Source organism: Eptesicus fuscus, chromosome 13 (genome assembly GCF_027574615.1).
Source record: "Eptesicus fuscus isolate TK198812 chromosome 13, DD_ASM_mEF_20220401, whole genome shotgun sequence".
Taxonomy (NCBI): domain Eukaryota; kingdom Metazoa; phylum Chordata; class Mammalia; order Chiroptera; family Vespertilionidae; genus Eptesicus; species Eptesicus fuscus.
Genome location: NC_072485.1, coordinates 30,632,006 through 30,704,094, shown reverse-complemented (window position 1 = coordinate 30,704,094; position 72,089 = coordinate 30,632,006).

Here is a 72,089-nt window from a genome sequence, read left to right as displayed (position 1 = left end):
GGCCGGAGGGAAGAATGGGTCCTGGGTGCCTACCAGCGGCTGGAAGGAAGCCGGTGCCTGCAGCTGGGGAAAGGAAGGCCTACTCTTGCACAAATTTCGTGCATTGGGCCTCTAGTATATATATAAAGTGCTTAAAAGAATATCTAAACATAGCTCACCCTAGGATTTTATTTATTTACTAGAGGCCCAGTGCACAGATTCGTACACCAGTGGGGTCCCTCGGCCTGGCCTGCTGGGAACGGGCCAAAACCGGCTCTCCAACATACCCTGAGGGGTCCCAGATTGCAAGAGTGTGCAGGCCAGGCCGAGGGACCCCACCGGTGTGCAATTGGTGTTGGGGTGTGACCATGGGAGGGCTCCAGGGCATGTCTGGCCTGTCTTGCCCAGTTCCAATCAGGCCGATCGGGCCCGGAGGTTGGCTGACCAGGGAGGGACCGTGGGAGGACTCCAGGGCATGTCCAACCTGTCTAGCTCAGTCCTGGTTGGCCAGACCCCAACAGCAAACTAACCTATCGGTTGGAGCATCTGCCCCCCTAGTGGTCAGTGCGCATCATAGCAACTGGTCAAATGGTCGAATAGTCAGACACTTAGCACATTAGGCTTTTATTATATAGGATTTTTTTTGAGAGAGAGAAATGTGAGCTAATCTTGATATCTATTGAAACTGTACATTTTATTTTCTTTGAGCTATTATTGATATGTTACATTAATCGATTTCCTAATTTGTAGAATATTGCATTTGTAGAATGCCACAACATTTAAAGACACCATTGATTCCTCTCTTCCTTGACATCTAACCCATCAACTAGTCCTCTGAAATATATCCCAAATATATCCCAAATCCAACCACTCTCACTGCCTTCACTACTCACCCTAACTACACACTATCATTATCTCTCACCTGGGACATTTTATTGACGTTTTGATAGATCTCCCATTTTTCTCCCCCATAAACTTCCAATATGCAGACTCTCTATACCTGAATCTGTTTCACATGGCCAATAATTTTTGAGCTGCTGCACTCACCAGTTGGCTGTCAATAAGAACCCCAATACTGGTGACAGGTAGAGTGCTGATAATAACTCCTGCTATCTTCCAATGGTGTAATTGTTAAAACTTTCACCTTGGTGAACCAGGATAAAAAACTGGTGGAGGGGGTGGGGGGACATCAACAGGTATAATATCTCAGTCATGCAAGAGGTTCAGAGAAAATAATAAGAACAAAAGGTTTGAATGAATGTTTGTGTGATCAAAGCTTTGGAGACAGATAATGAAAAACTAAGGGTGATTAATCATGAATTAAAGGCAAATTATAAAAGTCAGAAGAACTCATTAGCAGTATATACAGACATCTTCATCTCCTGCAGCCAAAGGGTAAAACTTGTTGAGGATCAGGTCTGGGATATAATTATAATGCCAGCAGAACTTCAGTGAAGGTTGAATCCACTGCTGAGGCGGAGAGAAAAGCACCCTGTAAGGGGAAGTCTCTTGGACACTTGGCAGTGAAAGGAAAGAAGGAAGCAATTGTAGAAATTAAGAGCCCAATAGAAACAAACAAGAAGCACAAGATCAGAAGCAGACTAACCCCACTCTCATCCAAACAAAGCCCCAAATATTTTTAAATGCACTTTACTACACCAATAAAGAGAACACTCAAACTAGAAAATCTAGCGAGCTACCCAAGCACCTCACTCAACCTACAAAGAATCTTCTGCTATTACTTGTCCATAAAATATAAAAAGTTTCTAAATGAAAAGAAAACCACAAGCAATAATCATACTTGAATAAGTAGAAAACAAAAATGTAATCATGGTATTCTGTCAGAGACGTTTCTTGTTCTTAGGAGATACACGCTAAAGCATTAGGGCATCATAAAATCTGCAATATAATTTCAAATTACATACACACACATATATATGTATATATATGTATATAGATGTATATATATGCATCTATATACATATATATATACAAAGAGAGCATTAAAAACATGGCAGAAAGTTAACACTTGAATACTGCAAAAATATATGGGTGTTTTCAATATAGTTATTTTAACTTCTTTGCAGGTTTTAATTTTTTAACTAAAGAGTTGGGGGTATCTGAACTTGAGGTGTAGAGTCTAAAAATTATTTGTGGATTTTACAGAAATCTCTGATGCAAGGAAGCATACAGGTCACTAGAGAATTATGAGGGATCACTGCAGTATGGGTATAGAAGGTAAACAATAAGACATGCAAGGTGAAACCTAAACCAGACCAGTAGAGTCATTTTTCTCAGCCAGACATAAAGATTTTCACCAATTTCTTAGTGATATATAACAGATTTCAAATACATATTATTTAGGACTTAGTGTATAATATAACTATGCTAAACTCTATAACAAACAATTTATTTGTCACACTCCACTGAGAGCGAGTTTTTCTTTTTTGGTTGGCTTTATAAATTCTAAGTTATTAAATATCCCAAAGATTTTTACAGAGAGAGTTCCAGATGGAAGTAGACTCTAACTGAAAATTGCGATCAAAAGTTATTGCCATCAGCAGGAAAGCCAGATAAACAGAAATCTGTCTAAACACCATCTCAGAACTTCCCAGTTCATATCACAGCTTCACCATTACTAGATGTGAGACCTTTAACAAGTTACTCAACTTCTCTGTTTCTTCATCTATAATATGGAAATAATAATAGCACTTACATTTCAAGGTTGTTAAAAGGATTAAATGTAAAATGTGTAGAATGCTGCATTGCGTAAACAGTCATCCCTCAGTATCTCCAGGGCATTGGTTCCAGGACCACCAGGAAGTACCAAAATCCGTGGATGCTCAAGTCCCTTATATAAAACTAGGGGCCTGGTGCACAAAATTTGTGCATGGGTAGGGTTCCTAGGCCTGGCCAGTGATCAAGACCGATCTGTGGGGCAACTGGCGGGTGATTGGGGCCCCTGCTCACACCTGTCTTGGCTGCCCCCGCCTCCCCCCCCCAGCCATCGCCACTGGTCAGGGCTGGCAGGCTGGGGGCAGCTCCTGGGTTGAGCATCTGCCCTCTGGTGGTCAGTGGGTGTCATAGCAGCCAGTTGTTCCGCCGGTCGTTCCACCTTTCAGTCGATTTGCATATTAGCATTTTATATAGATAGATGGTATAGTAGTGGATATAACCTATCTATAATAATAAAAGTGTAATATGCTAATTAAACTGGACGTCTTTCCGGACTACCTCCCGGACAAAGCCAGGGCTGCAAGGGAAGCCCGGGTTCCAGGTGCCAGAGGGAAGCCGGTGCCGGCAGCCGGAGGGTAGGAAGTCCTACTCTTGCACAAATTTCGTACATCGGGCCTCTAGTATTTGTATATAGGCTACTGCAGGGTATGCCTAAACATCACTTCATTCACGTGGATTCAGAGTAGTGCTCAGCACATGCCAAATTCAAGTTTTGCTTTTTGGAACTTTCCAGAATTTTCTTTCCAAATATTTTTTTATCTACAGTTGCTTGTAGATAAAAAAATTTTAAAAAGAGGGGCAATGGAGGGCTGACTATAGAAAACCTTTAATAACTGCAAATATTAAACATGGTTGTGCTGTGTCTTATTCACACTCTTAAAGTAATTAGCAACCCCAAAACACTCTCCTGACTGTTTTAAAGACTTCAAGGATATTTTAAGCCTGTTGAGCTGACAAGATCTCATTCAATCCCTTATAAAGATTTAAATTTTACACATCATTAACCAATATAAGTGTCCAGGTCTTCCTTTCACTTCATTTCCTTCCCATTTCTTTTATTTTCCCTTTGTTTCCTCTTAATGTCTCCTTTCTCCTCTTCTACTTTTATTTTTGTAAAAAAAAAAAAAAATACAGTTTGTTAAAGTGTTCCAGGGAACATTTTCTGCATTCACAAGTAAGGTCTTTTATCTAATTATAATGAGACTGAATAAAAACATCGTCATGCCTGACCAAACTGATCAAATACCACAGAAGAGTTACTTTATGACCTTGTAGAATATTCTAGGACAGGCAAAATACATATGACTTCCAGGAACTACCTCAACAACTTGTGAAAAGTTCAATACACATAGATTTTCTCTAATTAATAAGAAGTGATGATGTGACAATGTCTGGATTAGTAAAATTAAACCAAACACCCAAATCTAAAACTGCCTAGTTCAATCATAATTCTGAACAAAAGTTGTTATAGATGCAATCCCTGATCAGTGTGATTTTATTTTTTTCAATAGTTTTTAGTGCTCCTTTATAAGTGTATTGACACAAGGATTTCCTCCTTACACTGAGTCTAAAAGTCACTGATCTGATTATTTAATTCAATTTGAACAGTTCCAAGGACAACATAACTTGCATGCAGACATCTTATCGTGATTTTTTGACTATGCTCTTGAAAAGCAAAGATCATGATGGTTTGATTTGGACAGCACTTAGAATAATACAATTTTCATTTAGAAACTTAATAAAGACTTTAACTGTCCTCCCAGTTGACTCTTCCCAAAAATAATACATTTGGAAAATAAAGCACATGAGAAAGAGGAGTGCCAAATACAAGTAGATATTAAGAATAAAACTTTCCATTTGTATACACTTCAGTTTACAAAGCGCCGTTTATTACACAAATTCAATTCATTTCAATCCAGTATTTATGGAGCACATACTCAAGGCACTATACCAGACAGTCTGTGGAAAATAAAAATAAATATATACCCTCAGAGAGCTTACAATTTAGTGGAAGATATGATCTCTTCGACTCAAAGAAATAGAATACTATGGAGGTGTAAACTGCTGTAGGAATATAAGAGAGGAGAGATGTAAGCTAACTGGAGGAGTCAGGGAAGGCTTTACTGAGTAGGTGGCATTTAAATTTGGGTCTTGAAAAAATTAAATATTGTTTTATTATTACTAAACATTATGAGATAATCATAGCAGTCACTATTATGTCCTTTGACAGTTAAGGAAACTGGGGCTGACAGAGGATAAGAGGACTTCTCATATCCAAGGTCACACATCTGGTAAATGTCAAATGATTCATGAACCCATATGTAAGGATTTCTGATTCCCAAGTCCAATGCTTACCTCTATATTCCCCTACAATGTGTCTAAATTTTTAAGCAAGAGAGCACACGTTCTTTCAAGATAAGATTTGCTTTTTTAAAAGACTACTCATTTTCTGCTGTAATAAATTCGGCTGTCTTTTGTAGACCATATGAAAATCAATATTCTTATCCTCTAAGTATTAATGTTATTTCCTTCTGTAAGTACAGAGAATTCCTTGTAGTATTTTAAATATGACTACTGAAGAAATCAGATCTTTGCTTAAAGATTAAGAAACCTGTTAGAAAAGAGTGAGAACCAACTTCAGAATAAGTAGAGACTACAGTAAGACAGTGTAGGTGATGCCCTATTAGTCTTTGTGCCCCCAGAAGGTGGAACAAGAGGGGACAACAGGATTATGCTTCATTTGCTATAAGATAAAATGTTCCTAATGAAAATGAAACCCAAGGAAATAACACATGTGAGGATCACTATATGTCAGGCACTGTTCTAAGAACCTCATACTTACTTAATTCTCAACTCCATGCGATTGATATTATTATTATTACCACCATTTGTGGATGGTGAGTCTGAGCCACAGAAAACTTAGCCCAAGTCATGTAAATGGTAGAGCTGGAGTTTAAACTCTGTGTTGCTATACAATCCTTGTTCTTAACCCCACAGGCTCAACACCTGTCACAAATACATGTACGTATTCTCTTTTGGTAGAAGGCTTTAAGATACAAGCACAAATTACATCCATGAGCTATGGTATGAGTTCATGTTCCAGGAAGCAGCAGTTTAGCATGGCATCTAAGAACACAGACTTGGACATCAAGAAGACCATCACCTACCTTGCGCAAGTTGCTTAACCTCTTAGAGCTCTCATATCTTCCTTTCAAAAGAAGGTAGCTATTATTTTGAAATGGAAATGCAAGCAGCACAGGATGATAAGAAAAGCACTGATCTTGAATGTGAAAATATTCAGATTATAGCCTCAACTATTAGCCAAGTGAATTAGGGCAATCAACCCATCAATCAACAAACATTTCTTGAACCTTATGTATAAGGCTCTCCTGTAAGTACTCTGGTGATATAGCAGTAAAAAAAGATATCTTTCCTTACTCTCGGAGAACAAATTCATTCAAGTTGGTTTATTTTCCTTCTTTGCTAAGTGCAATTTACGTGTATGCTTTTGCTATATGAAGGGGATATATGCAGAAAATTCCTGCTTTTGCTAATTGAAGGGGATATGTGCAGAAAAAGGAAGAGAATGAACTTCCAAGCTAGTCACATTGTGCTCACAACCTACAGCTGCCATACCCAGCTGTTCCCACACATTCTCTCCACAAGGCACATTTCCCTGGAATGTAGATTAATACATGACACCACTATTGAGCCTCTGTAAAAGACAGCAGAATCAACGTGACTTATAGAAACTTCGTGGGAAATGTCTTTTCTTCTCTTCCTCTGAGATGAGCTCAGTGACAATTCCAAACAATTCATACAGAAATTGAAGAAACCAATTTCCATGTCTGGAATGTGTTTCTGTTCCTCTGGTTGACATAAACTAACTGACAATACTACTATGTTGTATTCATGGGATATGGTCTAATAATGATCAACAGCATCAGTTTTGGGTCAGGTTGACAAGCATATGGATAGATATAAACACAGAGAGAAATTATTCCTACCTCTAGCACTTACAAGCTGGGAGACTTTTACTGCTCAGATCCTCAATTTCCTCATATGTAAAATGAAAATGATCATACTTAAATAATCATCTCCTAAAGTTACCAAATGAGAAAAGACATATAAAATGCTTGGTATGTTACTTTATTTAATGGCGAGTCATTAATTAGTGATTAATAGTCTATTATATTTATTGTCCTGCTTAGCTATTAAAAATAACTACATATATGCTAGAAGAAAAAAATGAAGTACAAAGAAATTTTAGTACAAAGAAATATTAACTCATTTTAGTACAAGTAAAAGTAGGTGTGGTTGTTTTTTTCCGATTTACATCAAATGCCACAGGAAACGCCACTTAGGGAAAAAATAGACATTTTCTTCCAAGTTTATAAGTAGGCAGATCAATATTTAATACATACCATTAAGATATTTTGCAATCTAGTACTTAAATCACATAAAAGTGGCATACCTAATTACAAGTTTTTTCTCAATACTTACAAGGTTACATATAAGAGTTTGAATACATCTTTCCACATACTTACTAGTCAAACTACAGCAGAGGCACTCTGGCAGGAGAAATAGACAGATAACTTCTAAATAAAGCTCCAAGTTACTGGGCAATTCTGCAGCCCTTTGTCAGCATTTGAATCCCTGACTTTATCATTCTAAATGTAGGAATGACTTTAGTAGTACACAGAACAAGCAAAGCAAAGCAAACAATATATGATAGCTCCAAAATTCAGTATTTGTGAGCCAGTTATTAAGGAAATATTTCATCAGGCCACCAGTCCTGCCTCATTCTCCCTAAGTAGGCCAATAGGAAAGTAGATTAACTTACAGTGAACAAGAACTTCCTTGGACTCCATGACAATGCTCAGAATTGTGGGTGAACCTATACTTCTGAACAAAATGTCTGCTTCTCATAGGTAGAATTCCCAGCTCAGTCTCTCGCTCACCAAACATGACCACAGACACTCCCTTCCTAACAGCTGACTTTTAATCCTGCCTTTAGGTTTAAACAAGATCTTTTCAAAACTATGCAGCATGTGACACTGAAATCACCAAGAAGAAAATTATTTTTAAAAATCACCCCCTAGCTCTATTTCCCTACATGTTCCTCAAAAAAAAAGATTGGCTTAACTTGGGAGCTGAACTATATAATTTATTTTCACATCCATTGTTCCACTGAATATATTAAGACTACCCAATACAATTCTCTTCTTTGAGCTGGAAGATGTGCACTATGGGATGTAATATAAATGTCAAAGCCATTTGGATGCCACTGAGGATGAAGCATTAATGTTATAAAGGCAACTGATGCAATCAGGGTATATTACCTCTCGAAAATAAATATGATCTACTTCAGGCTTTCCCACAACACAAAAGCCTACAGCCAGTGGTCAGCAATGATATTACAGTATAGACATTCCAAAGATACCTCCTGACTGCAGTTCTCAGCAATATCAAATAAGACATGAAAAAAAGTTATCTTCCCCCCACTCCCTAAAATGCTGAGAATCCATGGCCACAGTGTCTATTCACAGAAAACAGTTTTAATTACAAAAAAATTACTAGTTCTTTCTTCTTTTTAATATGTAACAAAATATCAAGTTTCCTGCTTATTAGCTTTATCACTTATTAATTATACTTATGGAATATTTACATAAAAGTATGTGAACATTATTTCCTATGACTATCTATGTCATCAAAACATAAAAGTACTACATTTGCTTTTTCATAAAATTACTGCCCTGGGGTTCTTACACACATAAGAAATCCTCATCCAAATATTACCAAAAACTAATATTCATTCAATGCAAATTTAGTGAGCCTACTAAGTGCCAGGCAGTGTACTAGATTCTAGAGATTAAAAAAATAATAATAAGACACTCCTTTGTCAAAGTTTACAATATATATAGTGGTTCTTTCAGGGGTGTATCTAATGTTACTATATTGAAATTCTTCCTCGATTTTCCCTTTTCAGAAATCCCTGCATCCAACTGCATTCCATATTGTTTTATTTCATGAAGATAAATTCTGGTCAGCTATATTGAGTATAGAAATATTTAAATGTGAATAAGGAGGAAAGGGTGACAGAGAAACATCATAACTAACTACTTCAATTTGGGTTTTCACATCAAAGGCCAGTTTATTTCTACAGAAGCTGCTGAGCATTATCTAGGAATCTAGAATTCTTACTAAACTGATCTAAATTTACAAATCCTGCAGACCTCTAATCAGAATCAGAGAAGGTCCCTTAATGTAGCAACAACAAACTCAAAATTCTGACAAAAGACAGAGGAAAAAGAAAATGAATAATATAAGCTAGGAGTCAGGAAAATCACATGGTTTTCTTGGATTATCTTCCATTTTCCTAGAAAACATCTAGGTAAATATATAATTCTACAATAAGAAGAGGAATAGTGGGTGTAAATGCAGTCAATTTATACTCTGCATGCGAGAAATACTACTAGGCGTGCTGAGGACTGTAGTCTACTGAGGAGAGCATAGTCATCCACTCAAAGCAGGCAGTAATCACTGCCATGTGCAGAGGTGAGCCAAGTGCTCTCACTGTCAGATCTTTTTTTTTTTTTTAGAGTAGTCAGAAATTCCAATTTTTGTGTGAAACCTCCCAATTTTTGCATGTCAGCTCAAGGTTAAAAAAATGGTAAACAAACAAACAAAAATCAGTCTGTAAAGTAGATCCAGCCCCTTCAACCTCTATAAAGGGTATCCATGAAAAACTCACAGCTAACATCATACTTTGTGAAAGGGTAAGAGATTTCTCCTTAAGATCAGGGATAATACAATAATATGCACTCTCTCCACTTCTATTCAAAATTGTACTAGGGGTTCTAGCCATGGCAATTAGGCAAGAAACAGAAATAAAAGCAATCCAGATTGAAAAGGAGGATGTTAAATTATCTGTAGTCACAGGTGATATGATCTTGTATATAGAAAACCCTAAGGAATTCACACACACACACACACACACACACACACACACACACACACACACACGAAACTATCAGAACTAATAAACAACAAAATTCAGCAAAGTTGTAGGACGTAAGTCCAATATATAAAAATCAATTGTATTTCTATAAACTAGCAAAAAACAATATTAAAAATAAAGTTTTAAAAACAATTCCATTTGTAAAGAATTTTTTTTAAATACTTAGGGATAAATTTAACAAAATCAGAGCAAACATTGTTTAAAAACTAGAGGCCTGGTGCCCAAATTTATGCACTGGTGGGGTCCCTCGGCCGGGCCGGCGATGGGGCCAGCTGGCGGGACCAAGGGAGGTTGGCCGGCTGCAGGAGGTTGGCTGCAGGAGTGCACTGACTATCAGGGGCCAGCTCCTATGTTTAGCATCTGCCCCTGGGTGGTCAGTGCACGTCATAGCAACCAGTCGACTGGTTGTTCAGTCGACCAGTCACAATGGTCGCTTAGGCTTTTATATATATAGATAATGCATCAGGTAAAGGTCTATTACAAAAATACATAAAAACTATTACAACTCGCCCTAACCGGTTTGGCTCAGTGGATAGAGCGTCGGCCTGCAGACTCAAGGGTCCCAGGTTCAATTCCCGTCAAGGGCATGTACCTTGGTTGCAAGCACATCCCCAGTAGGGGGTGTGCAGGAGGCAGCTGATTTATATTTCTCTCTCATCGATGTTGCTAACTCTCTCTCCCTCTCCCTTCCTCTCTGTAAAAAATCAATAAAATATATTTTTTTAAAAACTATTACAACTCAATGACAGAAAGACAAAACAATTTAAAAACAGACTAAGTTTTGAGCAGACATTTTTCCAAAAAAGACAAATAAATGGCCAATAAGCACATGAAAAGATGTTCAACACCATTAGTCATTAGGGAAATGCAAATCAAAACCACATTGAGATACACTTCACACCAGAAAATGGTGAGTACAATGAAAGACAGGAAAATAACCAGTGTTGGTTAAAATATGGAGAAATTGGGATATGTGGCTATTATAAATGAAAATGGCCAGGTCTTTGGAAAAATTTGGCAGTTCCTCAAACTGTTAAACAGAGTTACCAGCATTTCTACTACCAGATATATATTTCAAGAAAATTGAAAACTTATGTCCACACACAAAGAAACCTTACACAAATGTTGATAGCATCATTATTCATAATAGCCAAAAAATGAACACGATCCAAATGTCCATCAACTGACAATGTGTACTATATCCATGCAATGGAATTTATTTGGCAATAAAAAGGAATGAAGTACTGATGCATACTACAACGTGAATGAACCTTGGAAACATTATTCTAAGTGAAAAAAGCCAGTCAACGAAGACCACATATTATACAATTCCATTTATCTGACTGTCCATAATAGGCAATTTTACAGAAAGTAAATAATAGTTGCCAAGGTGCTAGAGATGGGGAAGAGGATTTCTTTCTGGGCTGATAAAAATGTTCTGAAATTAGATAGTGTTGATGGCTGTACAACTCAGTTAATATAACTAAAAACCACTGAATTTTACACATTAAAGGATGAATTGTATGGCATATGAATTATATCTCAAGAAAACTTTTTTTAATAGACTCAGCTAACTCACTTTGCAATCTTTGCCTTAAAAAATTCTAAATCAAAATAGTTCTTACTAATAATTATAAAAGATTTTTTGCAAAAATTACCAGGCAGTAAGTAAAGTGTTCAATTTTCTAAATCAACCAGCATGCATATCTTATTTTATTCATATAAAATTTAGTACTTTAGTAATAATTAAATGTTTTAGAAAAAGAATAGTTCAAGACTAGAAATGGCTCCCCTCTGTCTACAAATAAAGCCCTGTCTCCTTTTATCCACAATCTAAAGTGAACTGATCTCCAACCTTACAGCTCATAAATTCTTTACAAGCTCCCCACATGAGCCAAGTTATGTTGCTGGAGAAGTGGATTTCTCCAAGTTAGTGGGAGTGAGGTTCTTACAATATCTTTAGAAAGTGAATTTTATAAGACTCACACAGGAGAATGAATGGGTTTTATTGGCGTGGGATTATATTTCCTGGGTTGCAAAGTCCCATTGTCCTTAAACAAGCCTGGAAAAATATGTATTTGGGGCTCCAGCAAAGCCAAAAGTAGGACAGTGTCCAGAATTTCTGTTGCGTGGTGGATGGAGTCCAATGAAGCAATAGGCTAGATTTAGTCCATCATCCATTTTGTGGGTCCTACATGTCTGCGAGCCATAAGGGTGAATTCAGGGGAATGTGCCCCTGCAACAGGAGTCCCAGGAGTGCAGGCAGGCAAGAGAGGAGAGGAAAAAGGAAGGGAGGGGAGGAGAGGAAAAAAGAAGGGAGGAGAGGGAAGGGAAGGGGAGGGAAGAGAGGGGAGGGGAAGCGAGGGAAGGGGAGGATTCCTTTTGATCAAGAGTTTAAATATAAAATTTTCCGGTGTTTGCAGTGGCCACACCTATTCTGGCCACTGACTTGTTCCCAGGTATGACTGAAAGGTTAAGCATCTCCCCACACCACCAGACCTTACTGGGCAAGCATCTCTATTGTCTGCTTTACCATCACTGTTAGACCATCTTTCTGCCTTAAAAAATACCTCACACTTTCTTAAATACGCTACTTCTACTTGGAATGCCTTTCTCACATAGAAACTGAATGAATCCTCCCCATCCTTCAGTATTTGAAATGCCACCTTCTCTATGAAGCCTTTCCTGATTCCTCCCTCCAATCAGGGTCAGGCTGAAGCAAACTTCCTCTTCATAATTATATCTATCTTAAGATACTTCTTATTAATGCTTCTCACAGTTATATGCACACTTGTCTTTTTTTTACCTTACTAAACAGTTAGTCCCATAATTATAATTTGTATGAAATTCCAACATGATGCCTAGCATATCAGTTTTAATCCTCACAACCACCCTAAAAGATAGGTATTATTATTCCTCTTTTAAAGATAAAGAAACTGAGGTTTAGAGAAGATAAATCCTATGTTCAAGGTCCACCAATAAGTAGAAGTTCTGGGATTTGATCCATTTTTTATAGCATCTTTGTTTCCCCACAGTACTTAATACAAGACATTGCCCATCGTAAGTCTTCAAAAATGGTGCATTGAACAATTAATTGGAACTAACATCAAAAATATTAATCACTTATCTTGAGTTTTACATTCAGACTTAATTTAGTTTACATTTATAAATGGAGCTGAGCTAAGTCATTGAATCTTAATCCCAATTTCTTCACTTACAAAAACTATAATGTTTAGGTAATTGAAGTATTGTGAGAATTAAATGACACAAGTAATGTTAAGTTCTTAGCACATAGAAGGGCTCAATGAATGTAGGTTTTCTTCTGTTTCATACTCTTGTCCCCTGTGCCCGGCACCCTACTTACAATGGTTTCATGAGTAGAACCTCTTCTTGGAGGCCAACACAATTGTTAATGGTTCCACAACTCTTCAGCTCTCTGACTTAATCATAAGTAACTTCCTGACCAAGTCTGAGTTTCAATTTTTGCTCTCTAAAAATAGGGACAACAAAACTGTCTTATATGGGGATTGTTAGAAGTAAGTTAACCTGAGTCAGTAAACAATATGTTAGCAGCAGAGCTTGATAGAGTTACTGTACAGAATTTCCAGATGTGCTTAAATTGAGGATAAAGGATAAGGGATGAGGGCTGTGCCCAGGCTGAAGCACATCATTGAGCTCCACAATCATTTCTTTCCTGGTCAATGAAGGTGCAGCTGAAAGAGTTTCAGACAAAGGAGGTGGGGGAGTTATTTCCTCTCAAATTTTACAGAGCTCTGTAAGGATGAATACATAAAAAGAACAGAGAATCAGAATGAAATGCACAAATAAATTCCTTTAAAGCAAACCTGCAGGTGGGGAACTCCTAATCTAATAGTGAACATCAGACATCCACCAGTGATCTGGATCTCTCACACAAGATCCGAGCAAGATGAAAACAAATAACAACAGTTTAACCTGTTCACACAGTTAGGCGTTTATTTCTAAAGACCCACTTAGGCAAGTCATGCAAAGGCTGCAAAACTGATGATTTTAAAGTTATCCTCATCATCACCCACCACTGAGGCCAGAGGGGACATTTAAAAGAGAGCCATAGAAACAGTGGGTGATCTGAACAGCTGGAAAGACAGAACTCAACTCCGCTTCAGGATGATCCTAAGAATTAGCAAATTTCAAAACCCTGTTGGAGAAGAGACACAAGTAACTCACCTCCAAGACCACAGTTCCTGTTTCCTCCACCCACAGTCCCTGAAAAGTGATATGCATCACTGTTTAATACTAATGTGCTCCGAGATGCCAGAGTTCACCCCCAAGGAAAAAGTCTTTTAAATGAGAGTCCTTTGAACATGTTTTTGTTTTTTTTTTTTTGAGAAACAAAGAGAAATTTAGTTGATTATTGACAATTCCACTTTTTAAATTTTGTGATCCATAGATGTGGATATGTCTTTGAAGCAATGTAGAATTGTAGAAGAAACACGGACTTTGGAATCTGAAAAATCTGCTTTACCATCTTCTGGTTGTGTGGTTTTAGGCATATTATATAATAACTGGTGACCCGAAATCTGTGCACATTAAAAGGGAATAAATTAGAAGAAATATTTTAATATTGCTATTTTCCCTTTCTCTATAATATAAGTGTCAGAGATGAAAGAAAATTAGTAAAATGTGTATGAAAATCTTCCTCCTGTCAGAGTCTGGGGCATGCCATGGGAACCAGAGTCAAGTCCCTGTCCACCCACATGCGCCTCGTAATCACGTGAGACCCAGACTAGGCTGGCCCCACCCCAATTGGGCTAGATCCAGACCTGGCCGGCTCCACCTCCACCAAGCCCTGCCAGGTGGGGGGGGCGCGGCCTGAGGTCCCCTGGCCTGGGCCAGGGGGCAAGGGCCTAAGGTCCCCCGTCAAGCCCCGCCAGGTGAGAGGCGCAGCCTCAGTTCCCCCAGCCCGGGGTGGGGTGCAAGGCCTGAGGTCCCCAGGCCCAGACCGGGGCAGGGGACACACCTTGAAGTCCCCATCAAGCCCCACCAGGAGGGGTCACGGCCTCAGGTCCCCCAGCCCGGGCCAAGGCCAGGGGAACGCCTTGAGGTTCCCTGTAAAGCCCTGCAGGCAGTGGGTGCTGCCTGAGGTCCCCCAGCCTGGTGCTGGAGCGGGGGGCGTGACCTGAGGTCCCCCATCTACCTCCACTGGGTGGCGGACATGGCCTGAGGTCCCCCAGCCAGGTGCCGGGGCAGGGTGGCATGGCCTGAGGTCCCCTGTCAAGCCCCACCAGGCAGGGAGCGCAGCCTCAGGTCCCTGCTGATTGCTCATTAAGGCTCTTCATGGGAACTCCGCCTCCACTGTGGATGCAGCCATTTTGACCATTACGGCGTGATGGTCAATTTGTATATTCCCTCTTTATTAGATAGGATGGTTAGTCTAACCTGTTATTCTAATCACTTTAATATGTTAACTTCTTCAATCTCATAATAACTCTTACCTTGGTATTATTATTGATCTTGTTTTAAACATGGGAAAACTGAAGTACAGAGAATTGAAGAAGCTTCATCAAACTCCACAACTAATAAGTAACAACTAGTATTTGAATGCAGGCACCCTGGTGCCAGAGACAACACTTTCAACTATCACACTGACTTCTGATGTGCTTTTACTGATAGTTTGTTTTTTCTTTATTTCTCTTTCTTTGAATTCATAGGGAATTTGTGAAAATTACATAAGATAATATATGCAAAGTACAGTTCCTGGCACATAGTAAGTACATGATAAGTAGATCCTATTTTGATAATTATTACCTAAATCATGCTTTAGGGTCTAAAATTAAAGCAGACATAATACTGTCTCTCCCAGAAACATACAGAAGTGTGTGTGTGTGTGTGTGTGTGTGTGTGTGTGTGTGTGTGTGTGTAGAAGGAGAGAGAACAAGAAAGAGAAAGAGAGGGAGAAAGAGAGAGAGTCAATGTCTGGATGATACACAATTTCATGATATTTTGGAGAGCAATGTAAAGGATTAAGAGAAATTCTAATATCAATTGTTCTGTAGTTTATGTATATGACTTAATGTTAACAAATATTACAACCACCTTGTGTTTTAACTTTTCTGAGTTCTGTAATAAAAGAAGAAATAAAATTATTAAGGGTCATTTAATCCAAATTTCAAACTACAGTAGAAATACAGTCTATAATATCCCTGGCCTACAATTTTCAAAATTCTAATTTCATAATTCCATCTTCTTCATTATGTTACTCATCCACTGTTACATAGTTTAGTTTCCAGAAAGTTATATCTTCTATTGAAATAAAATAAGCGTACCTTCATCTTAAAAAATAAAAGCAATGAAATTAAAGCAGCCCCTCTACACCACTGTTCCAGTTTGAAATACAGACGCACAACATTGTATCAACTGTCTTAGTTTAAAGCCGTTGTTCCAGTAAAGGAGTGTAAGGTGGCATTTAGTGCGGGGCCTGAGAAGGAACAGCCGGAGCTGAGAAGGGGGATAAGACAGCAGGTGGAAGCCGCCCCATCGTGGGCAGGGCGTCCAGTCTCCCAGCATAATGTTCACAGGCCCATAGCCAGGTATTTAGTCAAGTTTACCTCAAAACTTACCAGCTTGAAAATAAGGGTGATACTTTGGACTAAGGGGAGTTCTCAAGTTTTCTGAAAAATCAGTAAGTGTTAGGTTTAGGGTTCCCATTAAAATACAAGTACTACTAGTGAGCTCCCCATGTGTACTCAATGTGTAACATTTTCCAAAGCAAGTTTTAAGGAAGGGCCACTGTATGGATGGATCCATGTTTTGTCAGCTGCCAAGTAACTGTCTTATGTCTGGCAGCTGTGGACGGTGAACAATGCCGCTAATGTAGCTGTCAGGAAGCCGAGGATCTGTTTATGACCTCTATTATGAATCATGAATGCTGGCTAATTTCTGACCACCATGTGCAAAAGGGCATCCTCTGACTTTGTGTAAAGCCAGTAATATTAGAAAGGGGGCATATTACTCTGTGTTTCATAAATCTAGAATAATGTATATAAAATCTAATGACTGTAAAAAATGGAAATTCTAAAAACAATTCTAGGCCAGCCGGTGTTGCTAAGTGGTGAGCATTGACCTATGAACCAGGAGGTCTCGGTTCAATTCCCAGTCAGGGCACATGCCCAGATTGCAGGCCTGATCCCCAGTAGAGGGCATGCAGGAGGCAGCCAATCAATGATACTCTCCCATCATTGATGTTTCTATCTCTCCCTCCTCCTCCCTTCTTCTCTGAATCAATAAATATATTTTAAATAAATAAATAAATAAATAAATAACTAAATAAATAAATAAATAAATAAATAAAAATAATTGTACATATCAGCCTAAGACAGGTTGTTTACCCTGCCTTTTTTTCCTTTTATCTTTTGCTTACAAGTTCAGACAACTGAAAGATTTGTATACTTGAAGATAGTTTTCAAACAAATGAACAAAGTTCATTAAAAAGCATTAGTCCATCTAAAACCAATGAGCAGCCAATTTCAGATGAAAAGAATGAAGCTTTGGGAGCTAAAGCAGACACACACTGAAATGTGTGACCATCTCTGAGTTAGCACAAAAGATGATTAAAAATAATTAAGTTCTCAAAACACTGGGGGGGGGGGCGGGTAGCAACATTCAGTCATTATTAATTGAACAGACATTTTTGAGCTGTGAATCATGGAATAAGGTCCAGGCACTCAAAAATAGAATAAGACAAATTCCCTATTCTCCCAATCTAGTGTGAGATAGACACTCAAACATAAATGGTGTGGGGGCGGGGAGGAGGTTGTTAATAAAGAACAAGCTGCTAGGATATTTAGAAAAGACTTCACAGAGAATGTAACACTTAAGACAGGTAGAAAAAGCTAAGAAGTGCAAAACAGGCAAGTGGGTGAGCAAGGGTAGAGGCACAGAGCATGAAAGGACCTGGCTTTGGGGGAAGAGGGAAATTCAGTTTGACTGGACTCTAGACTTTGTGTCAGTGATATACGAAAACTACAGCTGGAGAAGGAGGTTAATATCAGGTTGTGAAAGTAGGGAGTGAAACCCTATAGAGATCTTTCAGCAGGATGATAGCATGAGCATGCCTGTTTTGGGGGAAAGATGCCTCAGGTAGCCATGTAAGACAGACTGCAGTGGGAAGAAGCTGGTGGCAAAAAGATCAAACGTGGTAAGCCATTGCAATATACCAGTCAAAAAAAGATAGAGGCCTGCTGGGCTCGTGTGGCTCAGTGGTTGAACATCAACCTATGAACCAGGAGGTCACGGTTCAATTCCCAGTCAGGGCACATGCCAAGAGGGCAGGCTAGGTCCCCAGTAGGGAGCATGCAGGAGGCAGCCAATCAATGATTCTCATCATTGATGTTTCCATCTCTCTATTCCTCTCCCTTCCTCTCTGAAATCAATAAAAACATATTTAAAAAGAAAAGAAAAAGATAGAGGCCTAAAACAAGACATTGGCAGTGAAAATAGAGAGCCAGAGGTAAATTCAAGACATCTTTTTAGGTATAAGTAACAGGACTTGATGAGTTATGGATGTGATGGGTGAGTGGGGAGAAGAATCATACAGAGCTTCAAGCCTCTCACTGGCATATTTTGAGCTGGAAGCGCTAATGGAAGCTTACACACTTGCAGGGAAGAAAGAAATGGAAGTACCGCTTGAACTGTTCTACAAAAGGGAAAGTTCTAAAAACGCTAACCTGGACTAGATTAGAGATGAAGCAGAAGCCAGCTACAGCTACTTAAAAGATTGAAATACAAGTTTGAGCTCAAGTGAGAGATCAGTATTAGAGACCAATATGTGGGAGTTGTTGGCACATATGGGCATAACAAAGAAGAAAACAGAGTGCACAGAGGTAAATTCAGAAGAAGACCAAAACGCAGGCCCTGGAAACACAACCACTGAATGTATTCAGAAAGCGTCACCAACAAAGGAGATTGAAAAGGAACAAGAATGTATTTATTCCAAATTGTCCAACTATTCCAATTATTCCATTATTATTGATCACCTATATGGACCAATCATTGTGCCAGAGAGTAGGGAGATAAAGATTGTGACAGAATTTCTGCACAAGGATTGTTGTCTAATGGGGTTTATAGGCAAATAGAGTCACTTGAAAAATTCTTGCACAGGGACCACAATAGAGAAAATCACAGGGTGTGAGGAGAACCAAGAGTTATAGCAATGAAACCAAGAGAGGAAAGATACTCAAGAGATAGAGAGCATAACAACAGGCAAATGTGATCTCACACAGACATTATTGGAATTTGAATGGTGATACTTAGAGTCTGTATCAAGTTGCTCTTTCCAGTAAAAGATGCTAACTGTTAATCCTCAAAATACCTTCAGTGGTCACTTTGTCCGAGAGTATCACACAGAGGCATGCCTAAGAGTCTTAGAAAAAGAAAACATTTCTTATTTCATAGGTTCTATACCCAGATTAACCATATTGAGACTGTAAAGAGATCCTCCAACTGAGGGTTCTAGAAAATGCTTTGAAATTCCATAGAAATTATATATTTTTCCCTGAGATGGAAGAGTGCTGGAGGAGGGAAAATAATGACTAATATGGTTTTTTGTAACTGCATAACGATATCCCATTTGATCAGCCCCTCAGCATTTGCTGAGTACCCAGCAAGATAGGCAATGTGGTTTGGCACTCCCAAGCATCACGAAACTTGTGTTCTGCCCCATCTCAGCCACTTGCATGCTGGATTTTAATTTTTCCTTTTGTAACATGGGTGATTTGAATAGAATGCCTTAACATGCTTTGGCTCCATGAGTCTCACTTATATAAAGAAGAGACACAGTCCCTAAGGAATCAGTAACTAATAAGTAAAAATGTACAGCATGGCCCAGAAGTCCTTATGTACCAGATTTTGTTCTCTGTGAATTATTTGTTTAATAAAAATTCCACCTAATAATAGCCAGAGACCTGTGAAAACAACTAAAGAACACGGGAAAAAATTAAAGTTTATATGGAGACTATAGGAGAGCATGCAGACCATTCCTAATCAGCATGGAACATGTATTTTGCGTGTATTTAAAAACAATTAATATGCATTGAATTCTTACCATCTGCCAGACACTATGCTAAGTATTTCAAATGCACGGTGTTACTAATCTTCATAACAGCTCCATGGAGTAGGAATTATTAGTATTCTCGTTTTTTAGATAAGGAAACTGAGACTCAGAGAGGTTAAATATGTTCTTCAAGGTTAGAGAGCTCATCGCTAACAGCGATGGGTTCAAACACAAATTATCTGAATCAGTGCAGGCCTTTCACCGCTTCACAATACTGGATCCATACATTAGGAAACTACAAATAGGAGCGAAGGAAAACACTGGGTCCAGAACTGTGCGGGCAGGTTGAAATGAAGTGAAGTCCATCAGAGGAAGCCTGGTGAAGGAGATGGATCTGAAGTGGTGATTTCAAGTTAGATTATCAAGAGGTACTACCACAAAAGTACTCTAAATGATCCAAATGGGTTTCGCTTTCATGACAAAAAAAGCTAAATTAAATATATTCATTTTAAGTCAACAGTTATCGAATCACCACATTCAATTGTACTTCGGAGGTCACAAGCCGAACCGAGTTTCCACACAATTTCTTCTTCAATTATAGAGTCGCACAATGCATATACAGAGGGGAGAATGATGAGTGTCAAAGAATGATAGGTTCTGAATGGGAAACTTATTCATGAGCCCACTAGACAATGACATCCAAATATTGGCGGCAGTTAGGGGATGAGAAACCAGACCGAAGTGTAATAAGTCCTCTCTGACAGAGACAGCAGGGGGAAAAGAAGGAACTCGAGTGTCTGTGCAAGTGAAGATAAACATCGCTGAGAAAACAGGCCTGGAGAGGGAATCTAAGAGTCAGCATTCTAGGAAAGTGGAAGAAGTTCTCAAAGGAATTCCTAAAACCGAAAACAAATTAGAATGCTGAAAGCACACTCCGCAGCGTTAAACAACCTATCAAAACAGAATTCTCTGAAGTCCAAGCAGCTGCTGTGATGTGTCATCCTGTCGCTGAGAGAGAAAACCCAATTACCACTTTAATGGTCAAACCATAAAGACACTATGACTGGTGAGGGCCAGCAAAAAATGCTGAGATTCAGAAACACCATTTGGTGGGAAATCACTTCTCCTCTGGCATTCGATAATAACACTAATCAGCATCAACCTTTTTCATTCATGATTTAACAAATATTGTTTGTTTGTTTGTTTGTTTGTTTGTTTGGAATACATTCTTACTAATTTCAGAGAGGAAGGGAGAGAGAGACAAGAATAGAAACATTGATGATGAAAGAGAATCATTGATTGGCTGCCTCTTGCACGCCTCCCACCGGGCATCGATCCCATAATCCAGGCATGTGCCCCAACCAGGAATCAAACTGTGACCTCCTGGTTCATAGGTTGATGCTTAACCACTGAGCCACAACGGCCTTAATAAGTATTGAGGTCAGTCTTCTGGACTTAAAAACACATTAAGGTGAATAATAATGCTCTTGTAGAGCTTATGTTCTGGCCTAATAAATAAATTTTAAGTGAAATATATAGCATATAAGATGATGCTAAGCGCTATGAAGAAAAATAAAGCAAGGAAGAGAAAATGAGGAACATGGCAGACAAGCACCAGGGAAATATAGTTTTAAATAGGACTGAGACACAAGGCCTCACTGAGCAGGTAACGTTTAAGCAGAAACCTTAAGGAGGAAGGGATGAGCCATGTATATAACAGGGAAAGAACAGAACAGTCAGCACAAAGGCCCTGAGGCAAGAATATTCTTAGCACCTTAAAGGAAAAGCCTAATCTTGGAGCAAAGCAAGAGAGCAAGAGCTCATGGGAAATTAGGTAAAAAGGTGGTAGAGCAAGAGAAAGGCTAAATCATGTGTGATTTTGCAAGTCATTATATGAACTCTAGCTCTTAGTATAAGTAAAAGGAAAAACTTTCACTAAAATTTTAGCAGAGAAGTAACAATACCTAGCCTACATGCTTGAAGGTGGCAAACCAAGAGTAGGAGAGGAACAGTTGGGAGACTGTTCTTTTGAGTATATTCCTGGACACATCAGAATTGCTATCTATTCTTAAAGAATAATGCTTAAAGCTCAGGAGTCAAACCTGTGGGTTTAATCCCTGGCTCAAATTCAAGCCTAAATGTCCTCCTATCTACACTAATAAAAGAGAAACATGCAAATTGACCATCCCTCCGCTATGCCCACCAGCCAATCAGGAGCAAGTATGCAAATTAACCCAACAAAGCTGGTGGTTAATTTGCATACACAGGTGAGGAGCGAAGGCTGAAGACAGCAGAGAAGGAAGCCAAGTGCTGCAGAAGGGAGCAAAGTGGCAGAGAAAGGAGCAAGGCAGCGGAGATGGAAGGGAGCGAGGCAGTAGAGAAGGGAGCGAAGCTCTCCCTTCTCTGCTTTGCTCCAGCCGCAGGAAACCCTATTCTTGCACGAATAGGCCCGAGGAAGCCCTATTCTTGCAGGAATCTTCCTGCAACGGGCCTCTAGTCTAAAATAAGAATCCAAAATAAGATATAATGAACACGTACTGTGCATCAGACCCTGTTCTACCATGTATAATTTTGGGTTTTCCTCAGAAAGCAGGCCAGAAGACAAGAATGTGAGTGCAGTTTACTAGGAAAGTACAGAAACCACATCGGAAAGGCAGCCTGTACAAAGTATGTTACCAAACCAGCTACTGCAGAGAACAGCTGGAGCTTAATCACATGGGGAAACGCTGGCAAACAGACTAGAACACAGATTCATCCCACCTAGGGAGCAAGGGAGATGGAATAATATTTATACTCCAAGTCGGGTCAGTCATGGTTCAAAGGCCGCTCCTCAGAGGTGTTCATTTCCAGGCACTTCCAAACTGTGCTTGCCTGTCTTGCATGAACAGAACAGCCCCTGTGGCTCTCAGAGAGCCCTCAGGCACAGAACAGCATGCACTGGCACACACTGGCAACCTTCCTGAGCAAAGTAAAACAGTCTGATCTGAGGGGCAAGGGCGGGGCACTGACAGCAACGGCTACATAGCCACAGGAGGAAAAAGACTCCCAGTACACACCACAAACATGTTAACAGTGATTCTTTCTGAAGGATAAAAATGACTTCTGTTTGTTACTTTCTTTTTGTGCACCTCTCATCTTTAAGATTCTGTAACAAATATGTTATTACGTGTATCATATCTGATACAGAATATAATGCCAGATATTTATTGAAATCTTTAACCGCATCTTATCTGGGGTGTTTTTTGTTTTTTATCAAGTTCTTATAACAATTTGTTAAACAGTGGGGATTGTTATTTCCATTTTACAGAAACACTGAATATTTGGGAAATTGAATGGACTGCTGAGAATTATTGGTCAAGCAGCTTGGGCTGCAGATGTCTGGTTTTCATGACTCTTCCTACCCATAGACTCATCATCTTGGATATAGGTATTACCTACATTAAACTCTTTATCTTACAGATGAGAAAACCAAGATATAAAATAATCAGCCCACAGTCACACAGCCAGATAAAAGACAAGACTCCAGTTCTTCAGACCTGGTTTACATGGGATCTGGTTCACACATAACACAAAGTTGAAGCACGTGGTATCCGCACCCAAACTACTTGTGCTCAGATGCATCCAGGACCACTGTAGCTGTGTGACCTTGAGCAGTTTGTCCTCTCTAAAATGGGGAATCTGACCACATCTAGATCAAGGTAGTTGCGAGCTAATTAATAATTAATATCAGAAAAGCCTTGTTAGGAGTATGTTTGTTAATTTTATTAGTCTAAGTATTACACTAACCAGAGAAAAAAATAAATGGATAGAGAACAGAAACCTCCTAGGAGTAAGGAGTTAGATGGGTCTTGGAAGGAAAAGGTTTTTAAGAATTGTAGTGTAGCCCTGTTTAAATGCTAAAGGATCCTGAAAGTGCTTTCCACATTTCTGATCAAGGTTGTCAAGGATAATTTTAGTGGGAGGCAGTATATTTTTGGAGAAAAATACAGGCTGCTGGGTTTGAACTATGGCTCTGCCACAGCTATCTGACTTTAAGCAAATTCTTTTAAACTCCATGCCAAGGTTTTCTCATCTACAAACGAGAAATAATAGACATACGTTTTCTAAAAACTCTTAGAACAGTGCCTACTACATAGGAAGTAACCAATAAATGCTTAAAAAATAAATGTTGTTCATTGTTATTATTGAATGTATAAAGCTGCTCAATTAAATGCATATTAAATTGGAAGGAGAAAACTGTGATAGAATACAACAGGATTCCATCTTGGAGACAAAAGGTACAATTTGATCCTGGGTAGAGATGTTTATGTGGATGGCTGTGGGTTTGGCTATACTACGGCATGGTGATACCATTTTACATTCCCAGAAGCATTAAGATGTATACCAGTGTGCTCAAACAAATTACTACTGCAATGTTGACTGACACTTAGACAGGAATAAGAAGTTGGCAAGTCAATGAAAATAAAGAAAGAACCATGTATGAAAAGGAACAAGACAGAAAAGGCATTTTTCTCCCAACATGAGAATCAGCACCTCATTTTTTATATTAAAGATTCATGGCAGCCCTGACCAGTTTGGCTCAGTGGATAGAGCATTGGCCTGCGGACTCAAGGGTCCCAGGTTCGATTCCAGTCAAGAGCATGTACCTTGGTGGCGGGCACATCCCCGGTAGGAGGGTTGCAGGAGGCAGCTGATTGATGTTTCTCTCTCATTGATGTTTCTGGCTCTCTCTCCCTCTCCCTTCCTGTCTGTAAAAAATCAATAATATATATACATATATATTTTTTTTTTAAATAAGATTCATGGCAGCCCAGACAGCATGGCTCAGTAGTTGAGGATCGACCTCTGAACCAGGAGGTCACAATTCGATTCCCAGTCAAGGCACATGCCTGGGTTGTGGTCTCAATCCCAGTATGGGGCATGCAGGAGGCAGCCAATCAATGATTCTCTCTCATCATTGTTGTTTCTTTCTCTCTCCTTCTCCCTTCTTCTCTGAAATCAATAAAAATATATATATTTTTTAAAGATACATGGCATTTCACTTTCTTCAAAGTGAAAGACCTGCCTTCAGCAGCAGAAACCAGATGAAATCCTCAGGAAATCAAATATTAATAAATACAGATTAAACATACATCAGGACTCCAGGAACACATAAGATATTTCTAAGCAAACTAGAAAAAGATGCCCCTTCCTCTCAAAAGTTTGCTTTCATCTGTTGGGAAACTGCCATAATATAATTATTTTCTTATAACTACACACTTTACTGCCATCAGCAGAATTGTGATGAATATACGAATGTAAAATGTGTGTGATATGAATGGTATCCCCTGGGACTGTGTGGTACATCAATGGTTCTGCTTGTGAGTTTAATAAATGAAATATTTGTCATAAAAATACATTGTGATTAATGCTGAAAACATAAATGTTTAAGAAATGATAGTCTCAGCCCTCGCAAAGCTCACAATCAAACACTCATACTATGGGGTAGTAAGTGCTAATTAATACAAGGTGTTAATGAAAGCACAGGGGAGGGATTCCTAATCCTGCCTAAAAGAGGTGTGTTAACAGATTATATTTCTTTTATTTAATTATTCATTTGCTCACTCATTCATTCATTTTATTTTATATTCATTATACTGATTACATGCCATAGAATAAAATCAATGTAATTACCAAAAGTAGAAGGAAATATGGAATTTGAAAATCACCATTTCAAACACTATACTGATAATTGTTTCAGGCAAGAATTACTAATGGATGCTAAAAGGGATAGGTAGAAGTTTGATCAGAAACAAGGTACCTGCATAGTCTCAAAGTATCTCCTCAAAAATGCTTATTAATTGCAAGACACCATTTTAATTATGTGATCAAACTTAACATCACCAGTGACAGCACAAATAGAGACCATGTGCCTCCTGATATGATGCTCTGAGAAGGAGACATTATTTTTGTTGTATTTCTGACAAAAAGGTACAACCTAAATTTAATCATGAGGAAAGATCAGACAAACCAAAATTGAAAGAATTCTTCAAAAAAATGTCAAGGTCATGAAAAACAAAGGACCACTACAGATTAAAGAAGAACAGAGAGATTAAGCAACTAAATGCGATATGTGATATATGTGATCATGAGTTGGATTTAACGCAAGATATTTTTCTTTTGACATAAAGAACACTAGTGGGATGATTAACAAAATTTGAATAAGATATATATTAGATAGTAGTACTATATCAACGTCAATTTTTAAATTTTGATACAGTGAATACATAAGAAAATGGCCTTGTTTTTAGGAAATACATACTTAAGAATTTAGGTGGAAAGAAGTTAAAAATAAAGTTTCTAAAAAGTTAAAAACAAAATAATAAATTAGAAAAAGACTAAAATTAAATACCATTGTCTCTTTCCTAAAATAGCTTATAGTTTCTAACTCTCTATCCTTCTCTCTTCCTCTCTATAAAAAAATCAATAAAATGTATTAAAAAAAAAAAAAAGAACCAATGAATACATAAATAAGTGGAACAACAAACTGTAAATCAAAACCACAACGAGATCAGCTCACACCTGTCAGAATGGCTGTCATCAAAAAGACAAAAAGAACAAGTGTTAGTGAGGATGTGGAGAAAGGGAAACCTTATACACTGCTGGTGGGAATGTAAATTGATACAGCCACCATGGAAAACAGTATGGAAGGTTCTTAAAAAATTAAAAATAGAATTACCATATGATCAGCAATTCCACTTCTGGGTACTAGCCAAAGAAAACAAAAATAATGAATCAAAGATAAACATACCCTATGTTCATTGCAGCAATATTTATAACAGTGAATATATGGAAACAACCCAAGGTCCATCAATGAATGAATGTATAAAAAGAAAGTGCATATATATACTAGAGGCCCAGTACGTGAAATTTGTGCACGGGGGGGAAGGGGAGTGTTCCTCAGCCCAGCCTGCACCCTCTCCAATCAGGGACCCCTCTCCAATCAGGGACCCCTTGAGGGATGTCTGACCGCCAGTTTAAATGGGCAGTTGGACATCCCTCTCACAATCCAGGACTGCTGGCTCCCAACCACTCACCTGCCTCTGACTGATTGCCCCTAACCACTTCTGCCTGCCAGCCTGATCACCCCTAACCACTCCCCTGACTAACTGCTCCGTGGCCGGCCCAATTGCCCCTAACTGCCCTCCCCTGCTGGCCTGGTCACCCCAAACTGCCCTTCCCTGCAGGCCTGCCGCCCCCCCAACTGCCCTCCTCTACAGACCTGGTCAACCCCAACTACCCTCCCCTGCTGGCCCGGTCACCCATAACTGCCCTCCCCTGTAGGCCTGATCACCCCTAACTGCCCTCCCTGCTGGCATGATTGCCTACAACTGCCCTCCCCTGCAGGCCTGGTCCCGCCCCCCCCCCAACTGCCCTCCACTGCAGGCCTGGTCCTCCCCAACTACCCTCCCCTGCTGACCTGATCCCCACCAACTGCCCACCCCTGCAGGCCTGGGTCCCCCATAACTGTCCTCCCCTGCAGGCCTGGTCCCCCCAACTGCCCTCTTCTGCTGGCCTGATCACCCACAACCGCCCTCCCCTGCAGGCCTGGTTCCCCACAACTGCCCGCCCCTGCAGGCCTGATTCCCCCCAACTACCCTTCCCTGCTGGCCTGATCTCCCCCAACTGCCCTCCCCTGCAGACCTGGTCTTTCCCAACTTCCCTCCTCTGCCAGCCTGGTCACCCCTAACTGCCCTCCCTGCTGGCCTAATTACCCACAACTGACCTCCCCTGCAGGCCTCGTCCCCCCCATCTGCCCTCCCCAGCTGGCCTGGTCCCCCCACCCAACTGCCCTCTCCTGCAGGCCTGGGTCCCCCCCCTAACTGTCCTCCCCTGCAGGCCTGGTCCCCCTCAACTGCACTCCCCTTCAGGCCTGTTCCCCCCCCAACTTCCCTCCACTGCAGGCCTGGTCCTCCCCAACTGTCCTCCCCTGCAGTCCTGGTCCCCCCCAACTGCATTCTCCCTCAACTGCCCTCCTCTGCCGGCCCGGTCACTCCTAACTGCCCTCCCTGCTTGCCTGATTGCCCACAACTGCCCTCCCCTGCAGGCTTGGGTTCCCCCCAACTGCCCTCCCTTGCCGGCCTGGTCACCCCTAACTGCCCACAATTGCCCTCCCCTGCAGGCCATCTTGTGGTGGCCATCTTTTGTCCATATGGGGGCAGCCATCTTTGACCACATGGGGGCAGCCATCTTGTGTCTTGGAGTGGTGGTCAATTTGCATATTAATCTTTTATTAGATAGGACACACACACACACACACACACACACACACACACACACACACACACTAGAGGCTGGGGCACCAAATTTGTGCACGAGGGAGTGTCCCTCAGCCCAGCCTGCATGCTCTCCAATCTGGAACCCCTCAGGGGATGTCCTAAACTGGCAGTCGGACATCCCTCTCAAAATCCGGGACTGCTGGCTACCAAACACTAGCCTGCCTGCCTGCCTGATTGCCCCTTAACCACTCTACCTGCCAGCCTAATCACCCCCTAACTGCTCCACTGCCAGCCTGATTGATACTTAACCACTCCCCACTGGCATGATTGACACCTAACTGCTCCCCTGCCTGCTCGATCACCCCCAACTGCCCTCCGCTGCAGGCCTGCTCCCCCCCACAACTGCCCTACCCTGCAGGCCTGATCGCCCCCCCAACTGTCCTCCCCTGCAGGCCTGGTTGCCCCCAACTGCCCTCCCCTGTCGGCCATCTTGTGACAATGTGGGGGCAGTCATCTTGTGATGACATGGGGGTGGCCATCTTGTGACAACATGTGGGTGGCCATCTTGTGATGACATGGGGGCAGCCATCTTGTGATGTCATGGGGCGGCCATCTTGTGACAAGGTGGGGCAGCCATCTTGTGATGATGTGGGGCGGCCATCTTGTGATGATGTGGGGCGGCCATCTTGTAGCTGCCATCTTGTGACAACATGGGGGTGGCCATCTTGTGATGCAAGGGCATGAGGGTCAATTTCCATATTATCTCTTTATTATATAAAAGATATATATATATATATATATATATATATATATATATATATATATATATATATTAGTACATCAAAAATAACCTAGAGCCGAAACCGGTTTGGCTCAGTGGATAGAGCGTCGGCCTGCGGACTCAAGGGTCCCGGGTTCGATTCCGGTCAAGGCATGTACCTTGGTTATGGGCACATCCCCAGTAGGGGGTGTGCAAGAGGCAGCTGATCGATGTTTCTCTCTCATCAATGTTTCTGGCTCTCTATCCCTCTCTCTTCCTCTCTGTAAAAAATCAATAAAATATATTTAAAAAAATAAAAATAACCTAGAGCCCTATCAGTTGAGCATTGACCTACGAACCAGGCAATCACAGTTCAATTCTAGGTTAGGGCACATACTCGGGTGGCAGGCGCGAACCCAATGGAGACGAGCAGGAGGCAGCCGATCAATGATTCTCTCTCATCATTGATGTTTCTATGCCTCTCTCCCTCTCCCTTCCTCTTTCTGAAATCAATAAAAACATACTTTTTTTAAAAAGCCTAGAGGTTCTAGCAATTAAATGAACAAGAAATTAGGTAGAAAATTTATTATAAAGAAAACACATATAATAAATAGTCAGTCTTTAATTATTAATATCTAATTTTAGGGAGGTTATGGTAAAATTAGTACATTCATACATACTGTTAACACTTTAACTTGAAAGGAATATTTTAGAATATAAGTTAGCAATACATGCAAGAGCCATAAAAATACATATGCTCTTTGACTTCATAATCCTACTTTCTAGAAATTATACCAAAGAAAACATTCAAAAGGAAAAATAACCCTATATAATTGAAAATGTTGATTATGGTGTTATTTTTCTAATAAGATAAAATTGGAAAAATCTATCCTATAGTAGCTTTTTAGTTATAAAAGTATTCTATATCTGTTGAACACAATATTCTAAATCTATTAAAAATCCAGTTTTAAAACCTAAACAATATGGGGAGATGTTCATGAGAATGAAGTACATTATTAAAAGCAAAATATAATAATTCTGGATATTCCATAGAGCTCCCAAAATACTTGCTTGGTAGTTCATATTTAACCTCATGTCACTGACTTTGGTTACAAATGAAACAAAACTGAAAAAGTACAATATTTGTTGCTAAAATGCTGTTTTCTGGCCATTTTTTACATATGTAACTGCGGCCAGCTTTTAAGGGGACTGAACTGAAATGCACAGCATTCAAGCAGCAAACATTCTGAAAATGATTCATGCATTTTTATAATAGAAAAGCTATTCATTCAAGAAAGAAAGTCTGTGTAAAACAACAAAAACTTTTTTGTTGTTTAGAATAATTGGGCTTATCTGTCCAATTTTCCCAACACCATTTATTGAAGAGACTGTCTTGACTCCATTGTACGTTCTTGCCTCCTTTGTCAAATGTTAATTGAGCATACTAGTTTGGGTCGATTTCTGGATTCTCTATTCTATTCCATTTGTCTATATGTCTGTTCTTTTGCCAGTACCAGGCAGTTTTGAGAACAGTGGCTTTGTAATACAGCTTGATATCTGGTATTAAGATCCCTCCTACTTTGTTCTTCTTTCTCAGAATTGCTGCAGCTATTCGGGGTCTTTTTTTATTCCAGATGAATTTTTGGAGAGTTTGTCCTAGGTCTGTGAAATATGCCGTTGGTATTTTAATGGGGAGTGCATTGAATCTATAGATGGCTTTGGGTAGTATGGACATTTGCAAAAAAATGAAACTAGACCACCAACTTACACCATACACAAAAATAAACCCAAAATGGATAAATGACTTAAGTGTAAGATGGGAAACCATAAAAATATTAGAGGATCCACAGGCAGCAAAATCTCAGACATATGCCAAAGCAGTATCTTCACCAATACCGCTCCTAGGGCAATGGAAACTAAAGAGAAAATAAACAAATGGGACTACATCAAAATAAAAAGCTTCTGTATGGCAAAAGAAACCATCAACAAAACAACAAGAAAGCCCACTGCATGGGAGAGCATATTTGCCAATGTTATCACCGATACGGGATTAATCTCCAACATTTACAGGGAACTCATACATCTTAACAAAAGAAAGATAAACAACTCAATCAAAAAATGGTCAATGGACCTAAATAGATACTTTCCTAAAGAAGACATAAGGAAGGCCAAGAGACATATGAAAACACTAGAGGTCCAGTGCATGATTGAATCATGCACGTGTAGGGTCCCCTACATGCTTTCGCTTTCGATCACGGGGGAGCTGGGTGCCTGTCTGCTGGTGCACCAGGCCTTTCAGAAGCCTCCAGTGCGGCGAAGGCTTCTGAAAGGCCTGGTGCCTGAGCAGACAGGCACCCAGCTCCCACACTTTTGCTTTTGATTGCTGGTGCACCAGGCCTTTCAGAAGCCTCCAGCACGGCAGAGGCTTCTGAAAGTCCTGGTGCCTGAGTGGACAGGCACCCAGCTTCCACGCTTTTGATGGTCCGCGGTGGGACGTGAGCTCGCTGCCCCAGAGGCCCCTTCTGTGCCGCAGCACAACCATGGCGCAGACGCTGAGCTCGAGCCACCGCTGGCGACGAGAGCTCAGCGTCCCACCGGCCCAATTGGCCACCCGGTCCACCCCGAGTCCCGCCCCCCCGCGCCTCCTGGCCAATCGCGGGCATAGCAAAGGTACGGTCAATTTGCATATTTGTCTATTATTAGGTAGGATGCTCAAAGTCACTAATCATCCAAGAGATGCAAATCAATATGACAATTCAGTACCATCTCACACCTGTCAGAATGGCTATCATCAACAAATTAACAAATGACAAGTGCTGGCGAGGATGCAGAGAAAAAGGAACCCTCGTGCACTGCTGGTGGGAATGCAGACTGGTGCAGCCACTGTGGAGAACAGTATGGAGTTTCCTCAAAAAACTAAAAATGGAACTGCCATTTGACCCAGTGATCCCACTTCTAGCAATATATCCCAAGAAACTAGAAACACCAGTCAGAAAAAATATATGCACCCCTATGTTCATAGCGGCACAATTTACCATAGCTAAGATTTGGAAACAGCCTAAGTGCCCATCAGCAGATGAGTGGATTAGAAAACTGTGGTACATCTACACAATGGAATACCACACTGCAGTAAAAAAGAAGGCGTTCTTACCATTTGCAACAGCATGGATGGAACTGGAGAGCATTATGTTAAGCGAAATAAGCCAGTCAGAGAAAGATAAATATCACATGATCTCACTCATTTGTGAAATATAATGAACAACATAAACTGATGAACAAAAACAGATCCAGAGACAGAGAAACATCGATCAGACCGTCAAACCTCAGCGGGAAGGTAGGGGAGGGTGGGGGTAAGAGGGAGAGATCAACCAAAGGACTTGTATGCATGCATATAGGCCTAACCAATGGACACAGACAACAGGGGGGTGAGGGCATGAGTGGGGGGGGTGGGGGTGGCTAATGGGGGCATGAGGACACGTATGTAATAACTGAATCAATAAAGAAATTTTTAAAAAAGAACAAGCCTCTGCCCTTTCTTTATGCCTCAAACTTTCTTTTTCTTTTTTAATAATACCTTAATCAATAAAGAAAAACAAGAATAATTGGGCTTAATAATTTATTTTAATTCCTAAAAGTCAAACATACATAAAAACCCAACTCTACTGGCTTAGATATTGAAAATGCATTAATTCATAATTGCTTATCTTAGTTTGTTACCTTACAGCTTTCTTTTTTTTAAAATACTAGAGGCCCAATGCACGTAATTTGTGCACGTAGGAGGGTGTGTCCCTCAGCCCAGCCTGCACCCTCTCCAATCTGGGACCCCTTGAGGGATGTCCAACGGCCCATTTAGGCCTGATCCCACCAGGATCGGGCCTAAACGGGCCGTCGGACATCCCTCTCACAATCCAGGACTGCTGGCTCCCAACCTCTCGCCTGCCTGCCTGCCTGCCTGATTGCCTCTAACCACTTCTGCCTGCCAGCCTGATCACTCCTTAACCACTCCCCTGCCAGCCTGATCGACGCCTAACTGCTCCCCTGCCGGCCCGATTGCCCCTAACTGTCCTCCCCGGCAGGCGTGGTTGCCCCCAACTGCCCTACCCTGCAGGCCTGGTTACCCCTAACTGCCCTCCCCTGCAGGCCTGGTCCCCCCCAACTGCCCTCCCCTGCTGGCCTGATCGCCCACAACTGCCCTCCCCTGCAGGCCATCTTGTGGCGGCCATCTTGTGTCCACATAGGGGCAGCCATCTTTGACTACATGGGGTGGCCATCTTGTGTGTTGGAGTGACGGTCAATTTGCATATTACTCTTTTATTATATAGGATTATTAGATAGGATATACATTTTTATTGATTTCAGAGAGGATGGGAGGGGGAGAGAGATAGAAACATCAATGATGAGAGAGAATCATTGATTGGCTGCCTCCTGCACACCTCCTATTGGGGATTGATCCTGCAACCAGGGCTTGTGCCCTTGACTGGAATTGAACCCGGGACCCTTCAGTCCGCAGGCCAACGCTCTATCCACTGAGCCAAAGCGGCTAAGATGCAGTTTTCTTTCTTTACTGAATAAAAGAACTACTTAGAATCTGCACTTTAGTTTTAACAAAAGATATCTTTCTCAAAGAGTGGCACACTTTAATATGTATAGTATTAATATATATACTCATTCGTTCATTGATCAACATTTTTGAGCATTATTCTAAGGCACTATGATAGGTATTTGAGATACAAAAAACAAGACATGATTTATGCCTTCTTAGTGTTCACATCTAAGGAGGAGTAAAAAATTTATACTAGCATTATCCACTGGGATAAATATGATAGTACAAGTTATGTAAAATGTGCTATGAGATATACCTGGAGGAAGGATTAATTCTACCTGGGGTAATCAGGAGCATATTATTTGGTAAGAAAGGTAACATTTGAACTGGATCTTAAATTACAGGTGGTTTATTATACAGATATAGAGCTAATACTTTTCTGAAATATTTTTAAATACATTTTTATTGATTTCAGAGAGGAAGGGAGAGGGAGAGAGAGATCGAAATATCAATGATGAGAGAGAATCATGGATCAGCTGCCTCCTGCACCACCCCCACACTGGGGATATGCTGGCAACCAGGGCATGTGCCTTGACGAGAATCAAACTGTGATCTCCTGGTTCATAGGTGGATGCTCAACCACTGAGACCCTCTGGCTGGGCTCCTGAAACATTTTTTTACCTAACTGTTGCACTCCTGGTTTGTCCTTGTTTTCTACAGGACTATTCATGACCCAACCATTTTAATGGAAATTTCAATCTCATAAATTTCAATTATGACAAATCTGTCATAATTATAGATTCATGTGCAGTTTTGAAAAATATAGAGAAATGACTTGCATACTACACCATTTCTCCAATGGTAACTAAAAAAACTATATGGTACAATATCACATAAATACAATGTCATACCAGGATATGACATTGAAACCACTCACTGACTTTATTCATATTTCCCCAGTTTTATTTATACTCATCTGTGTGTTTGTGCGCATGCATGCATATTTAATTCTATACCATTTTATCACATATCTACATTCAGTATCCAACACCAGAGTCAAGATACTGAATAATTTAATTACCGCAGGGTCCCTCTGGCCCTTTTATAACACCACTCACCTCACCCCATCCCCACCTACATCCCTAACTACTAGTAACCCTTAATTTGTTCTCCATTTCTAAGTAATTATCAGTTCAAATGTTATGTAAATAGAATAATACAGTAGGTAATCTTTTAAGATTGACTTTTTTCTCAGCATAATTCCCTGGGGATTCCTTCAAGTTATTGTTCTATCAATGGTTCATCCCTTTTTATTGCTGAGTAGAGTCTATTGTATGAATGGGCCAAAGATTGCTTACACATTTACCTCCCACGGAAGGACATTTGGGCTGATTCCAGATTTTGGCTCTTACAAATAAGACTGCTGTGAACATTCATGTATAGGATTATGCTGAACATATGGTAATTGCATACTTATTTTATAAGAAGGTGTTAAAGCCTTTCCCAGATTAGCTATGCCATTTTACATTCCCACCAAAAAATGTGTGATCCAAATCTAGTTTTGAGTTTTGAATCCGCTGCATGTTTACCATGTGCATCTATGCAACTTACTTTATTATTTTAAGCCTTTGTTTCCTCTGCTTTTAACATGAAGATGATAATAACTTTTCAGAGGTGTTGCTGGGATTAAAGAAAACATGTGAAACAAAAAGCCAACAAGTAGTAACAGAGTGTAGAGTAATGGTTCAGAAGACGAACTGCATATTAGGAAGACACATTTTATGAGTAAATGCTTAAAGAAGGGAAGAAACTGCCTGGAGACAAGACGTGAGGGCTGAACTTTAGAAGGAAAGCGAATAGGTTAGTGCCCTCTTTTTAAAATAAGATCATAAGTGATTAGCAAAGGTACTTAACTTAGTGGGTAAAATGCATAGGCTCGGAAATCACATTGTGTGGACTTATATTCCACTTACGTCTCTTACTTGAGAAAGTTACTTAGTTTATCCTATAGCCTCATCTATAAAATTGTGATACTACTATTGACTTCATCAATCTGTTATGAAAATTAAAAATGTTGATGCAGCCCAGCTGGTGTTGCTCAGTGGTTGAACGTCGACCTATGAGCCAGGAGGTCATGGTTTGATCCCCAGTCAGGGCACGTGTCCAGGTTGCAGGCTCAATCCCTAGTAGGGAGCGTGCAGGAGGCAGGCAATCAATAATTCTCTGTCATCGTTGATGTTTCTATCTCTCTCTCCCTCTCCCTTCCTCTCTGAAATCAATAAAAATACATTTTAAATTTTTAAACAAAAGTATTGATGCACATAATAGATTTAGAATTATGCCTGCCACAAAATAATTATTAGCCATTATTACTTTTAAATGTCTGCTTTTTCTCCCTTCTATGTATTAGCTGTGTGACCTTACATCAGTTTCCTTATCTATACACACACACACACAAAAAAAAAGAATAAAACTTATGAAGGTGGAAGAGGATATAGGGTGATAAATGGTAATAGGAAAAATAAAATAAAATGAAAAAACTTTATAAGACTGTGATAAGGATTGAATGAGATAACATACTTAAGATGATTGGCACATAGCAACGTGAGATAAATGTTAGTTTCCTTCCTTTCCTAAAATCACCAATTATTTTACTATTGAAAGCCAGGTTTTTTGTTTTATTTCCCCTATGAGTCAGGCTGTCAGCTGCCATTTTACTGGGAACATGCCTCTGTGCAGCTGTTTCATTTGCTACATAAAGTTTCAAGTGCAGAAGCTTTACAGCAAATCATATTTTATTAACCCAGAAATGTCTTTATGTTCAATTTTTGCTTATAAACTGTTTTTGAAAATTGAGTTCTGAAACCATGGGTCTCTAAATTAGAGTACAGTTCTAATGATGATAAATTCTTTTTTTTTAAGAGTGAATTAAATTGAGTAAACAAAATATATTCTCATCGTGTCTAACAATGTATTAGATGATCTTGGACTCTATGAGTGGGTATGAAAACACAGCAATAGAATGGGGATTCCTGGGGGAGTCTACAGACAATGGCATTTATAAAGTCTATGAGTTTAGGTGACTCCATGAAGTGGATAATTTGGTTCTGTAAACTCAAAACTAATAAGATCCCCAGTAGACCCCTCTGAGAAGCACAATGGCACCCTCACTTGTCCATTCCACTCAGAAGTTTTGATTAAGGGACATTTTGGTACTGGGACATTTTGATACCTCATTAAAGCAAATGATTTAAGTTTACAGCTTTAAGGATTACCGTGTACCATGTGCTACAACAGGCACATCATCCGTAGGTCTCAACCCTTTGAGATGAGGTTAAGGATGGAGTGAGCAAAAGGGGGTGGGGATGGAGCTTGGTTAAAACTCAGATTGGTTAAAAGATGGAGATAGAATGAGTGAAAGGGTTACATAAAGCTCAGTAAATGTGAGGCAATTAGATATGAAATGAGGGACAAGTAGAAGGATGAGGTGGGGGTACGGAACCATCTAATAAACAAGCCATAAATCAAAGAAAATCATGTTTACTCTCCTTGGACACTTCAGAAAGGGCCACCTGTCATTTAAAGCATCCCTGAATTTTATGTGTGTCTCAAACAATATGCATTTGCATTTCAAAATTCACTATTTCTCCTTTAAATCTGCAGTGGTCTTTTGTAGCTACTTCAATTTTTCTTTTAATCTGACTTCTTAGTAGTGGGATTTTTTTTCCATCTTCCATTTTAAAATCTGGATGATAAAATGAAAGTCTTCCTAATAGTTCAGTAGTCAGAAAGAAACACTGAACACAGAATATAATGAGTGCAATGAGGTTAAAAAAGAAAAGAGTTCAGATCTGGTTGGAGGACGATCAGAACAGGCATCATGGAGAAGGTGGCATTTGCAACAAACTTTGAATAATGCATTCTACCCTAGTCTCTGTCATGAATTAGCCCTTAACCACTCAAATGGAAGCGCCCTCATAAAGTCACCAAATGATATAAAATTATTTAAATCCATTGAAAACTTTCAATTCCTAGTTATTAAAACTTTCTGTATCATTTGATCCTGTTAACCACTTTTTAATTCTTGCCATGTCTCACTTGGCTTTTATGATACAGTCTCTTTCCCTTTATTCTTCTACCTCAGGTGTCAATTTAGTCTCCTTTGGGAACTTAAATTTCTGAGGAATTATGACCTTAACCCTCTTCTCAACTCTACACACTCACTATTCTCTGTCTGTATCAGTCAGCTTTTGCTATGTTATGCTGCAGCAACATATAATCACAAAATCTCAATGGCATATAGATCAACACTGCAACTGAGTTCTGACCTGCTCTGGAAAGGAGCAGCCTCTATCTGAAATATGCTGATCTCATGACAGAGAAAAATGGTGCACCACAAGATGGTTCCTAAAACTTTTTCTTGGAAGTTGCACATCGCTTCCCAGTTCACAGGCCAAGAAAAGTCACATGGCCAAACCTGCTGTCAGTAGGGTGGGAAGTTTGATTCTCCCCCAAAATGGGCCAGTAGGAATCATCTGAGAGATGCAAATCAAAACAACAATGAGGTACCATCTCACACCTGTCAGAATGGCTATCATCAACAAATCAACAAACAACAAATCAACAAAACAAGTGCTGGCTAGGATGTGGAGAAAAAGGAACCCTCGTGCACTGCTAGTGGGAATGCAGACTGGTGCAGCCACTGTGGAGAACAGTATGGAGTTTCCTCAAAAAATTAAACATGTAATTTCCATTTGACCCAGTAATCCCACTTCTAGGAATATATCCCAAGAAAACAGAAACACCAATTAGAAAAGACATATGCACCCCTATGTTCATAGCAGCACAATTTACCATAGCTAAGACTTGGAAACAGCCTAAGTGCCCATCAGCAGATGAGTGGATTAGAAAACTGTGGTACATCTACACAATAGAATAATATGCTGCTATAAAAAAGAAGGAATTCTTACCATTTGCAACAGCATGGATGGAACTGGAGAGCATTATGCTAAGCGAAATAAGCCAGTCAGAGAAAGATAAATATCACATGATTTCACTCATTTGTGGAATAAACTGAACAACATAATCTGAGGAACCAAAATAGAACCAGAGTCATAGAAGCATCAAACAGACTGTCCAACCTATGAGGGAAGGTGGGGGTTAAGGGCGTAACAGATCAACCAAAGGACTTGTGTGCATGCATATGAGCAAAACCAATGGACACAGACGGGGGCGGGGGGGAGGGGGGGCAGGTAATGAGGGCAAGCACTGGGGGGTGGGGGTGGCTGGGGAGAGGTCAATGCGGGGGGGGGGCGGAAAGGAGACTTATGTAATACTTTAAACAATAAAAAATTTAAAATAAAAAATAATAATAAATAAATTAGTTTAAAAAAAGGGGCCAGTAAAGGGACATATATAGTCTCACAATGAGATGATCTAACACAATTTTTTAATGCCTAAATACCACCTATATATCATCCTATATAATAGAAGGCTAATATGCAAAATGTCCCCCGCATTGAGAGTTCAACCAGGAGTTTGACCAGGGGATGGGTCTGGCCGGCCAACCACCTGTGGCCCCTCCCCCTGGCCGGCCAACCTCCCACATCCCCTCCCCCAAGTTGGCCCAGCCAGATTTGGCCCCGATCAGGGCAGGCGGACCGGACCCCCACCATGCACGAATTAGTACATATATAAAATCAGCATAGACATCTCTCCTGAGCACCAAAGTATATACCTTATTAAAATTTCTGCTAGATATCCCATAGTCATCACAAACTCAAGTCTAAATCTAAACTCACCACTTTTTTCCCTTACCTCAGTTCTTCCCCTTATCCCATTCTACTCCAAATCTGCTTTTCCTTCATTGTCATGGTACTGTCATCTACACTTTCTCCTAAACTTTGATCCCTTTCCCTTTTCATAACTAATCCTTTATAATAGACACTGAGTATTCTCTGGTCTATCCCATTGTATATTTCTTAAATCTCTTATCTCCTTTTCATCCCTTCTACCATTGGTTTTGTTGAGGCCCCCATTATCACTGAAGCGGTGTCCAAACTGTCCTCTTTGACTCCAGTCTCAATGAATTGATCATTTATTCATTCAGTCAACAAATATTAAGTTCCTATTATGTGCTAAGCCCTTAATATATAGTTGTGAGCAAGGCGTCCATAGTTCCCACTCTTCTAGAGTCTTCAGAGAAAGATAATTAAATTATTAATAGCATAGAGTGTGGCAAATGCTATGATTCACTCATCTAAAAAAATACTATTGAGCGCCTAATTATATGTGAGAGCCTTGTTCTGGTTCCTAAGAATATAGCAGTGAGTCATGAAAAAAACAGGCCCTAGACTGTTTAGTTCAATAGATAGAGCATCATCCCACAGACTGAAGGGTCATGAGTTTGATTCTGGTTCAAGGGCACATACCTCAGTTGCAGGCTCAATCATCCCCGGCCTGGTCGATCCACCACCCCTGTAGAAGGCAACCAATCAATATGTGTCTTTTACATCGATGTTCCCCTCTCTCTCTCTCTCTCTCTCTCTCTCTCTCTCTCTCTCTTTCTCTCTCTCTCTCTCTCTCTCTCTCTCTCTCTTTCTCTCTCTCTCCCCTCCCTTTTACTGTCCCTAAAATTTAATGGAAAAATATCCTCAGGTGAGGATTAACAAACAAACAAAAAAATAACAAATATAATTAAAAAATAATAATAATAAAATAACAAAGAACAGGTGGGAGATATGAAGAAACCTAGGTAGCCTAGGTCAAGCATGTCAAACTCAAAGGCTAACATGGGCCAAATAAACAAGGTTTATGTTTATGTGGGCTGCAAAAAACAAAAGTTTCAATTTTCATAGAAACATAGGTTTATTTTTATAGAAACATGCTGAATACAAAGGGCTGAAATAAAAGAGTAATTGTTAACATAAAATAGTAGAACATTTTAATAAAAATTAATATTTTTTTCTTGAATATTAACTTACCAGACAATGAATAACTGCACAAATTAATAAATGTAATGCAAATAAACCTATTTTTCTTTTTCTCTGAAAGCGAAATATTTCCTGTTGTGCACACCAAACAAGTCAGTCCAAGACTAATGACTTGGCAATTGGCTGCTAAAATATTCACTGCTAGTATTAGTGGAAATGGTGCGCCTGCTCGTAAGGCGCGCAAGGGAAATGAATGCAACAGGATTATAGTAATCAGTCATTAGCGAACATTGTAGTCCGTTATTAATAACTATGTATAACAGGATATTGTAAAAATTGAGTTATGAAATTTTTATTAAAACATTTCTTACATACCGTTATATTGGCTGGGCTGCAAAAATATTGATTGTGGGTCACATGCGGCCCGCTGGCCGTGAGTTTGACATGCTTGGCCTACGTGGTTAGAGGCTTTTCTGATTTGAGTTAATACCAGAATAATGAGAAGGAATCAGCCATACAAAAATAAAAATAAAAATAAATCCAGAGGCAGAGTATCCTATGCAGGAGAAAGAATCAATATAAAATCCCTCAGACAGGGGCCAGCAGAGGCATACTGTCTAACCCTTTTAGTGCCAGCCTCTTAGGCCTGGTATATGTGAAAAATGCCACGGCTTTTCTGACGAATTTGCAAGTTTGTACTAAGAAATTTATATTAAGCTTAATACTTATTTGTTGAAGCTAGTTTTTTTACATACACTCTTAATACTTTCAGGTATGATAAAAAAGTTCATTTATGTTGTTATCTCTTCTATAAATTTATGAAAAAAAGTAAATTTTAAAATTTATTATTAAAAAATTTAAACTTTTACATTCAGATTAGAAAATTTGTTCTTTAATATTTTTTGACAGTATTAATTTTGTTAGCATTAGTTTCTACTACTATTTATTAGCTCACCAACACATTTTTATGCTTTTGCCATTATTTTTTAAATAGTAACATTGAATTTACTAAAATGTCCCGCACAATTTAACACGCACACTTATGTTCAGGACAGCACGCACCATGAAGACCTTTCTCACATTCACCACACACTGTACGGCTTCTTCTTCGCTGCCCTCTCCCTGTTTCACACCTTTTGCTGCACACACACAGTCCTTCTCCTTTTTTCCAGGTAATGTTTTTAACGGCTTCTTGTCTTGTCTCACATGTTCCTCTGATTTCCCACATTTGTTATTTTTCTCTAGGAGCCATTCATTCCCAAGATCTTCAACAATACTAATAGTAAAATCCAAATGAGACATAGGGCTTTTCTCAGAGGGGAGGTCATCGGAAGTGTTTACGAAAAGAGGAACGAGCTTGATAGCAATACAAAGACGGATGATACAAAGTCAACTTAAGTAGATATGGCATCCGCTACGCAGTAAAAGCAGGTACGCTACAAAGCAGAAAATACCTTATGTTCTTCTAGCCAAAAAAAACGAACATATATTTAATTTTCACAATGAAAATTAGTCAATAATGATTAGGAAGCATGACAGGTACTAAAAATATGTCTACAAAACCTATGCGACGCACAGAAAAGAAAAGGCGTGAGCGTAAAAACACCTGGCCGATAGATCGGCCCGTGGCATTCTTCGCACATACCCCATGGGCCGATAGATCGGCCCGCTGGCACTAAAAGGGCTAAGGAAGAAGGTATTAAGAAGTTTTTAAGAGATAAAGTCAAAAGACTCAGTAAAGAATATATCACGCAACCCTGGTTGGTGTTGCTCAGTGAGTTGAGCATCTTCCCATGTACGTAGAGGTTGCTGGATTAATTCCCAGTCAGGGCACATGCCCAAGTTGTGGGCTTGACCCCCAGTAGGGGGCATGCAAAAGGCAGAGGATTGATATTTCCATCTCTCCCTCTCCCTTCGTCTCTAAAATCAATTTTTAAAAAACATACTTAAGCACTAGCCAGTTTGGCTCAGTGGATAGAGTGTCCCAGATTCGATTCTGGCCAAGAACACATGCTGGGTTGCAGGCTCGATCCCCAGTAGGGGGCATGCAGGACACAGCCAATCAATGATTCTCTCTCATCATTGATGTTTCTATCTCTCTATCCCTCTTCTTTCCTCTCTGAAATCAATAAAGAAATATATTTTTAAAAAACATACTTAAAATATCATGTAGAGCTTTGCAGAGCATTTAATTTGGATTTTATCTTCAGGCAATCGAAGTCCATTGGAAAGTTTTGAGCAAGAAAATAACATGATTAAATTTATATTTTTAAAGGAGATCTCTGGCTGCTGTGTGAAAAATGAATTCCAGGAGCAAAAGTAGAATTAGGTAGGCCACTAAGGCAACTATGAAATCCAAGCAAGAGATAATGATGGCTTTGCACAACAGTAGTAGCAACGGAATATGCAAGAAATGTAAATATGTATATTTAGAGGTATAGTCAGTGAAACTGGATGACAGATTAGATATGGGGTAAGAGGAAGAAGAATCAAAGATGATTCATCAGAGTTTAGCATGAGAAACAGGGTGCATAGTGGTGCCATTAACTGGGATGAGGAAGTTAGAAATAGGAAAAATATATAGCAAGAGATAAATCAAGAGGCGGGGGTTTTGGACAGGTTAAGCTGCTAGGCAAAGTACAGTGATATAACAGCATACAGTAAAAGCAAATAATATAAACTGGTGGTATCAGGAAAATTTTACTATGGGGGACAGAGGGCCTTAAATGATCTTAATAGAGAACAGCAAAAGGGGGGGAGGGGAGAGAAATCTCCATGATACTGTCCATAAATCTTTATAAAATACAAATTGGATTAGAAAAGTCCCCTGCTTAAGATCCACCATTGAGTTTTTGGGTGTTTTTTTTTTTTTAAGTTCTCTTTATTATTGAAAGTATTACAGATGTCCCCTTTTTTCCCCATTGTCCCCCTCCACTAACCCACTACCCCAAAACTCTTGAACAACTACAGCAATTTCTCTGAATACTCCTTAAGATGTCAATCTCCTCCATCAGACTATGAATACCCTGCAGGCAGGATTCATTGTTGTTCATTCAGAATTTAGCACAATAACTAGTACTTGTTATATAGTACTTGTTATATAGAACGTAGGATGTACCCACATGTTAAATGGGTGAACTAGCTGTCTAATAGTCAGGTTATATAGTCTCTCTGAGCCTAATTTTCCCAATTAAAATCATTTTCAACTTGAATAGTCTATGATTAAACTTTCTCTATGATATTAAGCCTGAAAGTCAGAAGCAATCAATTAGAATTCTAATCCAGACTTATGTGAGCCTTAAATGTGCTACCCAGCCAATACCTCTGTGTCTTCATGTGTGAAATGAAAATTAAAATATTGTTCTCCTTCATATAAAATCTCATTGATGATATAAACCATATTTAAATGTCAAATGATTAGAATAGTAAGCAAAATTCTGTAAATGAGGAATTATTTTTTCTAAAATGATGATTGGTGATAAAAGATGTGGCTAGTTACCTGCTAAATTATGCCTTACTGCATTCTGAAAGGATATGTTCATAACTAATGATTTCCCTTTGTTTCATCTTTTACCGAGCTGTTCTTTTGTGTGTGAATCATTAGAAGGACAATGTAGTATGCCCTGATTTTTTTCAAGGGTGTATTTATAAGATATAATTCATCTACAACCTCCTCTGGTTCATTATGCTTCTTTCACCAACCTACTCTATCTTTTAAATCATTGTATCAAATCTCCAGTTTTTAAATATCTACCATCAGTAAAGTGTGGTTTGCTTGGAAAGCAACCTTTCAAGGACTGACCTCCCATTACACAATATTCACCTTATGCTCATTGGTTCTATTTCATTCACCTTCTACCCCAACTTGTTTTTGGAGTAGAAACGTATTTTATCTCAATTTAAAACTTACCAATATAGAAAAATTCTTTTAAAAACAGAATGATGTAATGAAACATAATTGAAAATATGAAACAATTTAAACAATCTAAAAATATAATCTAGAAAAAAAAGACTGAAAGAATGTACAGGATTTGGGGTGCAAGCACTGGCAGGAAGTATGTTTGCCCAAACACCTGCAGCTATAACTACACAAGAAGAAAATTAATCCCAGTGCAACTCCTCTATACCTAAAAGCCAGTGTGTCAAGAGCCAAAAAAGATCAATTTCTTTCCAGGGTAATATGGCTTTTTAAGCCCTACATTTTGGCACAAATTGGCTACATGCTCACCAAACGTATTCTCTGAACACAGTTAGATCCCATTACCAAGTTCGATTCCAATGCCAAGCTTCCTTTGGAGTTAGATGCAGCCAGAGGACTGAATTGCCAGTAGAATATGTATGAAGCTTCCCCTCAAAAGCTGCCCCCACCTATTTTCCTCACTGTCAGACCAGTAACTAGGGTTAATTCCTAGCATAACCCAGCTGATGACTTGCTGAGCCTGGTAAGGAGGGAAGAGACCGTACATCTAAAGAATCATGAAGCCCTAACTGGTTTGGCTCAGTGGATAGAGCGTTGGCCTGCGGACTGAAGGGTCCCAGGTTCGATTCCGGTCAAGGGAATGTACCTTGGTTGCAGGCACTTCTCCAGTAGGGGGTGTGCAGGAGGCAGCTGATTGATTTTCTCTCTCATCGATGTTTCTAACTCTTTATCCCTCTCCCTTCCTCTCTGTAAAAAAAAAAAACAATAAAATGTATATAAAAAAATAAAAAAAAAATAAAAAAATAAAGAATTATGCGAACTAGCTGGCATTTGCTAATGGAAACCAAGGAAGCACACGCAGGACTCTAGTTTGAGGGTACTTAATAAGGGGGCTGGAATATCATAGCAGATAAGCAAGAATTCATTTACTTGGAGACTCTCAGGCATGGAATTTTATATCTCAACCAGGACCTACCTCCAAGGATGGGGCAAACCTTCTTTAGGATTGGCACTTAGAAGCCGAGAAAAATAGTAGTAACCTTCAGTAAGGTAGAGACGCCTGTGCTCCCCTGGAAGATGGCAGAGGCAGGAACAAGAGGTTAGGGGAAGCAGGCATGCTGGAATGACTATATTCCAAAAGGCCAGAAGATCCAGGATTATGTTCTAAAAAGAAGTCCAGAGGACACATCATTCACCAAGGCCATCGGGAAGGTACTAGTAACAGGGGCACCTGTATCACTACGAAATTCCAAAATTCTGTAGTGGCCTAAGATGTCTGCTGGCCTAAGATGATGAAAGGAGAGATGATCCCAGAATTGGCTAAGTGGAAGATTTCACTACCAGAAGCCCAGGCCACAATTACTGTAATAAGTGGCATTGTCAGAAAATTAGTGAGGGGCTTGACATATGGGGAGCTTTGAAGGTGGTTAACAGAGCATGGTACCCATAGGGCAAAAGAGAATGGCAGCCCATGAGGGTGCTGCTTAACATCCAAAAATCGCAAAATAACCCACCACATCAAGGCTTTTACAATCGCTGTTCTCTTTGGTGGGAATACTCTCCTTGACATTCACTTGCTCGCTGCCTCCTCTCTTTGGGTCTTTGCTCAAAGGTTACCTTTTTAGTGAGATTTTTCCCAACCATCTATTTTAAATTGCAATGTTCTTCTCATCCTGGCACTCTCTCTCTCCCCTTCCTGCTTTATTCTCTGTAGTGTTTACCAACATATGATACTTTATATACTTTAGCTGTTTACTGTATTGGCCCTTTTATCCACTAAAATGCAAGTTCTGTGAGAAATTTTGTGTGTGTATTGTTCACTGTGCCTAAAATAGCACCTGATCATTATGTAGAGAAGAGGTGCTCAAAAAAGTTTTGTTGAATAAGGAAATTCAGAGAAGAGGGTTGAGCACAAATAAAATATGAGGAATCATCAGTCTATGGACAGAATCTTAACTAATGAAAACATTTACAATCAGCTGAGTAAAGTGTAGAGAGAAGAGACCACCAAGACTCAAGGACCATGGTATTTGGAAAGAGTAGAAGAACAGGAATCTGTGAGAGTTGAGGAAATCCTAGACTATCTGTAATACTGGAAATCAAGAGAAGAAATTGAAGGAACAGGAAACTGTCAACGTTGTGAATGTTTCTGAGAACACAAGTTAGGTGAGGACCAAAAAAACATGCATTAGACTTGGCAACATGAAGCTCATCAATGAGTCTAACAAGTCCAGTTCTTGCTGAGAAGTGGGGTATCTTTCTAGTAAGTGTATTAGACACATCCTATATAATAAAACCCTAATATGCAAATCGACCAAACAGCAGAATGACCAGTAGCTATGACTTACACTGACCACCAGGGGGAAGACACTCAACTCAGGAGCTGCCCCCTAGTGGTCAGTGCGCTCCCACAGCAGGAGTGCCACTCAGCCAGAACTCGGGCTCACGGCTGAGGGGTCCCAGACTGCGAGAGGACACAGGCCAGGCTTAGGGACCCCCACCTCCTCCAATGCACGAATGTCCTGCACCAGGCCTCTAGTACTTACATAAAGACAAAGCCAGCAGCCTATAAAAGGTGGCTGCTGTGTCCCTTTCCAACAGCTTTCGCATGAAGGACAGACCAATGGAAAAAATATCCTCGGGTGAGGATTAACAAAAAAAAAAAAGACAAAACTTTTTAGAACATTTAAGGATCTTTTAACTTCTTAGGGCATTTCAAACCTGAAAGAGTTAACATACCTCCACAAAATGCACAAGCCACTCTAATCATGCTAACAGGTCAAATCCAAAATAAGCTCTATAAATTAGCACAAGAAATAATAGTGCTAATTGTAAACTTTGAAAAAGCTTGTTTTGGTATATATTTCTAAAGGAAATTGGTTAAATTTTATTTTAAAACTACAAAATGTTGCTCATAGTCTTTAAAAAGTTAATTCTTATAAGATAAAGATATACAGCTTTGAGATCCTCATGAAAATTAATTTCGTAAATAATAAGTTATAATAATAGCTTCCTTTTACTTAGTAAATATTATTGAGTACTTTATAAGCATCCTATTTCATCCTCACTCCAACTCTGAGATAGAATACTATTTTTCACATTGTACAGTTTCATAAGGCTTAAATAATGTAACCTAATCAGATAGCAAGCATAATACAACCACAGTGCAAATCCAGATGGATAATGCCCATGCTATTTCACCCTATCCTAATGGAGCCATTTAGAAAAGCTATTACTCCAGCTGGGAGGGGGGTGTTTTTGTTTAATTCAGAATTTATTCTTTTAAGAACAGTTTCATAATGAAAGTGAGGGAAAAATAGGTACAGGAATTTCCCATATACACTCCCTTGCCCCACATATGCATAACCCGCCCCTAATGTCAAGATTCCCCACCAGAGTGGTACATTTGGTACAAATAAGAACCTACACTGACACATCATAATCATGCAAAGGCCATAGTCTACATTATTATTTGTGCTTGGTGTTGAACCCACTATGGATTTGGACAAATGTGTAATGACATGTATTCGTCATATGATATGATACAGAGTATTTTCATTGTCCTAAATATATATTGTTTAACTTAAAATATAAATTTATTTTAAATGAAACACTGTTTTTTTTAAAAAAAACAAAAAACTTTTATATTAAAGAAATACATTCTGCCATTTTAACAAAACCTTTTAGTCCAGTGATTTTTTTTTTTAACCTTTTTCATCTCCTGGCACACATAAACTAATTACTAAAAGTCTGCAGCACACCAAAAAATATATTACACTTTTTGCCGATCTGACAAAAAAAAAAAAAGTAGGTATGATTTTGACTCACACTGGACAGCTATTATTGTATTGGCTGTTGTCACTGTTTTATTTGACAATCTAAAGGAAAGGAGAACAGTGCCCCTGGCTAAATAGTTAGGTATTGCATGTTTTAAAAATTCTTGTGACACACCAGTTGAAAATCATTGTCTTAGTCAAATGTATCATGGCAATTTCACATTATTTAGAAAGAGGAAAGACACAACAGAATATTCATTAATTTTATAAAAAGTCAAATTGTAGTGTAATTATCAGTAGGTAGCTGTTCCACTTAATATTTTATGTGTACTAAATTAGCTTCTAAATTTATTCATCTGAGAAATTTGCCCCTTTTTTTCTTAATTAAGGCAATTTGACTTAGCTGAGTAAAATGGCTACAATTTTGACTACACATTGGTTAGGTGAAGTAAAAGGTAAATGGCAGAAGTCAGAAATGGTTATCCCAAAAGTCTGAAGATCATCTAAATCTAGCAACCCTTTAGGGGAAAGAAGTCTTATTAACTGACTATATTGATCTGCTATCAAATCTTAAGTTTACTATGCCTTTGCCTCAAAAGTAACACTGGAAATTTATAACCATACTTTAATCAAAATGTTATTACTTGAATCAAGATGGCGGCGTTAGGTAAACTGTACTTGCCACCTCCCACAACCACATCAAAATTATAACTAAAATACAGAAAAATCATCATTCAGAACTACCTGAAAACTGGCTGAATAGAAGTCCTATAACTAGAGAAGTAAAGAAGAAAGCACACTGAGACTGGCTGGGGTGGAGGGAGTGAACAAGCTGGTCCAATACCCACAGGTGTCATTTTTTTAATCGGAAGGGAGATCATCTCTACATGGGCCTCCCATGAGGAGCAAGGGGTCTCAGTCCCACACAAGAACCCAAACCCAGGGTTCCAGAGCTTAGAAGAGAAGTCCCCAAAACTACGGGCTGTAAAAACCAGCAGGGATTGTGGCTAAGAGACATGGAGGCTGCTGGAGACCCAGCTGTTCCTTTTAAAGGGCTAGTACATGAACTTACTCAGACTCATACCTCTGAGCTCTAGCACCAGGTGACTCTGGGGAACTCAGACACATATGGGGAGGAACTGGATTGTCTGGCATCTGGGCAGGAACTCAGGGGTGGCCTTCTGCCAGAGAGAGGTGCTCACAGGGGTCATTGTTCCTGTGCTGGGACCTCCCCTGTTGCACGGCTGACTGGAAGCCATATCTAAGTCTCTATCAGCCTGGAGCACACTGTTTGCTCCCCCCTGGGGATTCCCCGATATCCCAACCAATCCAATTTTAAGCCCCGCCCAAGCTGTTTGCAGCAACTTTCCCATATGAATGGCCTGGCCTGTCTCAGGCTGCAGACTTTGCTAAAAATCTCTCAAACAAGCTGCAGCTGGTGACAGTGGGCCCAAAACTATTTTTTTTTTAAAAAAAGGCCCAAGACCTAGCACCAGCACCAGCCTGCCTTGCTTCACATCTGGGCCTCACCTCCTACACAGAGGCTCTCCCACTGTAGTCACAGCTGGTCCTCCAGGCCAACTCCTCCCAGAGAGGCCAACAGCAATCAAGGCTCAACTACAAAACTGTGCACACTGCCCACACAGTGGCCCACCTAGACTTGGGAGGCTGAGCCACTGGGCCCTACAAAACACCTACTACACAAGGCTACTCTACCAATTCCAGGAGACATAGTAGCTCTACCTAATACATAGAAACAAATACAGGGAAGCAGCCAAAATGCAGAGACAAAGAAACATGTTACAAATGAAAGAAATGGAAGCAAGCAAACTTCTGGATACAGAGTTCAAAACCATGGTTATAAGGTTACTCAAGGATCTTGATGAGACTTTTAATATTCTTAGTGAGAATGTCAAAGACATGAAAAAGGACCAGTCAGAAATTAAACATACACTAACTAAAATAAAGAACAATTTACAGGAATTCCACAGTACAGTAGAGGATTCTGAGAATCAAGTCAACAATTTGGAATATGAAGAAGCAAAAAAACACCCAATCAGAAAAGAAAAAAGAATCCAAAAATATGAATAAAATGTAAGGAGCCTCTGGGACAACTTCAAGCACACCAACATTCACATTTATGGGGGTGCCAGAAGGAGATGAAAGAGAGCACAATATTAAAACCTATTTGAAGAAATAATGACGGGCCCAGCCAGCATGGCTCAGTGGTTGAGCATCAACCCATGAACCAGGAGGTCATACTTCAATTCCTGGTCTCCATCCCCAGTAGGAGGAGTACAGAGGCAGCCCAATCAATGATTCTCTCTCATCATTGATGTTTCTCTCTCCTTTCCTCTCTGAAATCAATAAAAACATATTTTTTTAAAAAAAAAGAAAGAATGACAGAAAACTTCCCCTACCTGGTGAAAGAAGTAGACTTATAAGTCCAAGAAGCGCAGAGAACCCCAAACAAAAGGAATCCAAAGAGGGCCAAACCAAGACACATCATAATTAAAATGCCAAGAGCAAAAGACAAAGAGAGAAAAGCAGTTAGTTACCTACAAGAGAGCACCCATACAATTGTCAGCTGATTTCGCAACAGAAACTATGCAGGCCAGACAGGAGTGGCAAGATATATTGAAAGTGATGAATAGCAAGAAACTACAACCAAGATTACTCTACCCAGCAAAGCTATCATTCAGAATTGAAGGTCAAATAAAGAGCTTCACAGATAAGAAAAAGCTAAAGGAGTTCATCAACACCAAACCAGTATTATATGAAATGCTGAAAGGTATTCTCTAAGAAGAGGAAGAAGAAGAAAAAGGTAAAGATAAAAATTATGAACAACAAATACATATCTATCAACAAGTGAATCTAAAAATCAAGTGGCCGAGACCAATTTGGCTCAGTGGATAGAGCGTCGGCCTGCGGACTCAAGGGTCCCAGGTTCGATTCTGGTCAAGGGCATGTACCTTGGTTGCGGGCACATCCCTGGTGGGGGTTGTGCAAGAGGCAGCTGATCGATGTTTCTCTCTCATCGATGTTTCTAACTCTCTATCCCTCTATCTTCCTCTCTGTAAAAAATCAATAAAATATATATATATAAAAATAAAATAAAAATCAAGTGAATAAAAAAATCTGATGATGAACAGAATAAACTGGTGAATATAATAGAATCAGGGGCATAGAAAGGGAGCGGACTGACAATTCTCAGGGGGAAAGGGGTGTGGGGTTGCGGGAAGAGACTGGACAAAAATCGTACACCTATGGATGAAGACAGTGGGGGTGGGGGGGGCTAAAAGCAGAGGGTAGGGTGGGAACCAGGTGGAGGGGAGCTATGGGGGGAAAAAAAGAGGAACAACTGTAATAATCTGAACAATAAAGATTTATTGGAATGAATAAAAAAGGATTTTAAAAAATAAAAATAAAATAAAAATCAGTTAAATGAAGGAAGGTACAAATTTTTTAAATGTTATTATCTCATGCTTTTTCTTCTCATATCAAATTAGAAGTGCTGATATGCCACCCAATTGAATAGTTGCCTAAGTAACCCTACAACTCTCATATTTTAAGTCTTCAAACTTCTCCTATCCTGATAATTTAACTTTTGTTTATTTTTGTTTGTTTGTTTTGTTAATCCTCACCAGAGAATTTTTTTTCAATGATTTTTAAAGAGAGTGGAAGAAAGGGGGAGAGACAGAGAGAAACATCAATGTGAGAGATACATCAACTGGTTGTCTCCCACAGGCATCCTGACCAGGTCGGAGGATTGAGCCTGCAACGCAGGTACATGCTCTTAATTGGCATCAAACCCAGGATCCTTCAGTCTTCAGGATAATGCTCTAACCACTGAGAAAAACTGGCTAGGGTCCCTAGCTGGTTTGGCTCAGTGGATAGAGCATCGGTCTGAAGACTGAAGGGTCCCAGGTTCGATTCCAGTCAAGGGCACATGCCTGGGTTCTGGGCTCAATCCCAGTGGGGGGCATGCAGGAGGCAGCTGATCAATGATTCTCTCTCATCATTGATCTCTCTCTCTCTCTCTCTCTCTCTCTCTCTCTCTCTCCCTTCCTCTCTAAAATCAATAAAAATTTAATTTTTTTAAAAACTGACTAGGGCTCTTTATTTTTTAACTAGAGGCCCAGTGTACAAAATTCGTGCACAGGTAGAGTCCCTAGGTCTGGCCGGCAATCAGGGCTGATCAGGTTCCCCGCCTCCCTGCCTCTTCCTTCCCTCGCCACCCATGTGCCACCACCATGCGGTTCCCCACCTCCCCGCGTCCTCCTTCCCTCGCTACCTCAGCACCCCGCCACTGCCACTGGTCACCCGCCATGTCCCACACCGCCCCCTAGTGGTCAGCGCACGACATAGCAAGCAATTGGACTCACAAGGGGACACTTTGCATATTAGCCAGATAGATAGATGATAGATGATAGATAGATAGATAGATAGATAGATAGATAGATAGATAGATAGATAGATTCCACAAATACTAAATCCTAAAAATTATGATCGACTCCAGAAATACAGTGATGAACAATATTTTTGCTATGGGCTGAATTGTATCCCCCCTCCCAAATTCTTCTTTTGAAGTCCTTACTCTCAGTACTTCAAAACAGGAACTGTATTTGGAGATGAAGAGGTATTTAAGTTAAAGGAGGTCATTAGTTTGGGCCCTAATCCAATATGACTGTATCCTTAGAAGAACAGGAGATTAGGACACAGATGCACACAAAGGAAAGACTATGTGACAACAAAGAGAGAAAACAGCCATCTGCAAACCAATGAGGATGTTCAGAAGAAACAAACCCTGCCAACACCTTGATTTTGGACTTGCAGCCTCTGGATTTGTGAGAAAATTAATTTCCATAACTGAAGCTGCCCAGTCTGTACAATTTGTTACAGCAGCCCTAGAAATCTAATACATATTTCATTATTTATTTGTGTTCCCTCACTCATGCCCTAAACATTCCTGTGAAAATTGGATGCTTAAAATTTCCCAAACAAAACTATGAATATGGTTAAATCCCAAGGATTGGAGAAACCTTAGGAATTTTCATTTGGGGAGGGGAGAAGGATAATTTTGAAACAAATCAAACCTCCATCCTTGCCAATGTTTTCCCAAATGTCTAATAATTTCAGGAATTCTTTAAATTTGGAGGCAGCATGGAGCAATGAACAAACCAAAGGGTTTAAAGACAAATACATGTTCTATCACCCTGAGCAAGTAACTTAGCGCTTCTTGACTCAATTCCTAATATGAAAACTAAGAAGCACATAGTGAAAATCAAATCAGATAATCAAAATTAAAGCAATTTATACACTTAAAAGCACATTAACAAGGATGAGGTATAATTTTCTAGATCTACCAACTTGAAAAAAACAAACAACCCTATGAGAAAAGAATATCAATGAATTTCTAATCTAAGTTAGAATATTGGAGCAACATCAAGTCTACCAGTTTCTAGAAATGATTCTTTTTGAAAACATTATATTCAGCATTCTGGGATTTCCTCGATTCTCCTTGAAATTTCAAATGATAAAATGAGGCCCTGAGACCAGGTTTGAGGTAAGAGAGTAAAACAATATACTTGGGCACCACAAATTTGTCCTGTCATTCACCAGGCTGGAAAAAATAGACCCAGATAAAGGCAGCTGCAAACTTAATAGGAAACAGTATTTCTCCCAAGGACATGCCGCAGCTATAAAATGTCATAATAACTCCTCTCTTTGAATGACTACTGCTTTCTTATTCACTGAAACGCTCTGCTCTAAAATCCTAGATGATCAGAGACTGCTTCTGAAATTATATCCACAAGAATGAGATATCCCACTCCTTCCTGGAGGATCTGTCACTGTGACAGAGGAGAAGCCTCTCTTTAGGACCCAGGCGAATAGACACAATATTCCACATCTATCTTAACTTTATTGTTCTCAAGGAGACAGGACCATAAGTTCACCTCAGCATCTACACTTAAGCCGTTTACACAGAGCCTTGCTCTTTGCTTTGCTTTTAGCCCATCAAATACTGATGCACTTATAGTAGTTCTCATTTTTCATTCCTAATTGTGTTTCTAACTGTCACTTGCTCCCGTGCAACTGGCCAGAAGCTGATTTACCTTAATCTTCTGTTTATTCTGTTTGTTTTCTCTTTCAATATTTTTGCCACTTTATTATTTCCTTCTTCCCCACTTAAGTTTATTTTGTCTTTTTCTAAATTTTTAAATTGGATGCTTGGCCCATTAAATTCCCTGCTTTTGTCTTCTGTGATCATTTTTCTCAGTTGGGATTTTTTTTTTCCAAAACATTACACAATTTTTTAGTATTCAATAAGAAAATCTCATTTGTTGCTTTATCGCGTTGCGAGAAAAATGCTGCAGTGGTGAAGAAAGTCAATGCTGGATCATTGGTTGGGATTTTCTGCGCTTCCTGAAACAGAGTTAGATTTTCATAAATTCTGGAAAATTCTTACTCAGGTCTTACAAATTGCTTCTATCACATGATTTCTAGTATCTTCTTTTGGAATTCCAATGAGAATGCCATACCTTCTCATTATTATCTCCATGTCTCTTAACCTCTTTCATGTTTGTCATCTCTTTGTGATAATTTCTGCAAGTTCATCTTGTGCATTAATCTTGACTCACTTCTTTATTTCAATTATTATATTTTCATCTTAAGAATTTCCATTTTGTATTTTTTAGATCTTCTAACCTGTTCTCACCTTTTTTGTTTTAAATTGTATCTTGTTCCTTTCAGAGATTTAGAGAATCCATTCATTATTTAAACATTTTAAACAGCATTTGGGGAACTTGGAGGACATGTTCTGCTGAGCTTCACTCCTGGTGACATATATATATCATGTATTTTATAATGTGGATTCTTAATTCATGTTTTTATTGAAGTCTTTGCTGAGGGAACTCTGAGGTCTGGGTTGAAGAAGCTGCATTCGGGGAAGGGTGACAAGCTTTTGCTTCTGCCAGTCGCCCCAGAGTACAAGCAAACTGGAACTACTTGAAGGGGTGGTGGTGGTGTTGTTTTTTTCTTTTCACGGCTCTAGATTGCTCAGACCACAAAATGACATAAATTCTAACCTGAAATTTATATGAGGGTAAGCCTTTATAGTTATCAATTCTCAAGGCAGATATTTCTATTGTTTTCCCTCAGAGCCTAAGCTGAGACACAATTTGCCTTGTTATCTTTCCTAGTTGACAGGGAGACATCTGTTTTTCCAACTCTGCTCTTCCATCAATCATAGAGTTAAAGTCAGATTTATGTGGGTTCTCAGTGAGACCTTTCCACCTGAATGAGTGCAGGGATTTTTCTCTTTCGCCGCTGAGGTCACGGAAAGAGGATTACCAACATCAGCAAATGCCTCAGGGACAGCATCATATAGGCAGCCACCTACAGCTCTGACTTCCAACTCCTCTGTTTCAGCCCATCAGACAGTTCCCTTGCTTCTGAGCTGACTTGTGCATTTAAAATTGTTGTTGCTGTTCTAGCAAGGATTTGTAGGTGTTTTAAGTTATTTTACAGAATCATCCTTCACGGTTTAATGTTGATCAGCCTGCCTTGTCTCGGCTCCAATTTCTTCATAATTGTTCTCCGTTAGAAGATCCTAAAGAGAAGTTCCAGTTGCCTGCTCTTTATAGAGTCTTGCAATTTACATTCCTGCTTCTAAAAGCTAAGAATAGGATTAGCTGTGTTGTAGTTTATATTTATTTGTAAGGTTTGTTGCTGATGATGCTGGTGGTAAGTTTTTATTTGGGAGGGGGAGTTGGGATTTTATTGTTTCATTTGTTTTGTGTTTTGGTCATTTTGTTTGGCTCTGTTCTAATTTTTTAAATATATATATATATTTTTTTTATTTTTTTTATTTTTTTTTTTTTCAGAGAAGAAGGGAGAGGGCGAGAGCAATAGAAATGTCAATGATGAGAGAGAACCATTGATTGGCTGCCTCCTGCACACACCCCCACTGGGGATCAGACCAGCAACCCGGGCATTTGACCACCCATGACCTTCTTGTTCATAGGTTGACATTCAACCACTCAGGTAGGCCAGCCAGCATACTCTGTTTTAATTTTTGGTGGTGCCTCTACCAGAAAATGAAGAGTAGTTTTTCAAAGAACCACCCAAATGTATTTTTCTTTTAGCAGCTTCTTCTATTCCTAAACTTTACTATTCATACAGAAACGGCAGTTATTTTATTTGGACTCGGGTTCCTATGGAAGTTACACACACTAGAAAATCCAGCATACATGAAGATAGAAAGGCTATGGAATAGATAGATATTAAGGCCATTTCTCAAGCTGATCAGATACTCCATTTACATGTGTCAGGATGCTTGCCAAAATAAATAGAAGACAGAAAAGAATATAGTTGAGGGAGAAAACAGATTCTTCTTTTCTTTCGGGTGTATTGACAGTTGTGACAAAACTTGTTTTTATAAGGAAAGAGAAAACACTAAAACATTATATTGGGCAAGAAAGAGCCTAGCAGATTTCTGGGTGATGTCTATTGTGCTGAAGTCTGAGTCTGCCAGCCTTGCAATCCATGTCGCAGCACTGCTGTGGGAGTGGGGCAGGCCTTGAGCAGCTGGGATGGGGGAGGCCAGAGATGGGAGGGGCTTTGCCATTTTTTCATGGTTGTATTGTGTTTACTTAGACCAGAAAGACTATTCCCTGATAGTTACCTTCAATAACTACTGTCTTCACTTTTCCAAGCCATACTCAGCCACGGAAAGGAGGCCCTAGCTGGTTTCGCTCAGTGGATAGAGCATCAGCCTGCAGACTAAAGGGTCAAGGGCACATGTCAGGGTTGCAGGCTCAATCCCCAGTAGGGGGCGTGCAGGAGGCAGCAGATCAATGATTCTCTCTCATCATTGATGTTTCTATCCCTGTTTGCCTCTCCCTCTCTGAAATCAATAAAAATATCTTTTTTAAAGAAAAAGAAAAAACTACCAAGAGGAGAAGTTGGGCTAGTATGTGATAAACTCCCTGTTATGGACTGAATATTTGTGTCCTCTCAAGATCCATATGTTGAAGCCCTAACTCCCAAGTAGGGTTATATTTGAGATGGGGCTTCTAGGGAAGTAATGAAGGTTAAACAAAGTCATAAGGTGGGTCCCTGATTCAATATGATTGTTGTCCTTAGAAGAAGAGAGACCAAGGAGTTTGTTCTCTCCCTGAGCACAAAAGCAGAGGTCATGTGAGCACACAGCCAGAAGGTAGCTGTCAACCCCAGGGCAGAGCCTTCCCAGGCACCAACCCTGCTATACCTTGACCTTGGACTTCTGGGCTCTAGAACTGTAAGTAAATAAATTTCTGTTGCTGGAGCCACCCAGGCTATGGTATTTTGTTTATGGTATCCCTAGAAAACTAATACACTCCCAAAATAAAGAAATTTGTTTTATCCTTCTTTGCATCTCCAAGAGTATTTAAAGTATTCAATAACTGCTAGTTGAATTAAATTGAAGGCTGAGTTAGTCCCTCCCCTCCTCTCGTTGTGTTTCCATTACACCACATTTCAACTATTATCAATTTATCAATATTATTACACCTTTTCATAATAATTTCCTTCCATGTCTTTCTTCCTTATTAGACTGTTGAAAAAAGGAAGAATATTTGTTGTCCCAGTGTTAAGCACAACATAGGTGTGACAAATATAACCCCAAATCCATTTTTCTGGGTTTTGTTCCTGCTAAAATCATCACTTTCTTAGGCTGCCTTTCAGATAAAGGAGCAATTTGACTCTGACTCAGTTCTGAACACTATACCTAAGAAAAAAAATTTATTGTCCTTGTTTAATGCTGCCCATTATTTTTCTCCTTATTTATTGTACTTCACCTGCAATTTGCATGTGAGGCTAGAGTAGTGCTATATCTTGCTATCATGAGATGACAGGCATGAAGAAAAGACCACATGTTATGAAGTGTGAAATGGAAAGAGTAGAAAGCTGGGAAATTGATGAAATGGAGACACTGCACTAGTCCTGGCATGCTTCTCTCTGGACTTCTTGTTTTGAAGGGGGGGAAATAAAACCTATTTCATCAAGTACAATATTGAGGTCTTTGTTACCTGCAGGTGAATGAAATACAAAATGACACAGTAGGGGATCAATAATTGTTTTCTAATTGAACTGAGAAGATATGGACAGTTATTGTCAAAGTTGATGGGGAAACTATCCAAATTAAGTAAGTCTACCGTATGCAAAATTTTCAGCTCCAAGTGGGTCATGCTATAGAGCTCAGAATAAAAAGTAGATGACTTATGGACCAACTAAGATTAGATATATTATTTGTTTCAGGAGCCTCATACTAAATTAATCAGTCAATAACTGCAAACTGATCAAAGTAAATAAACAAAAATTCAGTCAGGGAAAAACTAGTCAATATTGTGTTTTTCTTGAATATCCCTCAGAATTTTGAAGTGTTATTAACAGATAATGTCTATGGAAATAGAAAGAATCAGTGGATACACAGTATAGTAATATACCATGTAAGGTTAAGGAGAGATAAAAGGAAAATAGTAGAAATGAGAAATGTGTGGGGAAGATCAAATATATACATATATATACATACATATACATATATACACATACATATATGTGTATACACACACACACACACACACACACACACACACACACATATATATATATATATATATATATATAGAGAGAGAGAGAGAGAGAGAGAGAGAGAGAGAGAGAGAGAGAGAGAGAGAGAGGAAGTCCCAGATATTGGTATTGAGTGCATGAGAGAAACAGCACCAGGATGACAATGGAGAGCACTTCAGCACATAATAATAGCAGGTACAATTATCTTCTTGGTACTTACTATAAGGCAAGCACCATACTATGTATTTAATATACCATCTTATTCAATTCTCACAATAAACCTTTGAGATTTTAGATTTGTACCTAAAGGAAATTGAGTCTCAGAGAGGTGAATAAAATAGCTTATTAAAGAATTCCATGACCAGCTGGCATGGTTCAGTAGTTGAGCGTAGACCTATAACCAGGAGGTCACAGTTCAATTCACATGCCCTGGTCAGGGCATATGCCCTGGATGTGGGCTCAATCCCCAGTGTGAGTCGTGCAGGAGGCAGACAATCAGTGATTCTTTCTCATCATTGATGTTTCTATCTCTCTCTCACTCTCCCTTACTCTCTGAAATAAATAAAATATTTTTAAAAGAATTCAAAGAATAGAATTCAAACCTCTGTCCTCTGTCCTCTGAAATCATCACCCTGAGTATGTCACAGCTCTCTGTGCCAATACAAAGTACTTAGTCTTAGACACTGATGCAACTACCACTGCTACAACAGGCTAAGAGGCAGAATTGTTTAGCTGAATAAGCTATAGACTCAATTTAAATCCTGGCATCACCACTTACTACATCTGTGAGCTAGGGCAAGTTATTTATTCTTCTTATCTCAGATCTTTCTTAGCAAAAATAATGATTAATAATGCCTACCCTGCCTACCTTGTACAATTGTGAATGTATTCGGATATGCTAAGCAATTTTTTTAAAAAAGGTAAAGGATTATTATCAGGAGGTCACAAAACCAGAGTGATAATTTGCAGTTCTTGCAGCATTTGCACAATAAAGTTCCTCTGGGTAAAAAAAGATTTGTTCTGCTGAATATCTAAAAATTAATCTCAATGAGTCATAATGTTGTGGTAAGCTCATAAGCACAAAGGGTAACTCTCCCTCAGTCCCAAAAAGTGATTTACACAGGCACCAAGTTACTGCGACCAGTATTCGTTGTAGCATTTCTGTGGCATGTCACATCCATCCATCACTTCATTCCTATAGTCATCATTTACTTAAAATACATACACACATACACATCATACATACACACATATACATCATATATACAGAGAAAGAGTGGGGGGGGGGGAGACAGGAAGACAGAAAAACTGAGATAAGCTGCATTATATATACAATGGTGAGCAAAACAGTATCTGCCTTCCTAGAGCTTATAATTTAGTTATTAAAGGCACATTGATGGTACAAGATCTTGTGTTTATGCACATTCTTTTAAAACCTTAGATTCACTTTTCCCTCATTACTTCACCCAACATACATTTACTGAGTATGCATACTCATCCCACATCAATTCTTCCAGTTGGGAACAACAACCACCATGAAATTACTAGAGGCCCAGTGCACGAAACTCATGCACTGGGGGGCGGTCCCTCAGCCTGGCCTGCACCCTCTCGCAATCTGGGAGCCCTTGGGGGATGTCCAACTGATGGCTTAGGCCTGCTCCCCACAGGAACTGGGCCTAAGCTGGCAGTTGGACACCCTTAGCGCTGTTGCAGAGGCAGGAGAGGCTCCCACCACAGCAGCCGTGCTCCCCAGACGTGAGCCCAGCTCAGAGCTTCTGGCTGAATGGTGCTCCCCCTGTGGGAGTGCACTGACCACCAGGGGGCAGCTCCTGCATTGATCATCTGCCCCCTGGTGGTCAGTGCACGTCATAGCAACTGGTCATTCTGCCGTTCTGTCGATTTGCATATTAGCCTTTTATTATGTAGGATTATAACTTCTCTTTTTCTCATGTTCAATCCATCAGCAAATTCTACCATTTTTCTACTATTCTTCTTCAAAATATAGCACAAGTCTGGTTACTTCTCACCACCTCTACCCCTCTGTCTTGGTCCAAGAAGCCATCATCTCTCACTTGGGTAATTTCAATAGCTACCTTATTGGTCTCCCTGATCCTACCCATACTCCACTCCTATGCTACCTTCCAGCCCTTGTCATGAAAATAAGAGCAAATAATCAGACACGGGCCTCCTGGGACAGGTTTTCTTCAGGGAATTTTTTAGTGAAAAGAGTGTGTGTGTGAGTTCCCCTTTGCTCAATTAAATTCTGAGATAATGAACAAGGATCTAACGGGGCTGGACATCAAACTCCAGCCTCTGGGTTATAGGGCTTTTAAGCTACCTAACTAGGGAAGCACCAGTCTCTACCTTGATAAGATCACAGAGAATGATAGCAATTATGTCATGGCAGAAACTTGGCTGTCGCTCCTCCTCCACCACATTGGTATTCTTCCGTTAGGAGCACATCAGTCTCTCCCCCAGGGCTTGGGGGTATAAGGCTTGTAGTTGTTATTATTTAATGTGGTAGATGAGTGATCTATTCTACCAGAGCTGATTGCCTTAAGTATTTGGTTTCCATAGAGCTGTAAAAGGAATCATTCATCTTCCCTCTGGGAGGCCAGGTTGAAGGGAGTTTTGAATTAAATCTTGAATTGAGCATGATAATCCGACCAGTTATTCATCTATACAACCCATTCTTAACACAACAGTGAAAGGGATCCATTTAAATCAAATGTCAGATCATGCCCCTCCTCTATAACAAGCTCTCCAGGGGTTTCCACATCACTTGGAGTAAAATCCAAAGCCCTTACTGTACCAGTGTTCGGCACACTCATTAGTCAACAGAGCGGTAAACCGCGGCTCACGAACCGCAGTTTGCCAACCACTGCTGTAGCCTATGAAGCTCCACAGGATGTGCCTACCCTCCCACTACTTCTCTAACGTCATTCTTGCCATCCCGCCCATCACTTACTCCCCCTCTAGCCACACAGTCACTCTAATACTCTCATTAAGTTTTGTATTTACTATTCCTTCTGCTCAAAATGTTCTCTCCCACGAGGTAACAAAAATGTCTTTGATGAGAAATCATAAAGGTATGAAAAATATATATATACTACCTGTTTTTTTATAGAAATCCCTAATCTAATAATTTAACATTAAAAAAAATATTCCTTGCCCAGTAATATCCCTGAGGCACTTGGAAGAAGCAAAAGCAAAACAATTTCAGGTAAAAATTCTTATAAGCAAGGCCACATGGGCTTCTCATGGGGGAGGGGGGGAGAAAAAGTTCCACTGAAGATGTTACCATCAGGAAATGAGTATTTTCATGTTTCTGCATGGTTAGGGCTTTCTAAATAAATTTTACTGAACACTGGGATGACATGCTGCCTTAGAAGTTAAATGATGACTGAATAGATAATGAGAGAACTCCTGAGAGATTCACCTTTCTAAAAGTACATGTTTAGATTTCAAAGGTGGATGAGACACAGAGGCATCCCAAGCATTGGAAACCCAGGGACAGTAAGCAGTCTTATCTTCTCCCTGCAGACATGTTATTTACATTCCAAAGGGTAAGAGCCCAGAAGCTTTCCCATTCTCTTCCCTTTCTTCTGGTTTACATTAGAGAGATTAGGTTTCTCTCCCTCTCTGGAGGGGCGGGTGACAGCTCTTTAAACCATTCTAGGGCTTCCGGTCAAGATGGTGATATAGGTAAATGCATTTACTCACATCCTCTCACAACCACATTAAAATTACAACTACTATAGAACCATCATTCAGAACTGCCTGAAATCTAGCTGAACAGAAGTCCTATACTAAAGATATAAAGAAGAAGCCAGGGGGAAGACTAGTAGGAAGGGTGAGAGAGAAACAAGCATGTGTATCAGATAAAAATCAGGAGGGAAACCTCAGCTGCAGGGGTCCCCCGGAGAAGGAAGGGATCACAGTCCCACACCAGCCCACCCACCTCAGTGTTCCAGTGCCAGGAAGAGAAATCCACATAACATCTGACTGTGAAAACCAGCAGGGAGTGCAGCTCAGTGAGATGGGAGGCAGCTGAAGTCCCAGGTGTTGTTATTAAAGGGCACGGACACAGACAGACTCAGTCTCACTCACTCTGACATCCAGTGCCAGGGTAGCAGTTTGAAAGGCACCAGGGACATATGGGGAGGAACTGAATTGTCTGGCATCAGAGCACGAGCTGTAGAGGCAGCTTTTTCTCAGACAAAAGTACTGGCAGAGGCCATTGATCTTTTTCTAAGCCCTCCACCTCACAGAGCCAGCAGGCAGTTGTCATATCTGAGTCTCCATCAACCTATCCATCACTGTTTCCCCTGCCCCAGTTATTCCTTGAGACCCCACTCCAACCAACTTGTGGGCCCACCCAAACAGTTTCTAGCGGCTTTTCCATAAAAACAGCCTGTCTTGGCTCATGCTTCAGACTTTCCTAAAATTTCTCAAACAAGCAACATCTGGCCTCAGTGTGCCCCAAACCTCTCACTAAGTGGTTTAGACCTGACACTAGCAACAGTTGACTTTGATTTGCAGCTTGGTCTCTCCTGAGCACCCTCAAACCAAGCACAAGCAGCAGCCATCTGAAGATCACTTTGTAGCTCATGCTGGGTGGCCATGAGCAGAACACCAGTAGAAGGTGACCTTGGCCTGCACCTCCCAAGAGGCTCCAGAGCCAATGCACCCAGTGGACAGCTTTATACCACATTGAAGTGTAACTGGACAAACAATGGATCCATGCTGCCTGTCACTACTTGAGCCAATTAAGCAGAGACAGGGTTGAATCATATATGAGTGCCAGATACTCATCCCAGAGGAGTCCTCGCTTACATCCCTTCATGGTTGCCAGAATATGTAACTGGACAAACAATGGGTCCATGCTGCCTATCACTACTTGAGCCAATTAAGCAGAGACAGGGGTGAAACATATATGAGCGTTTATTCCAATACTGCCGGCAATATGGGAGAGAAGCAGGTCATCCACAAAAATCTGTTCTGTACCCCACCATAAACCAGCTGCTTATATTGGGTAGAAGAACAAAGATTACGTAGGAAAGTAGGCAAAAGGGCAAATGGGCAGTTCACAAATATGCAAAAGGGCTGGGGTCTTCAAAGGGCTTAGTGATATGCAAGCACTGGGGTCTTTAACCCTTTGCACTCGCTTGCTTTTTTCTTGATTCCTTTATTCTACTCGGGATTTAATTTTTTAAATACCCCAGATTTTACAAAGCATGGCAGTAGAATAAAAAACTGGGGTTTCTTTTCATACAAACTTATTTATTTGGATTTTTTTATATTTCAAATTATTGATACATTCAAAGAGTATAAAAGGAGCCGAAACCGGTTTGGCTCAGTGGATAGAGCATCAGCCTGTGGACTTGGGGGTCCCAGGTTTGATTCCAGTCAAGGGCATGTGCCTTGGTTGCGGGCACATCCCCAGTGGGGGGGGTGCAGGAGGCAGCTGGTCGATGTTTCTCTCTCATCGATGTTTCTGACTCTCTGTCCCTCTCTCTTCCTCTCTGTAAAGAATCAATAAAATATATTTAAAAAAAAAAGAGTATAAAAGGAGCAGCTACTGATGTGCTCGACATCTGAGTGCAAAAGGTTAAAGGGCTGGTGGCTCTGGTTTCTGCAACAAAGTTGCAAATCTTTCCATGATAATAAGCATTTCCAAATGGGGAGGATGTACTGCATTTCCAGGTGAGTTCCCAGGTCCCACGGCAATTGCCAGCAAGGTTAGAATGTGCCTTCTTTAATCAGAATAAAACAATCACAGTTAACAGAGCATGATTAATATTTCTTACAATTCTAGCTGGTTCCCCAACATTCTATTTCTGCCCCTATCAGAGGCACCACCCAACAACTTCCACAAGCGACATACTTAAGGGGCAGACTCAGAAGACACCAGAGCCTCACTGAAGCAAGTTCTGCTCTGTTCCATGGTGGTTGCAGACAATCCTTGCAGCATATCAACCTGGGAGTCAATCCCTTCCAATCAAGGTTTCACTACAACTGGAGAGTATACACAGCCTACACGGGAGGTGGGTGGGGTATGGGGAGGTGGGAGGGGGACCTTCAGTGCCCAACTTGGAAGATCAGGGAAGCTGTGCCAATGGACCCAGGATACCTACTACATTAGGCCACTCTACCAAGCCTGGGAGACATAGCATCTCTACCTAATACATAGAAACAAACACAGGGAGGCTAACAAAATGAGGAGACAAAGAAACATGTCCCAAATGAAATAACAAAACTCCAGAAAAAGAACTAAACAAAAGGGAGACAGCTATCTACTCGATGCAGAGTTCAAAATACTGGTTATAAGGATGCTCAATGAACTTAGGGAAAAAATAGATTAACTTAGTGATAACTTCAACAAAAAGATAGGAAACATGAAAATGGAGATAGAAAACATGTTAAAAAAAAAAAACTCTCAGAAATGAGAAACACACGAACTGAAATGAAAAATATTATAGGGAATCAACAGTGGAGTAAATGAAGCATAGGATCACATCAGAGATTTGGAAGATAAGGAAGCAGAAAACACCCAATCAGAACAGCAAAAAAGAAAAAAGGATCCAAAAAAATAAGGATAGTATAAGGAGCTCTGGGACAACTTCCAGTATAATAACATTCACATCATGGGGGTGCCAGAAGGAGAAAAGCGAGAGCAAGAAATTGAAAACCTGTGTAAAAAGTAATGACAAAAAATGTCCCTACTCTGTTAAAGAAAATAGACTTATAAGTCCAGGAAGCATAGAGAGTCCCAAACAAGATGAACCCAAAGATTTCCACACTAAGACATCATAATTAAAATGCTAAAGGTTAAAGACATAGAGATAATCTTAAAAGCAGCAAGAGAAAGGCAGTTAGTTACCAAAAAGGGAGCTCTCATAAGTCTGTCAACTGATTTCTCAAAAGAAATACTGCAGGTCAGAAGGAATTGGTAAGAAATATTCAAAGTATTAAAGAGCAAGGACCTATGACCAAAAGTACTGTACCCAGCAAGGCTATCATTTAAAATTAAAGGAGATCCAACAGATGGTCCAATATCAGAGGGAAGGCAGGGGTGGGTGGGTGCATGGGAAGAGATTAACCAAATAACTTGTATGCATATATGCATAACCCATAGACACAGACAATGGGTGGTGAAGGCCTGGGATTGGAGGGGTGTAATCTAGAAGGTGTCAAATGGGGAAAAAAGGGGACTTCTGTAATACTTTAAATAATAAAGATTTTTTAAAAATTGAAGGAGAAATCAAGACCTTCCCAGGCAAGGAAAAACTAACGGAGTTTATAAACACCAAACCAGTAGTACAAGAAATGTTAAAGGGGCTTCATGAAGAAGAAAAAAAAAGATTAAAAATATGAATACTAAATGGAAATAAATACATACCTATTAACAACTGAATTTAAAAAACAAAATAAACAAATAAGCAGAACAGAAACTGACTAAAGAAAAAGTAGCTATTCTTACATCTTTAAAGTTTCTTTTCAACTGCACATAAGAATAAAAACATAATGAAGCTATAGTAAAGAATGCCACGTGCATATTTAAGTTAAACTTCTTTGAAACAGGTAAAACAGGATGGGATAGTAAAAAGAGATTTTAAATTTACTTTGATCTCCACTGAAATGCGGACTTTACCTCACTGGCTGTGTAGGCCTTTGCAAGTCATTCAGCCTACCTCAACCTCACTGTCTTCATCTGCAAAATCCTATAAATTTGTTTCCTCATTTATACAATTCCTACTGAATCATATTCTTAAAGATTTGTGTTTGTGTTTGATGTCTGACACATAGTAGGTGCTCAATAAATAGCAGTATCAGTTAAGTGGTGTCTGATCAACACAGCAGAAATTAAGATGAAAAATGCTGAGTAAGCTATTGATTAGGCAGCTTACCTACATTTTTATAACTACTAAATGAACCATCTAAATAGGTGAATATATTTAGACAAACTGTGGTGTTATGAACATACTGTAGTGTAGACTTTTATGTTCAAACTAGAGGCCTGGTGCACAAAATTCATGCACTGAAAGGGGGGTCCCTCAGCCCGGCCTGTGCCCTCTCGCAGCCTGGGACCCCTCACTCCTTACTGTCCGCCTGCTCGCTGCTCCTCAGTGCTGCTGTGGAGGCAGGAGAGGCTCCCGCCACTGTTGCTGCGCTCACCAGCCGTGAGCCCAGCTTCTGGCTGAGTGGCGCTCCCCCTGTGGGAGCGCACTGACCACCAGGGGGCAGCTCCTGTATTGAGCATCTGCCCCCTTGTGGTCAGTGTGCATAATAGTGACCAGTCATTCTGGTTGTTCCACTGTAAGGGTCGCTTAGGCTTTTATTATATAGATCAGGTAGTCAGACTGAAGTAACCCTCACTCAATAGTATTCCCATTTTCCTTTAATATTGATATTCTACTTATGTTTTTTAATTTTGTTTTGATTTTCATTGTCTCAAATTCCTTTTAGAAGAGTATAGGAAATAAATACATAAATAAAATTAAATTTCTGTTTGCTTTTTTTTCATGTCATGGAAAAGCAGTTAGGTGTATTTTTACTAAATTTGAAGGATATGTTTGGGATTCGGTGGTTTAAAATACAGACCATTTGGCACACTAGAAGTCAAGTGAGTGGTCCTGAGGAGGTACCTCACAAAAATAGTCACTTTCTTTTAACAGCTGGGCCTGAGGTACAATAAGTGACTCAAACAATGGTTGGTAGGAAGTAACATGCAGTACTGGTAAGGTATAGAAAGAAAAACAAGTGGTCCCAAATAAGTACCCAAAATTAAAAGTCTCAAGGTCAGGTATTCCAAACTGAAGATGTGGATTTTTGATGCAGTGGCTCCTCAAGAAGAAGATTCTAAGTATCATACCCAAGTTCAACAACAACAGGGAATGATTTCCATAGTCACACTGACAGGCCAACTATAAATAAAGGCAGCAATAAATAATCAAAAACAAGTAGTAAACAGGAGGCTTGTGAACAGAACAGGCTTCAGATGAGTTGGTAAAAGTACTTGAGAAAGATTACATGGGCAACAATATATAAGGTGCATCATATTGAATTAAAACCAGCAGATATAGAATTGGCTTTGAAAACATTTTCAATTATAACTAGAGCCTGAATAAATTCACAACTGCACTCCACTCCAGCCACACTACCTTTGCTCAATTCTATCTTAAGACATTTGAAGTTGCTGCTTCTTCTGCTTCTAATTCCCTTCTCCATGATCTTCTCAGGCCTCACTCCTCATTTTATTCAGTTTCTGCTTAAATATCACCTCCTCAGAGACACCTTCTTCAACCTCATCCAAAATAACCCTATCAGCCTCTTGTATCTTACCCTGATTTATTTCCCTTTATACATTTATGATTTTTTGATATATTATCCATACTTCAAATGAGAGGAAATACAAACTTTTTAAGAAGTAGTTTTTCTTGAAATAATAACTTTCAAAGCAAAACAGCTCACTGTGAACAAAACGGAAACACAATTTTTTATTTCATTCACTCATTGCTTTAGGTTAAAAAGCATATGAAACAAGAATATACACTAATAAAAGAGAAAATGCAAATTGACCATCACTCCACTACACTAACAGCCAATAGGAGTGGGTATGCAAATTAACCCAACAAAGATGGCCACGCCCATAGTGGCCAGGTGGCGCTGGGGCCGAATCGGAGACCCAAACCTGCAGGGAGGCCGGCCCCCCTCAGCCCCAAGCACTGCCATGTGGATCAGAGACCCAAACCCGCAGGGAGGCCAGCACCCCGCAGCCCCAAGGCCCAAGGCCAATGCACTGGGGCTGCTGGCAGGGTGGGAGGGCCAGTGGAGACACAAACCTGCAAGAAACCTGTGGAAAGGGAGATAAACTATCATAACTTTATCTCCCTTTCCACAAGATGAGAAAACTGCCCCTGGTTTATTTAGGGATGTGGCCCACACCTTTCTACAAGCACAGGGTATGTTATGACCACTCAGGAAGGTCTGGTCAGAATACTGACTTCAGGGAATAACCTACTGTAGCAAATCATCTAAGAGAGGAAACAAGCTTTTGTTGGGTTTATTCTGAAGGTCAGAGAACATGCCACCCCAACATATGCTGTGTTGTTATATTGATGATCTTGAGCTGCAGATGCTTGAAAAACAGCAAATGCATGCAGAGGCTTTCACTGAAGTCTCCTGATCTGCCTAAAATCAGACCCCCCCTAAAGGAGCTTAAATATCATAGATCCCCTTGATATGAGAATGTCATCAGGCAGAGAAGACTGACTCCTGTCACAGGACAGGAGAGTAGAAGTTGATATCACACCCAAACTTTGTTACTATTTCCTCCCACCCCCATTCATCTTTCCTAAAAATCATTTACCCTCCTCTAAGAGGCCTACATCTCCCATCCCCTTTCCCTAGGAAGAAGGTATTTAAATCTGCATTCTAAGCCACCTTGGGGAGTTACTCATTTTTCCCTGGGATCTCCCACATGTACATGAGGTACACATGTTAATGAACTTTTGTTTTTCTCTTGGTGATCTGTCTTTCATTACAAGGGTCTCCACTAAGAACTCAGAAAGGTAGAGGAAAACTATTTTTCCTCCTCCATAATTCTATCTCAGGAAATCAAGTCCCCAGCTGAACAATGAGATTGGCTCAAGTATCAAGCAGTCTTGGCTGACGGGAGGGAAGCTTCTAGGGAGAAATCAATAATATTGGCATCAAAGTGGGACAGAGGGCACACACATGGTTGCTGGTGTAAAGTGATTCAACATTTTTGGAGGATGATTTGGCAAATTCGATAGAAATGTTCAAGGTACATCCAAGAGTCTTCTACTAGGAATCACATCTGCTGAGATAAAGCACAAGCACATAAGCCCTGGTCAGAACCCAGGATGCTACTGCGGGCTCCCCTTCCATGATAGGAAAACCTGGAAACAACCTGCATTTTTAGGAGAAGGTGGCATCTATACTAATAAAAGTGTAATATGCTAATTAGACTGAATATCTTCCAGACGACCTTCTGGATGTCCTTCTGGACGGCCTTCCCGACAAAGCCATGTTGGTGGGGCCAAGGCAGAGGAGGTTAGAGGCGATCAGGCAGGTAAGGGAGAGCAGTTAGGGGAATCAGGCCAGCCAGGGAGAGCAGTTAGGGCAAACAGGCTGTCAGGGGAGAGCAGTTAGAGGGATCAGGCCAGGAGGGGAGAGCAGTTAGGGGGATCAGGCTGGCAGGCAGGTGAGTGGTTAGGAGCCAGAGGTCTTGAGGGTCCCAGATTGGAGAGAGTGCAGGCCAAGCTGAGGGGACCACCTTCCCATGCATGAATTTTGTGCACTGGGCCTCTAGTAAAAAATAAAAGTAAGCAGACTTTGAATTTAGAAGTTTGGTGTGTGTGTGTGGGGGGGGGGGGGTTGTTGTTTTTTTGTAATCTTAAAAATGAGACAACATCCTGGATTAGGCTGCTGACATACTTTTTCTATATTACATAACCTTATAATAAACTCTTAGAAAATATCTTCAATGTATTTTATCTTTAGAGAGTTCAAAGATTAATGAACCTCATAAAAATGATAAATTAGGTATTTCAGAAGCACATTTGCAAAATAAACCATTAACGAGTTTGAGCATAAGAAAAAGTCAAGGCTAAATGTAAAAGAACATTATGAAGCTCTCAATGATATATAGGAGAATATATTTATGACCATAGGTTGTAAAAGACCTTTTTTTTTTTAACAAAACACAAAAAACACCAACCATAAAGTAAAAGTGATACCATAAAAAGTGAAAAATATGCCAAAGAATAGGATACCTATATTGTGTATAAATAACAACAAAGAGCTTACTTGTGGATTTAAATAACCAACTCCTACAAATAAATGAGCAAAATACAGCTCTGTACAAAATAATCAAGATGCTTGAACAGGCACTTTACCCTCCCCCCAAAAACACAAACAACAACCATGAATATACAAATCAATTCTTATACTCATTAGTAATCAAACCAGTGCAAATGAGAACTATAACAAACAAACAAAATTGAAACAGATGCATAGACACAAAGAGAGAAGAGGTGGTTGCCAGAGGGGAAGGGTTGGAGGATGGTAAAAGAGGTGAAGGGATTAAGAAGTACAAATTAGTTGTTACAAAATAATCACAGGGATGTAAATAAAGCATAGGAAATATAGTCAACTAGAGGCCCAGTGCACAAAACTCGTACACAGGTAGGGTCCCTAGGCCTGGCCAGCGATCAGGGCCGATTTGTGGGGCAATTGGTGGGGCAATCACAGGTCACCTACCTTGGTTGGTCTGGCACCGCCTGCTCACCGGCCCTGCCCCCCACCGCCACCGCCAGTCACCTCCCTCTTCGGGGCGACTGGCAGGGCAATCAGGGGCCCCCGCTGGCACCTGCCTTGGCTGGCCTGGGGCCTACGGGCTGGGGGCAGCTCCTGTATTGAGCATCTGCCCTCTGGTGGTCAGTGCATGTCATAGCGACCGGTCGTTCAGCCATTTAGTCAATTTGCATATTAGGCTTTTATTATATAGGATAATATTGCAATAAGTATGTATGGTGTAAGTTGGGATGCTGGAAATATCAAAGGAAACACTATGTGAAGTATATGATTGTTTAACCACTAAGCTGTACACCCGAAACCAGGTGTACAAAATAAAATTGAAAGAAAAATAAAAGAGTTAAGTGAGGCTTTAGGCAGAACATTACTCTTCCATTTCTTAACCTGCATTGAGCATCTGCACCCTGGTGGTCAGTGCACATCATAGTAACCAGTCGTTCCGCAGTTTGGTCGATTTACATATTAGGGTTTTATTTTATAGGATATGCCATTCATACTCCTGTCTCAGGGCCTTTCCACTTGCTATTCTCTCTGCATGATCCATTCTAGAACCAGATATTTGCTCTGATTCTTTCAGCTCTCTGCCCCAATGTCACTTTTCATTCAGAAACATCTTCTCTTTCCACCCTATGTAACAGTCTTTATCTCCCTACTCTGCTTTATATATTTATGGTGCCATCAGCTGACATTTAATATTTTATTTGTTTATTTTATATCTCCCATCAGTAGGTTATAAACTCTACGAGAATAAAAATTTCATCTGTTTTGTGAATTGATCTACCTTCTGTCTTCTAGAATAATAAATAGCAAATAGTATGCACTCAATGTTTATTGAATTAATTAAAAATGAACACAAATGTACCAAGGCTTTAACAGTAGTTATATCTGAGTAGAGGATAAATACCTTTGTGTTTTCTGTATTTTCCAAATTTCTACTTTCTATTTGTATTGACTTTTAATCATAAAAATGAGTTATTGTTCTAAGACAGAAAAACTTAATAAACATTTAATTAACTTAACACTTAATTAACTTAATAATTAATCTGGACAAAAGAAGGTTAACAATAAGTTACTAACTTTGTTGATGATGAAACATATAAAAAGCATTATAGTTTATTTAAGGCCTTTGATTTGTATTTCCAATTATTTGCATTGTTTTCTCCTAAAACACCAAAAGGGGTG